This window comes from Chlamydotis macqueenii, chromosome 1 (genome assembly GCF_036417535.1).
Source record: "Chlamydotis macqueenii isolate bChlMac1 chromosome 1, bChlMac1.mat, whole genome shotgun sequence".
NCBI classification, from domain to species: domain Eukaryota; kingdom Metazoa; phylum Chordata; class Aves; order Otidiformes; family Otididae; genus Chlamydotis; species Chlamydotis macqueenii.
Genome location: NC_141556.1, coordinates 124,210,696 through 124,282,784, shown reverse-complemented (window position 1 = coordinate 124,282,784; position 72,089 = coordinate 124,210,696).

The window sequence follows — 72,089 nt, the reverse complement described above, 5'->3', positions numbered from 1 at the left end:
CTGGAGTCAAGGTCAATTGATTTTGGACAGGTTCAGTGAACACTTTCCACTGTGCTTAGAGTCATGAGAGTGCAAGTCACAACAGATAAATATTGACCAGACTGTGAAAGCACAGAATGTGGCCAAATTCTTCTTTTGACTACACAGTTGAATCTCTCTGGGGATATTGATGTTGCTTTTGCATATTTTCATAATCCAGGCTTTGAAAAACTTCCAGGTTTGGATTTTGTTTTAAATTGTCTGGTTACAGTGCTGTGATGGATGTTTAATTTCTCTAAAGATCTGTGCAAATAATAGATCTCATTTTGGTGGCCAACCTGAAACTTGCAGCCTCTAGTGAATAAACAATAGAAGCATAGAGTTTCACCCAGCTGTGTTGCAACAGCCACTTCCAGTCTACAGCAGAGTCCCGAGATTGTATCAGGGGTATGTGTCTGCCACTAGTTTCTGTCACCAGCAAGTAAAAGAGACAGAGGCACTAAACGCAGGGTGTGCACCGTCCCCACTACTTCCAAACGCTGCTCTTTGGTGGAGAGGAGATGTTTGTTCATCCCACCTCCTTGGTCCCTTGGGCTGCACCCACCGTGTCTATCAGGGAGTTCCTCCCTGTGCTGGACCACCTAGCATCTCAGCCACTGCAACAAAAAACAGGCCTATGCTCTAAAATGTCCTGTAAAATTTCAACCTGCTTACATACTTTGCAGTCTCATCCTCTATTATGTTGAAAGTCAGCCTGGACACATTTAGTGTGAAAACTGCCACTGATTGCAGGTTTTACTGGCACTTGCCACAGCTGGCTCCAACACAAGTTTCTGTGAGCTAGGTGTGGCCCCGAAAACCTCCATCCCACTCATACCAGACCTGTCCTGGCATGCTTGCATGAGGAAAAGGTGCACAAAAACCCTTTATGGGAAGGATATATTGGCCTAACTACAAATAGGAAGAGGATGCCTTCTCAGACAATGCACTTCTCTGTCCTTTTATATTGTGCTGTGGTGCTCCCTCCCCACCCCATTGCCAGGGAAAGCCTTTTCCTCTGACAAATGCTGCTCTGACGATGAAACTGTTTGTGTGGAACATCCCTGTCTTGTCAGAAAATCTGGCTTTGGTGGCTTTTTTCTAGCTGGCTTGCCTGCTGGGAGGGTGGTGACTCAAATCATCTCCACGTGTGAGAGTGAAAGGAGTGCCTGGCATCTGTAGCTGACTACCTAGTGAGAGGCCATGACGCTCAGCTTTGCCTTCTGCCCTCCCAGGTACCTGGGACCTATCTAACATGCAAGCAGGGCAGGTCTCTGGCTGCCTTTCGCGTTTCCCAGCCGGATGGCAGGAGGGTGGGCTGGTGCCTGCTACTGAAGCATGTTGTTCCATTCCTGCTAAGTGGATGTTTTTACTGCAGTGTGAAATGAAGCAAAATATCGAAGCTGGCTGAGACTGTGTTGTGAGGAAATCCTCTGATCTTGCTAGCTCGGCTCAGTGTTTAGCCTTTTATCAGGACATGAGCTCATTGCTGTTTCAGGCTAAAGACAGAGCTTTGTACGGATGCTTCGCTTTCACTCTTGAAATTCTCAGTTTGACTTGCAGCTTGTGCCAGAAAGGGCCTGATCACAAAAAATGTTAATGTCTTTACCAGGAAAGTTAGCAAGCACTTACACGTCACACTTCCAAGGGATACAGGTGAGCGTAAAGTCACACATCTCTCTTTGAATCAGGTTTTCAGAGCATCCATCTAGATACTAATTATCTTCTGCAGAAGATCCCAAATTTCTTTTATGTCACTGAAAGCTCTAGTTGCCTGGCAATACTCAGTAACATCCAAGTGCCTCAGAGGACTGGGTGTAAACTGCAATATCGGCGCATTGTAAATGGTGGCAGGCGTATTTCAAGATTTTTACAGAGGAAAAGGTGCACAGAAAAGTTTAAACAGACAGCTGAAATGAGTTCTTTTTATTCACATGAGATTTTATTCCTTGTGGTAACCAACATCTGCTTTTATTAAATAAACTCCAACAAATCCTCCCCCAGCCTTTGTCTGATGTTTTATTTTTCTGTTGCTGATCTGTGTGTCATACTCATGATTCTGCCAAAATTTAGGCAAGTGGATGTCTGCTTAAGATATCCAGAGCCTTCTCAGGGCAGGACTGAGGGACATGGCCTGAGGTGTCAGCCTGCCTTGGTGCTGGCTGGGCCATCTCCAGGAGCGTCACAAGGCTCTTGACATGTGAGCATGGGCTCACATGCTCTGTGACAACGAGCGAGGGCTGTGTGAGCTGATGGGCAGCTTACCAGGAGGGCCAAATGGCCAGTTCTTCAAGTTGTGACCATGTCTCTTTCCATAAGGCAAGCTTGTTAATAGCTCATTTAAAACAATCCAGGAGACTCCATAATAGATCTAGCCTCAGTTTCCAGAGCTGGCACACTGTGGCAACTCCAGAGTAATGTATGGTCTGCTGCAGAAGAGGCACTCGCCCTGCTCCGTGCCTTTTCCCTCAACGCAGCCCCACCTAAGCAACACGATTGCCTTCACCTGGCTGCCTAGGACCTGTTTCCAGCCACGTGTCAGGAGAGTGGGGCTTTTTTTTTCATAACAGACTTTGTCTTCATAATGCCTCTGAACATAGGACACCAGGTGAATGCTGTGTTTGCCATGTGGATGGGGAAATGCACGTTTCTGCCAGCTCACACTTTCTTCCTTTAGCAGTGACAGAAATGAGTTGCACTGCTGTGGAAGTTACCCCTGCTTAACTTGAAGGGGAAGCCCGTTTGTTTGTATGGTAAACTGTAGTAGTTCCAGTTGTGCTTTTAAATGCAAAGGCACGTAAAATGGTTGGGTCATGGACAGTTCACCTGCCATTTAAGTGTTTTTCTTCCTCAGATTGCAGTTCCTCATAGTCTGGTGTAACAACTATCCAGAAGATCTGGGATAAAATGTTCTCAAGCTGTTTCCTGGTACACTGGGGTTTCTTAACTGGATTTTTCCTTTTTCTCTTAACAGACTTGAAGTGGTGGTTGTGGTAGGAAGAGGAGTTGCCATATCCCAGCCCATTCCAAGCAGAAAGAGGATCCTGATGCTGACTTTAGCTGTTCACCAAAAGGCTCTGCATCGTGTGCATATTCCATGACTGGGTGAAGAACACTTTGGCACCCATTCACACTTCACATCATCACAAAGGTGATGCTGCGGAAGGACAAACTATTGTATTCTGAATCCAGAAAAAGCATAACGTATAGAAGAATGTGCTCTCTCTCTGACATCTCTTTGAACATCACAGTCAGTGCTAGTTTCCCTGCATTCCCTTTCTTTTCCTTAATGTCAGATTGTGGCCCTCAAGAAGATATTTTGCTCCATGCCTCTGGGTGGTGCTTGGTACAAGTTAAAGAAAATTAAACTTTCATGGCAGTATAATTCAACGTCCTCTCATTACACAACTGTGTGGATACCAGGCTTCAATCATTCTCTTCAATGTGGGCACTATGTCATTCTTGCCATTTCCTCTTGCAGTAACCTAAAGCATGAATGCTGTTGGTCAACAAGGAGGTAATTTAAATATTAAGAGAAATGTAGGAGAGGCATGCCAAGGGGGTGGGAACTTCAGGATGAAACTTGATGCAAACCTTCTCGGTGCTTCCCCTCTCCACTTCCCAACAAGTTACCTCTCCTGTCTACAAAGAGTAAACACTGATTGCCAAATTCTCTAGTGTACAGCCCTACTGCACTCTCACTGCCAGATGTATACTTGGTTATGGTGTCTAAGCCAGCTTCTTGATCCTTTGTGCTTTGAAGCACTGCTTGATCTGAAGTGGCCACTGCTCTCTTCTTTTGCCTCTTCTGGCACGCTTTCTAGGAATGAGAACACAGAGCTCTGCTGATCCCAGCAATCATGCTCACTTTCTTTTCCTGTGCCAGAATTTTGTAGTGGTATAAGCTTAGACTTTCTCAGCATCTCCCCTCATGGGTCTTATCACAAATACTAGAAGCAAAATTATTCTTTATTTTAGTAGCATAAAAATACACTAAGGTAGACAAAGCAGTGAGCTATCAGTCCTGCTTCCTGCCACATTTTCTTTAGCATTCTCAAGTGCTCTATGGGTTAAGATCAGTTTACAGAAGCTGAAGATATGGCCTTATAACCAAAAAATAATTGGAAAAATTAATTTCCAAAATACTGCTTTTTAATAGCTGTCCATTTTCCAGAATAACTGTAAGAGCCTTCTTTTTTTACACACTGGCGTGATTGCAACATCAGAACATTCACATGGGTGTAAATTTTCACAAGGAAGGAGACAATACAATTTTGCTGAAGTCGATTCTATAGTGCCCCATGCATTGTATGGTCATTTCTACTTTTACCATGCTGGGTGTTAGACACCCTTAGCTTAGAATACAGAGATTTAAAGTCACTTAATGTTAATCTGAATGACTATGTAAATTGCAAGAGGCAGAGAATCTGATTCTGTGCCTATAAATTTTATCAAGCCAGCTGCTTGTCAAATTTCATTTTTGCTTTATTTAATCATTTTGTGTTACAGGAAGAAAATTGTAAATCCTGCTGTTAGTTCTTTTGGTGCAAATCTGGAATAAGAGCCTAACTCTTACCTCTTACAGTCTGGTATCAGTGGAAATCAATTCCAGTTAAATTTACTTTAGATTGAAGCTACTGTATTTGTAGCATAACATGGTTTTTGTGGTTCTTGAAACAAATGCAAGGAAATGCCTACAGCTGTAAAAAACGATCCAGGCCAGCTGATTTCATATCATAGCATTTACTTCTATATGCTGTGCTGTATTCTACTGCACACCTTTGAGCATTAGACACTCAACTGGCTGGCCATCAGACCTAGCTATAGTTAGAAAAATAGTTACTGGCACGTACTGAGTCAACCATCAGGTTTCCAGAGAGAGGCAAAACTGCTAATTGTTGCAACAGTACCTTGAAGCAAAGGTGTGGCTAAGTTAGCAGGTATCTACCATTCAAACAGGGATCAGCTTCCACCTTAACGCCTTGGAAAAGCCTCTCCATGTGTTATATAATCCCTCCTGCACACTTTTCCTGCAAACTTATGCTGGGAACAGAGTGGGTAGATGGGGTGATGTGCAATTTGTCTTCTGTGGGGCTGACACCATTGCAAAATGACAAAAGGGGTGCTTGAGATCAAACACGAGAGCCTAAGTCAGCAGTTGCAAGCACCAGGGACTGGAGTGGCTGTGGGAAACGCAGGAGCCGGGCTGGTTGTGTACAAATTGCACTGAAGCCCTGGTTCTTCACAAAAAGGTAATTTGTGTACAGGGGAGAGGCCAAGTTATCATCAGTCTTCACACAGACCCGTACTATGCACACATGTGGCAATGTGCATACATCTTTTAACTAAAGAGATGTAATGCTACCATGGATGAGGGGCAGAGGATCTGCCCAACAGGGAATTTATCCAAACTGATGCCATTTGGCTTCTTCTTGGCAGTTCCCACATACAAAGTGTTCAGCAAAGGACATCTAGCTAAAGGGTGTTAGCTCTCCAATTACCCTTGCCTCGTATAACGGCTCCCAGAGGCCCATTCTTTCCTGCTATAAATTAGAATAACCCTTAAGGTTGACTAATTTGTCCATGCCCTTTACTAGGGACGAGGGTGTTACACAGGAGATGTAGAGCTGCCTTCTCCCCTCATAGCCTCAGGGTTCTCTTATCCACCTCAGCCCCAGCCAGCCGTGAGGATCAGTTATAATCCTGACTTCCCACTAACGGGAAGAAAAAGCCACCTAGATGGGATATCACACTGGCCAAACTAAATCCCTGCAGAAACATACCACCGTTCTCTTCTGCGGAAAGCCTGCGCAGCAAGGCACTACCCTTGGCACGCTGCTTCCCTCTGGAATGGCAGCCTTCCCCTCCCATTTCCACACGTGGTCCCTTACAGGTCTGCTCAAGAGTGAAGGCTGGAGGGCTCTCTTGAAGCAGGCAGTGAAGCATCCTCAGCTTGCCAACAGGTATTTCTAGCCCGGCCCATGTGAGCCGACAGCACTGATGAGACAAGTATTTGTGTGTGTAGGGCTGTACTCCTTGATGGCTTGTGCAGGTGCACCAAGACACCAGTGGTCACGTTGCACTCACAACCAACATGTGCCAGGCGGCCCTGAGAAGGCAAAGCAAGCGTTTCCAGTCCTCTGGCTACAGCAGCGCTGGGGTTGCATAGCCCAATGGGCACTTGCATAAGCAGACAGCATGGGTCACCCCTTCTCTGTGGCTCAGGAAAAAAAAAAGATTTTTTTTCTTTTTGGTTATCTGTGCACCTTCTTCAGCTTACCAAAAGTTGCATTTTCAGCATGGAGAGATGCTGCTAGGAGCCTGAGGAGACAATGATGTGCTGATCTGCATGTATAATTTAAAGGAAAGGGAAAAGACCTTATGTGGAGAAACCTTCACCTGAAAGGAACTGTTTTGTTCTGCTTTAATCTCTGTTGTTTGATTAACCCTTTCTGGTGACAAATCTAGTGCACTGCTGCTATGCCTTTGAGGCCAGGCAGCAGAGGTCATCTCTGTCCTGGAAATGGTAATTTGATTAAGTGCTAGAGGTGAACATGCAAGGCAGTGATATTACACCAGCCTAGAAGCTCCATTGGAGTGGCAGCTCAGATTTAAAAGAGGTTCCAGAGGAGCCTCTGCATCCCCACCAGTGGCTGAAGGAAGTTGGCACGCGTAGAGCTGCGAATGGGGGTATCTACATTGGGTTCCATAGAATCATAGAATGGTTAGGGTTGGAAGGGACCTTCAAAGGTCATCTAGTCCAACCCCCCTGCAAGGAGCAGGGACATCCCTGACTAGATCAGGTTGCTCAGAGCCTCATCCAGCCTGGCCTTGAACGTTTCCAAGGATGGGGCCTCCACCACCTTTCTGGGCAACCTGTTCCAGTGTTCTATAACCCGCATTGTAAAAAATTTTTTCCTAATTTCTAATCTAAATCTACCCGCCTCTATTTTAAAACCATTACCTCTCGTCCTATCGCAACAGGCCCTACTAAACAGCCTATCCCCATCTTTCTTGTAGGCCCCCTTGAGGTACTGGAAGACCGCTATCAGGTCTCCCCGGAGCCTCCTCTTCTGCAGGCTGAACAGCCCCAACTCGCTCAGCCTGTCCTCATAAGAGAGGTGCTCCAGCCCTTTTATCATCTTCGTGGCCCTCCTCTGGACCTTCTCCAACTGGTCCATGTCCTTCTTGTGTTGGGGACTCCAGAACTGGACACAGTACTCCAGGTGGGGTCTCACCAGGGCAGAGTAGAGGGGGAGAATCACCTCCCTCGACCTGCTGGCCACGCTCCTCTTGATGCAGCCCAGGATGCGGTTGGCCTTCTGGGCCGCAAGGGCGCATTGCCTGCTCATGTTGAGCTTCTCATCCACCAGCACTCCCAAGTCCTTCTCCTCAGGGCTGCTCTCAATCCATTCCCTGCCCAGCCTGTATTTGTGCCTGGGATTACCACGACCCAGGTGCAGGACCTTGCACTTGGCCTGGTTGAACTTCATGATATTGGCACGGGCTCACCTCTCCAGCCTGTCAAGGTCCCTCTGGATGGCATCCCTCCCTTCCAGCGTGTCGACGGCACCCACACAACTTGGTGTCGTCGGCGAACTTGCTGAGGGTGCACTCTATCCCACTGTCCATGTCGCCAACAAAGATGTTGAACAGGGCCGGGCCCAGCACGGACCCCTGAGGGACGCCACTCGTGACCGGTCTCCACCTGGACATTGAGCCGTTGACCACCACTCTCTGAGTGCGGCCATCCAGCCAACTCCTTATCCACCGAGTGGTCCGTCCATCAAACCCATGTCTCTCTAGTTTAGAGAGAAGGATGTGTGCAGGACAGTGTCAAAAGCTTTGCACAAGTCCAGGTAGATGATGTCAGTTTCTCGTCCCTTGTCCACCGATGCCGTCACCCCATCATAGAAGGCCACCAAATTGGTCAGGCACAATCTGCCCTTGGTGAAGCCATGTTGTCTGTCACCAACCACCTCCTTGCTCTCCATGTGCCTTAGCATGGTTTCCAGGAGAATCTGCTCCATGACCTTGCCAGGCACAGAGGTGAGGCTGACCAGCCTGTAGTTACCTGGGTCTTCCTTATTCCCCTTTTTAAAAATTGGGGTTATGTTCCCCCTCTTCCAGTCATCGGGGACCTCACCAGACCGCCACAACTTCTCAAATATGATGGCCAGTGGCTTGGCAACTTCATCCGCCAGTTCCCTCAGGACCTGCGGATGGATCTCATCAGGACCCATGGACTTGTGCACCTTCAGGTTCCTTAGATGATCCCGAACCTGCTCTTCCAGTACAATGGGCAGTTCTTCATTCTCGCAGTCCCTGCTTGCACCTTCTACAGCTTGGGCGGTGGGACAGGAACTCTTGTCGGTGAAGACTGAGGCAAAAAAGTCATTGAGAACCTCAGCCTTCTCCATGTCCTGGGTAACCAGGACACCAGTTCCCTTCTGGAGGGGGCCTACATTTACCCTGGACTTTCTTTTGTCCCCTACGTACCTATAAAAGCCCTTCCTGTTACATTTTATATCCACGGCCAGATTCAGTTCTGCCAGGGCTTTGGCCTTCCTTACCTTATCCCTGGCCACTTGTGCAGCCTCTTTGTAGTCCTCCCAGGCTACCTGTCCCCACTTCCACCCTCTATAGGCTTCCTTTTTCACTTTCAGTTGGTCCAGGAGCTCCTTGCTCATCCACGCCGGCCTCCTGGCCTTTTTGCCCGACTTGTTTTTCACCGGGATGCACCTCTGCTGAGCTTGGAGGAGGTGCTCCTTGAATATGGACCAACTTTCCTGGGCCCCTCTTCCCTCCAGGGCCGCCTCCCATGGCACTTGGCCCATCAGGTCCCTGAAGAGGCCAAAGTCCGCCTTCCTGAAGTCTAGGGCAGAGAGATTGCCGTGTATTTTCCTTGCTGCCCCATGGATCTTGAACTCCACCATGTCATGGTCGCTGCAGCCAAGGCTGTCCTTTAGTTTCACATCCCCGACCAGTCCCTCCCTGTTGGTGAGCACAAGGTTGAGCATGGCACCCCTCCTTGTCGGCTCCTCTATCGCCTGCAGGAGGAAGTTGTCATCCACGCATTCCAGGAACCTCCTGGACTGCCTGTGCCCTGCCGTGTTGTCTCTCCAACAGATGTCAGGGTGGTTGAAGTCCCCCATGAGGACCAGGGCCTGTGACCGTGAGGCTGCTCCTATCTGCCTATAGAGCACTTCGTCTGCTCTATCCTCCTGGCCAGGCGGCCTGTAACAGACCCCTACCGTGACGTCCCCTGTCCGTCCCCATCCTCTAATCTTGACCCGTCAGCTCCTCCTCCATCCCCAGGCGGAGCTCCACACACTCCAGCCGGTTGCTGATGTAGAGAGCGACACCCCCTCCTCGTCTCCCCTTCCTGTCTTTTCTAAAAAGCCTATACCCCTCCATGTTGATGCTCCAGTCGTATGTGTCATCCCACCACGTCTCCGTGATGCCAATGAGGTCGTAGCCCTGCTCGTGTGCAAGCATCTCCAGCTCTTCCTGTTTATTCCCCATGCTGCGTGCATTGGTAAAGAGACACTTCAGCTGGGCCCCCGACAAAGCCGACTTGCTGGCTGGAGTGACAGGGGTGCTATTGCACCGCAGTTTAGGTTCATTTGCACTTTTCTGTGATCCCTCCTCAGCTTCTGGACCCTCAGTGCTGGCACTGGCGCCATGCTGACAGCAGTGGGCTGAACTGTGCTCCCCCTCCCCCAGCAACACTAGTTTAAAGCCCTCCGGACAAGCCTGGCAAGTCTTTGTCCAAGCACGCTCTTCCCCCTCTTGGTTAGGTGCACGCCATCTGCCCCTAGCAGCCCGGGCTTCTCAAAGCACGCCCCATGATCTAGATACCCAAAGCCCTGGCTGTAGCACCACTCCCTGAGCCAAGAGTTAACCTGCCAGATACGTCTGGCCCTTTCAGGTCCCTGCCCTTCGACCGGGAGGATTGACGAGAAGACCACCTGCGCCTCAGAGCCTTTGACTGTTGAACCCAGAGCCCTGAAATCCCTTTTGATGTTTTTTAGACTGCTGCCAGCTGTGTCGCTGGCCCCCACATGAAACACCAGCAGTGGATAATAGTCTGTAGTCACCTCACTCTCCCACCTTTGTTAAGCTGTGTTTACGTGTACCTAATGACCCTTGGGGTACCCTGTCCCATCCTCTACACCCTTCGAGCAGCTTGGGGAACTGATCCCCCTGAAGAGTAACCTTGGGAGGGTGGGGGGAGGTTGCGTTATTTTTCAGCCACATCACTTCCCTGATCCACTTCCCGTACAGCAGAACAAACATTTGTCCCAGCACAGCAGATGAGTGGTGTGAGGAGGGAACTAGTGGGGAAGGGAGAAGAGATTAAGTCTACTAAACCAGCACTGCCACCAAATAAATGTGCCTTGAATTGCAGCTGCTGGAAGCTAATCTGCCCATTTTTCCCGTATGGAAAGGTGCCTTTTCGAAGGGTCACAGGGAACAGGAGTCGAGCTTAGGAAGTGTGCTTTGAGAAGCAATTTTATTTCAGCTAAATCTAAAAGAAGGCAGATAGTCTTTTGTTTAAGTTTATTCAGCCAAACCACTGTCAGTTGCCCTGTTTCCCTTTGAATTATCTCCTCTGAGCTCCCTGCCGTGCCTTGAGTTTACTCTGGAGAGAATGGGAGCAGAACTCAACCATGGGGGTTCATTTCCCTGTGGTTTTCTGAAGAAAACGACTCCGTGACATGGGGAGCCCTGTGTGTTACCTGCTGGCTTAGGCAGAAGGTATGTGAAGGCATCGAACTGCGCCCAAATTCTTGGAGATGCCTGTCAGTCACAGACTGAAAGGGCCAGCATGATCGCAGGCAGGAAAAGGACGAGGAGGCTGACCACCCTTGCACTGACACGAGTGTTAATCAAGAGACTTCTTTAGCGTTACTGTTATTACCCAAATGTAAACCAAGCAAACAGTGCGAAGAATCGAGCCAAAGCTCAAACCAGCCTGGTTTTTCATGCATGCACCTTACACGAATGCTCCCATCCCTTGCACAGTGTATAATAAACATTGCAGAGTTATTTTTTAGGGGCATTGCTGCGGAATACCGATTCTAACAGTACTGCACCCTGCTCTGACCCCAGCTTCCTCCTCTCCCCTCCCACCCACACGCATACTTTTTTTAGGGCCCACAGTTGCTGCAGATAGTCAGCTATTAGGGGGTATTGACTGACCAACACAAAGGTCAATATTTTGCTCTGAGCTGCACCCCTGAAAACAAACTTTTTTTTTTTTTTTCCTTTTCTCTCAACCTGTTTTCTTCTGTGGCTACTCCAAAGCAATAAGGAAGCTCTAGCCCTCAGGCTCCTTTCACCAGAACTGGAGAGTATTCAGCTGCACTTAGACCTTGGCCACAACCTCAACAAAGTTTGGTCAGGTTTCACAGTGAGAAAACAGTCTGCTCCTATCCCTGAATGTGTGGAATTGAACAAGGAAATGTGATGAATGAGAATGTTTTTCTTTCTCAGCATATCTTCTCAAATCCCACTGGACAGTCTGTGTGACTGCAAAACTCTCCCATAATCCTGAGTGCTGTGGGCCATCCCAAATCTTATCTCACATTAGAGGATTAAAGAGCATGCCAATATTTATCCACTAAAGGCTTCCAAAAATCCTGTGAAGAAAGCTTCTGCTTTTCACACTCTCACTGGCTGGGAACCAGCGGTGAAGCTGGAACCCCTAACTCCAAGCAAGTTGGGCCAGTTCTTATCGCTGCTCGTCCTTAGCCGGAGGCTGCCACCACCTTCCCCAGGGATGGATGCCTCCATCCAGCCCTGCCTTGGTCATCTCTGGCCTGGACTCACTGTTGCTACCCGGAGAGTGCTGCAGGCATCCAGGCTGATCTGCAGAAGGAGCCAGCAGAGGTGGGACAGAACTTGCGTACCTGGGCTGCATGTTGTGCAGGGTATCACTCTAGGAGATTCTTCCTTATTTTTTCTTGAAACTTAAAGGGAAAAAGGGAGGTAGTAATCCTCCAAAGCCCTACTAGGAGATAGATTCTCAACTGGTGCAAATCACCAGGGTGTTACTGAATTCCAGCCAAAAGCCTGGCCCCGCGTTCTTTAAATGGAAACAATACTCAAAAGCAGCATAGAAAATAAATGTCCTCTCTTTAGATGTAACAGATGATTGCCCCTTTGGAGGTGATAATGTTGTTTAATTCTTTTGCTCAAGGAGTTTAGTGCTGGATAACACAAATAAAACCCATCCCCACCCTGAAGGGCTGACAACTCAAGAGACAGACATACTGCAGACTGGTTTTGCCAGCGAATAAATAGGTGAGCATGGTTGCATGTTTAGCACTTTTACCAGTGATGAAGAGCAGAACAGATTAAAAAATGAGTGAGCCTGAGAGAGGTTTTTTTCCCAGTTGATCTTGGGGAAAAAAAAAATGCCATCCAGTGAATTTAGGAGAGTTCAAATAGGGAAGTAGCTAGAGAGCAGTGTTTGGCACGGGAAAGGAAGACAAACTGTTCAGGGCAAAATCTCCCCATAGGAGAAAATTACCTTAGAAATTCTCTCTTAAATAAATCAGCTGTTCTTTTCCAAAGAATCCCATTTAATGCACATGTACTGCAAACTGACTGTCTAATTCATTACCCGTGTAACAAAACTCACATAGTTAAACCACATTTTCTAATTTAACCAGGGTATCTGACAGCAAAGGGCCACTGAACAACTTAAGTACACTTCTTCAAAGGTCAGAGACAATTGACCAAACATTACCTTGCTTTCTGGCTACAGGAAGCCTATATTTCTAGCCATGCCTTAACTATAAAGAAAATCTTGTCTGCAAGGATTAGGAAAGTCACAGCACCCTTATTTTGGCTGCATAGCTGTATACACCTGCACAGGCAAACAAGATGCCTATACCATAGCAGAAGTCACACACACTCATATGTAATTCTGGGTTGTGTTTCTCTTGGTTATTGATTATTGCTATGTAAAGTTTTCAAGCTTGTGTCCAGATTTATAAATGCTTATATAAACCTTGCCTGCTCCCGCACAGAAGCCAAACAGTAGGGATTTACACCTGCCCTTCACACAGCCCTGGAGGTGATGTACGTCTTCAGCTGCATGCTTTTGCCCATTTGTCTGCATGGCTATTTACACAATATTTACAACATACATTTTCTGAAAAAAAAAGAATTACATTTGGTTATCTATTCAGGGGTTTTCATGTGTCACAAAACATGATTAAGCATATATTCTTAATCCTAGTAAAGGAAGAGGATATAAATTACATAGAAAGCTCTGTATTAGAGGTTAAACACATACACAGATACATTCAACTAACAATGTGATTACCATGAGATTGAAGAGTGAGTGTTTTGGTATTTCTAAAAGCTTTCAGGACCATATTCCGTTACAACACACTAATACTTTAATGCATCTGTATATTTTAGAACTTGAAGTGTGAAATTCTCATATACCAGTTTCCCAGGCTTGTATTCTTTATATGCCCTCATATCACACTGGCATTTGTAGGAATTTCTATGAATGCAGGGTCAGGCTCTGTTACAAGTTTCTGTTTTCTAAGTCTGTTATGGAAACACAAGAAGAAGCAAATATTACATGTGTAAATTTTTTCCTTCATCTCTAGGTGGGTATGAATAGTTGGTTATTAGTTAATGGTGACATAAGAGCTGACATTTCTGATAAGCCCATAGTTCCTTCAGGCTTGCTGGAAGGCTGCAATCCTATTAGTCAGATGCTGTAAAAGTTGGGTTTTTTTAATTACCTTGGAGTCAAGATAACTCTTCCTTTTCTGAGCTACTAGGAATTACTCATGGATACATGTTCAAGGGAAGGATTTGGCCTCCATGTTTTAATTAAGATCATGTTTAAATACAGGGTAAAATACAAACCTTTTTCTATGGTACCCAACAAACATCTTTGCTACTTGACCTGTCTCCTACCTCTTTGTCATAATCCCTCATGACTCAGGGTTCACATGACTTCCTTCACATCCCACCCTCAGCTTCACACTGGCCACCGCTGACAGTCTGGTTACCTGGAGCAGGGAACCTTAGGACAGTCAGGGGACACGTCTGTACTGCAGTTTGATTGTGTCAAAGCCAAAAAAAAACTGTGAGAGGGGATCTCAGGACAGCAAGCTGGCAGACAACCAAGAGGAGCGTGTCAGCTGCTGTGTTTTGTAAACTAGCAGCAATCCTTTTGCCACTGTGGATTGCAAAAGCAGCAGTGCTGCCAATGTTTGTATGCCTCTGGCATCCTGACTAAGAATCTTTCTGTTACATCATAGGTATGTGCAACAGGGTTTGATTTTTTGCTAGCTAGCAGGGAGATTTTTGGCTAGATGAAAGACACGTGGTCAAGCGTGTACCTGCGCATCAGAATTACAGATGGGGCTGTGCCAGAATAAACAGGAGACAGCTTTATTCTTTGACAGGGAATGGGGTAGTAATGGGGGAAGGGAGACATTGCTTCTCTTAGGTTGTAAGCCTAACCAGTAGTACTGCATTGTTTTCTGCCAAGTCTTACTCTACTATGTATAATTTGACTTTCTTTACATTGAACTATGTAACAGCATTTTGTATAGCAATGTTCCTTTGCTCTGCTCCAGCTTATAGCTAATGGGAATTGAAGACATTGTAAGAAAGGATGAGACTATAGACCAAAGTTTTGGTTTGGTTTTGTGTTTTCCTTGTGGTCCATCCTTGGAGCTGCGAGATTAAATGTGCACTGAGTCTTTTCCTACTGGAGTTTATCCTTCTTGTGTAAGGGCTAGTTGTCAATAGGAATTTCATCTGAAGAGCATCAGGTAAGGTCTTAATGACTTACAGAAATCCAGCAAACTTTCACCAAAAGAACAGGAAATTCAAAACTAGAAAGGCCACTATTTTCATGACTGAAGTATACGGACAGAGATCATAAAGTAATTCTTCTATTGTTTGTCATTTTCTCAGTTTCACCAGCAATATAAGCAATTTTGCACTGTCCTTTTTTAAAGTAGGTACTATATTCTAAGATCAAGACCCATCACTATGAAGGATGCTGGTACAGGTAGAAAAGATTAATATTATCCAATGGAAATAGAAATGGGATCTTGAGAGAGACAGAGTGGCATGGCAACGAGGAAAGTAGCCTTGTAAAATCCAGACACAGTTTCCTTCCCTGCCCTGCCTTGTTCATGACCTGCAGTGAGTCACTGAGAGCATCCATAGCCATTCTTCCCCATCTTGTTGATTCCATTTCCTTCTGAACACTGGTTCAGAGAAAGTTCAGCTGTTTGTGTTGCAGCTGCAAACCTACATGGCCTATGTTGTCCCAGATAGTGAGCAGCAGAGATTTGATGGCTGCTACATGAACAGGCAAACCTTTCCCACAGTGAAGAAGTTGCAACCCTGAGAATGTCTGTAGCAAGTACAGGTACTGTACTACTGCTGATCCAGGTAGACCCATCCTGCTCCTAAGCCACACCATTCACTAGCTTTCAATTCTTTCATCTGTAGAAGGATGTAAGAGGATTGCTGTGCCTCACAGATGTGAAGTTTCAATAATTACAAGTGTGAGACACTGAAGTATTACACTAATAGAAGTACCTCAGGTAAATAATTATTGCTCTGTCAAGGCTAATGTGATTTTCTCCAGGTTGTCCTGTTCCGTTGGATTCTAAAGGGCAGGGGTATGGTTTTCTTAAGCTCTGTGGAATGTTGCTACAATTCTGTTTGTGGGCTTTTATTTTCTGTGATAGTCTATAAGGCTTTTCCGTAAGGGATCAAAGCATCTCTACAGACCTTGCTCACCACATCCTCCTTAATTCCTTTCCTTCTCCTTTGAACTTGAATATACACCCCACTGGAGTATTCTGATAAGTAGCCAAAAAATCCATCTGAGGTGGTACCAGTTTTATATAATTTAGATGGCAGAGTTGCATTGGACCACTTTCTGTGGGGAAAAAAAAAAAAAAAAAGAGGTGAATCATCCTGAGGTGGGTGCAATACCCTCAAAAGTAGGATCTTAGGTCCTAAAATGACAAGTTACTGCAGGCAAAATGAACCGCTTAGCTCCCAAATCCTTCCCAATCATAATTTATAACAAAAGAATAATATTTTCTCAGGTTAATATTTGAGCTTCTTCTCATCTTCTATGCCACTTTTCAGAAATGGCTGCAATACTAAATTAATCTTTCTGGATATGAGTTGATACTGCACATCAAATTTATCTTTGGCATTCAGTGAGGGTCCAGTGGTTCTAGCAAACTTCAAAGGGGATTTCATATTCTGTAAAATACTTCACATTTCTCTGTATCAAAGCCTGATTTTTTTTTTCCGAGGGCTGTACAGGTTCACAGTACCTACCTAGTCTGTCCATCCGCATAATTTTCATGTGTTTCTGAATTGCTAATGAAGGCTACATGGGCCTCAAAGCTTGCAAAGGGTTCCCTTCAGCTGGATTTGCACAACCTGAATTAATTCTCCTCTAGAAATCCCAAAGTGCCTTGTTCCTTTTTTCCCATTGCTTACAAAGAAAATTTCCCTTGGTAGTGAAGGTGGGACCTCAGAGGCCCAGCAACAACACCAGTGACCAAAGGTTACCACTTTTGCTTTGCAAATTATTTATAGGGAAACAGAGAGGATGAAGAATCTGGGGAGATGCTTGCAGCTGAAATTTGACTTTTGCTCTGCTGTAGCTGAGATTCAGGTCTTCTTGTAACATACTGAGTATTCACTTAGGAAGCCTTGAACACTGCTGTTAATAATGTAACATCCCAGAACTTCAATAGCTGACTGGAAAACTACTGAAAATCCCCAAATGTGCTGCTTTACTTACAAACCACTACTATTGTTGTGACAGTGGTGCAGTCATACTTTTTCTCACCTTCCCTTTCTACTTATCCAGCTTAGCTATACATCTAGTAAACACATATTCCTGCAAAGGAGGGACAAGAGTTGTTACCCCTTCTAGAGTCATCTCTGCTCCTGAGACAGGACAGAGGTAGTGTCTATGCTATTCCTTCTATATTGTACATCCGTGCTCCATCAGGGTGCTTTCAGGCCTTTCTTCTTATGAGATGTACAGCAATCTGTTCATAACAGCAATCTGGTGTGCGCATACTCAGCCCTTCTGTTCAGGTTAAACTCTGTGTTCACCCCAGCAAAATGTTGTATCTGTTCCCATGTCTATCCCTGTTGTTCGTGGTGTCTTCCTGCTCAGCATATATGACTATTACATTTTCTGTGCAGAAAATGAAAGGCTGGTGACTGAAAGGTCTGCCAGAAGGATCAGCTTGCAGTGGTTCACAGTTGAGCAGAAATGAGTGTTTGACTCTGAGAAATTAATATTTTGTGACCAGGCATCATCTTCTAACAGATAACAGCAGATTTGTTCTTTGTTCATTGTCTCTTCAAAAATACGGCCGTTCCTGGTACTAATCCGGAAATGACCAAATCGCATCAGTGCCCTGGTCTATGGTCTCCTTGTCTAGGGTAACACGTACATCAGTGACCAGGAGAGACACTACCAAGCAAAGAAAAAGAAATTTCATAGCTAGAAAATAAACTGTTAGTAGAGATTTCTTCCTAGTGTTAAGCAGTTAATTATTGGCTTATATCCTAAAATGAAAGGTTTAAGAACGTATTTTGTAGCAACTATTTTTTACCAAAAAGTCGAAGGTTGGTTTCTTTGGTTCATGAAATTTCTTTAACCTCAAGAATAACCTGTGACTATGAATTCTCCATATTGATAACATGTTGATGGGGGAAAGAGAGATTTGCCTTTATGATTTAAAATTCATTAATGAGGACAGAAGGAAAGAATGAAAGTATTCTCTAAAGGCAGTTAATTCTTAATGCAGGTTGTATCAGAAATGTTCTTGAAACCCTTTGTCCTCTATAAAAATAGAATGTGAAAGAAACCAAGAAGATGGAAGAAACCAAGAAGGTGTGGAGGGCTGATCCCAAAAAGGACCTATGCACATAATGTGGCATATGACTTAAATATAGGTGCCCAAGTGCAAAGTTGCATACCTGAAGGTGTTCACCTCATTTTGTATGTCCAGCTCTGGAGCCCCCAACATAAGAAGGACATAGACTTGTTGGAGCGAGTCCGGAGGAGGGCCACCAAGATGATCAGAGGCCTGGAGCACCTCCCCTATGAGGACAGGCTGAAAGAGTTGGGGCTGTTCAGCCTGGAGAAGAGAAGGCTCTGGGGAGACCTTATAGCAGCCTTCCAGTACCTAAAGGGGGCCTACAGGAAAGATGGGGAGAAACTCTTTAGCAGGGCCCGTTGTGAAAGGTTGAGGGGTAATGGTTTTAAAATAGAAGGAGGTAGATTCAGACTGGATATAAGGAAAAAGTATTTTACAATGAGGGTGATGGAACACTGGAGCACGTTGCCCAGAGAGGTGGTTGATGCTCCATCCCTGGAAACATTCAAGGCCAGGTTGGACGGGGCTCTGAGGAACTTGATCTAGTTGGAGATGTCCCTGCTCCTTGCAGGGGAGATGGACTAGATGACCTTTAAAGGTCCTTCCAACCCAAACCATTCTGTGATTCTATAAACTTTTTACTTTGATATTCCTCAACTGGTTGAAGCTGAGCATCTGCTTGTGCCCAGAAATGCCTCAGTCCTGAGAAAGCTGAGAAGAGTGATATCTATCCTATCTTTAACCGAGCAACTTAGTGCTTATTTCCCCAGAGAGAACTATGGTGCTAAGTTTTGTCACAGCACATCTGGCATGTAGGACCCAAACAGAATGAAGTGGAAACCTTACTTTTCTTTTAAGACTTGGCAGGGGAAGGTGGTAGGGGCAGATGCCTTCTATACGATAGTCTACTTGTTCAATAGCCTACCTTTCACTCACAAGGCTCTGACAAAGTGACTCAAATCCACACCTTCCCCAGTCGCATCCAAACCACCAAGTTAAAAGCCCATCTGGGCAGAAAAGGGCATCTTGATATAGCTGCCAGCTTCTGAGACCAAGCTTAGTTGTGCCATGTCCTAAATTATACCAGTTGGGACAGGGAGTCCCAAGGTCCCCACACACACTGTGTTGCCCTTATGGCAGTTTCTGTGGCAACTGTGCTTGGTCACCCACCACGTCCCTGCTCTGTGCCAAGTCACGGAGTGGTCCAAGGTGGCATGGACAGCTGTACCAATGCGCTTACAAGAGCCTGAGATCCCTGACCTAGAACTCGACTCTTTCTCCAGATCAGTATCAGCTGAGGGTTAAGCAGTAAAAACAGTACAGATCAGAGGGATTCTAGTCCACCAAATGGCTTAAGGATGCTCCAGTTTACCAATCAAATAAGAAAGCAGTGGTGTACTATCAGAAATAAAATTATATGTATGTATATGAATCTACATGTTTTTCTTTCCTTCTTTCCCTTTTCTTATGTTTTCCTGAAAGTGGAGCATTTAATAACATGGGTGGCATGTGTTTGTTGCTACATGGCTATAGAAAAGGTGCCCTGTAATAAATTATTTCTCTGAAACATTAAATGTCCGGACAACTTACTGTCAAGGATTTTCCATGCACAGATGGGAGCTGCAGAACAGCAGATCTGTGGGGTCTGAATCTCATGCAGCACAAAAGGAGCCCTTTCATGTTACATGAAAACACCCTGCAGTGTTTGAAATTAATTCCTTTGGATCAGGGGGAATCAATTTTGGTCAAATTGCCTTCAATCAAATGACTAATGGTTTTGTTAAAAATCTCATTGTCAGTCTTGAAGAGAGATGTTGATCTGGATAAGCTGTGCTGAGCTTCCCTTCGCTCCCTTGCTGTGCATGGCTTGAGAAAACTCTTCAGAAAAATATCCCATGCAGCATATTATGATGTTATCATGTGTTAGCACATTTCATTCACAGAGCTATCCAATCTGATTTTAAATTGCACATAAATCTTCAACTAAATATAATCCAGGTTTCATATTGTTTTATTATTTTCTTCCTCTATACCTGTTCCCAGAGTGTGTTCAATAAGACCATATTATTCCTCCCTATATCATGAATATGCATTATGTTCAGGTTTTTGTTTTGGGATCTGGGACGGGCAAAGCTGGTGGGGTTTCTTTCTTGTGAAATCTGTTTGATCAAGGGAGCTGTGGTTTCTTAACTCTAAAATTCAATATTGGGCCAATTCCACTTCTCTTTATCTGATCAGATTTTGGTATGGCATTAGATTAAAAAAAAAATGCCATTGTCGAGCGTAGCATCTGAGATTTAAAGAAAGAATTATTTCTGTTCAATTGTGATGAACATTATTTGCCCTTTGTATGCAGGTCCTCTGTTAGATCCAGCAAGTTCTTCCTTAGATAATAACAAAGGGATTATGTGAGAGATAAGTTGATTATTCAGTAATTCCCCAGGAAAAAATTCTGAAGGAATTTCAGGTGATAAACACCATCTGTGTAGGGAAGAACATTCTGTGAATGGATACAGTAAATCTCCTATATGTGTGTGTGCAATATGTTCTCCATATCTCACGTTGAGGTAGTCAGGTCCAGCACTTCAGTCAGAGGTCTTCTCCTCCCAGTCCACCCCCAGGCAGCAGAGCACTTGACCAGATCCACATGGACATCCAGTGCTTTGTTTCCAGATCTTTCTTTGGGTTAAGCAGAGAAAAAATTAGTAAGTTTTGAGTGTCTCTGAATACTGTTTTTGCTGCTGGTGAGCTCCAGTCTTTTCTTGTTTACTAGCACAGGTCACTTGAGGATTTCTTTTCCGGGTTTGGTTTGAGTAATTCTAGTGATTTGCTTGCTTCTCTGCATAGCTTCTCACATCTCTATATCGATATCACCATGAGTAAGGTTCTTTTGGAAGACTTTTTTTTTTTTTTTTGCTTATTCACTTTTTTTCGAAGCATATGTATTCCACGGGAAGCTGATGCCAGACTGGCTATGCATCATTTCTTCGTATGAACTACGCAACAGCCAGAAGATGCTCCAGGCTGAGTTTTCCAGTATATCTTGATGTCCACTGGTGACTTCACTGTTTCATTGCTGGACTGTCATGTGGAATATCTCCACTGCTTTGTTCCTTGGGAAATTTGGTTACTGATGGCTTCCAAATTCTGCCCATGATGGTCAGGGAAGCCAAACTATGTGATCTGGGGATTACACTAAGCCTGGTGCTTTGAAGGGCTCCACAAAGTTGTAACTGTCCTGACTGCAGTGCAGCATAGCGCTTTTTTAGCCCACCAACCTGCTACATTAGCCTTCACAAGACACAATAGGCTCTGCTGCTGCACAATGCACAACACTCATACACACAGAAATTTAAGAGAGACTGGTTTATTCTTATGCAGAGTAGCTATAAAAAATGCAGAGAATGATGTAGTGAGACTTGCAGCATTGTAACTGACTGTACGAGAAGCAAACAATGGAGAATTGGGCTCTTGATATTTCATATAATGCCCCGTTGAGTCCAGATTTAGTACCACAATCAACTTTATACTGCACGTGTGGTTGTAGTGTATGAAACTGTTTACTACTCTTTTACATCTGCTTTCTCTGAGGTAACATTACAGTAGGAACCATAGGATGATTGGATGCCTATCTTTGGGTGGTTTTCCAAATGTTAGGGAAGTTAATAGAACTTTTCTTTAAAGTTTGATTTGTCTTCCTTCCTTTGACTGAAGTTAATAATTGTGGACAATGTTTCCAAAGGGCTGTGAAACCAATCCAAACTTGCTAGTAACGCAGAAAATGCAAGAGATTTGGAAACTGAAATGTCATGAGATTATTTTTTTATTTCAATGTGGTAAACTCCTTTTGAACTGATATATTTTGATTTACCTTATCAAAGGTTTAAAAAGCATAGTGATAACACGCTCAGCGCATAGACATTTTCAAGATTAATAAGCTATCTTAAAACTTTCTGCATTATCTGCACATTCAGTTCACTAAGCTTTCTGCATCGCAACAGTTTAGATAGGCTTCAGATAATTTTCACGGGGATTACGTAAAATTCAGAGCATGCCATGATGAAGGCTAGCTTCTCTGCAATAGTTTTGAAGTGACCAAGTAACCTACTGACTTCCATTATAGTACACAGTTCATGACATACTGGCCTCATGAATCACTGAAATTGCTCCTTCCATTCGTGCCCAAGGCTTTCCTCCTGCCTACCTTCACAGCCCTTTCTATACCTCTCACAAGGAGCTGCTTTTCTCACCCTGATTCGCACAAGACACCATTCACAAATGCTTTTGCAGCATGCGGGAAGTGGTGGTTTCTCTTGTCTAAGCTCATGCACACGCTTTGAGACAGTAGAAATCCTAAGAGCCTTCTGAGAGTGGGATAAAAGTAGAGTATGCTGGGCTCATCATGCTAACACCTCTTTCCCCCTTCTCCTGTCATTGTTTGGTAGTGTTTTGTGTACTTCTCTTGAACGGTAAGATTTTGAGGGAAGAAGACAGGCTCTTACTGTGTGTGTATCTGGAGTCTACCAGGGCAGGTCTGCGGTTAGTAGTACTTGAGGTCCCTGCTGTGGTCAGACTTTACGTTGTTTGATTTAAGCAGGGATCACAGTGACGAAGGCTTACCAAAGGCCTTTTTTGTGTGTTTAACACTACAACTGCCAGAAAACTCACCAGACTTAGTAGGATGGTCTAAATATAAATAAAGTCTAAGGGTGATTGGAAGGAGTGGAAATGGGAAAGCCCACAATCCAGGTAATTAAGCTGTAAAGCCCACAGGGGAAGGGCTGTCACCGAGTCATCTGATGTGGGATGAAGATGAAGGCACGGTGTGATTCTTTGTCTCTTAATCCCCTTCTCTGCTCCCCAGCATATTCTTATTTCCCTATAAAGTCTTTATACAAAAGGTGGAAAAAAATGATTAAAAAAAAATCCTGAAGGATAAATCTTGTAATTCAGAGCACTGAACAGCTGGTAGTTTAAAGCACAGAACAGCAGTTTAGTGATTAATTTACCTCTTTAAAATGCTGAACAATACAATGCAATCAAATATAAAATTTTATTTTGTATGGCCTCCTTCAAACCGACCATATCCTGGAGCACTTTCTAAAGTTAAAGTGCAGCTAGAGTTAAATAATCAGTAATAGCAGAAGGGAGAGGTATAAAGAGAGATGTGCAAGCAATAAAAAGATCAGCTCTTCAGGACCCCCCCTCCAGTCCATTTAATTTTACTGAAAGAAAGTAGTCTTTGCGACGATTTTTACATATTGATGGATTTTCGCCTCACATGCCCTTTCTCTCTCCTTCCGCCTCATACAAGCATCTCGGCGCCGCTTCTGCTGCCGCTGTCGACACTCCCCCGTGGCATCAGCGTGCAGCTGACGCCGCTACAGGCTCTCTTACACTGGATAGCCGCCAGTTCTCCCCGCTCTGCCTCTTCCCCGCAAACCTCGTGATTGAACGCTACCTTGGGTGGATGGTTGCCCCAGGGACCACCACCAAAGGCAATGCTGCCCTTTTGTCCTGTAGCCCCAGACAGAGAATTCCAGTAACCTGCTGTATATTGGCACCTGCCGCTTGTGACCTCTCTGGGGACACTGAGAAATGAAGTCCAGTCCTCGTGCATAGATAGCTGTGACTGACATGCCAGTGAAAAAGAGCGCGCGCGCGCGCATGTGTGTGTGTGTGTACACAGAGGGGAGAGATAAGAAAGGTGGAGGAGAAATCAGGCAGATAATGATTTTGGTTACGGGGAGAATTTCATTAGTATGAGGCATACATGGGCAAATTCATCCCCGGCGTAACATCGCTGAGCTCCCGGAGACAACATCAGGGGTTCGTTTTTACCCACAAAAATATGGAGCAGGTCTACCCCCATTTGTCAAGCGCAGCACAAAGCAAAGACATGAAGGGCCCTGTCTGGGCTGGGGGTGGAGGGTTCTGCATATTTTGGGAACCCTTCACATCTGCAGCATTCGGGTTTCCTGTTGTACTGCTCTGCCTGTCTGTGTTCTTCTTCTTCCACTGGGTAATAATAAGGGAGTTAGTCAGCAGACAGATGCTAAACCTGCTCTTACTGCATTTAGCATTTCAGAATAATGAATAAATTTGCAAATTATGTTTCAAGGCTGCTTCTTTTTCAAACAATGGCATCGCTAATGTTCCCAGCTCCTTTGACTTTGCAATTGTCTTTTTCAAACAGTAAAATGTTACAATTAGCTTTCTGGGGAGGGCAGAGGGGAAATGTCATGTCTAAGTAATTTCAAGAAATGCCTTTTATAGGGAAAAGTGTGTGCTGATAAACTGCTCGCCTAAACTCCCCATTGAGTTGCACCATGCTGGCGGCTCTGCTCTGAATTTCCACCCGTGTAACTTGGGAACTGCCCTCCTAACTTCTATGGAGTGATTTCTTCCCTGCTGGGCTTTTACTCCACTGCCAACCAGCTTAGATTCTGGTCCCGAGGCCACAAAGTGAGGCTGCCAGTTTAATACACAGAGCAGAATTTGCCTGAACTCTTCCGTATTCAGCCTCAAAATCTTGACAAATCTCATCCCGGGGATTTGAAGGTCACCCTCCCTAGAGCAAAGTGTGCGATACTGCAGCCAGCAGCTGACAAGGCACCTTGTGCTTTTCAAAAGCCGAGCGACGCTCTCCTCTTCTGCTCTCGCTCCCTCTCTCCACTAACCTATCTTTAATATGGATCTAATTCTGGCTACGTTGCCGTGCCGCGAAATCACATTAGGCAGTGCGAGGAGACTCGCCGCCCCTTGAAGCGTGATAAACTCTTGATTGCTTCCCTGAAGCTCTAATGAGCCCGCGTGGGCCAGGCATTATGGAGAGCTGCCGAAGCCGGGGTGGGAAAAGGAGCCAGGAGGATGGAAACCCACCGTCGGCCAAGGCTCGCTTGGTTTTTCACTGGCATATCGAGACCCTCGTAAATCCCCCAGTGCTGACCCCAAAGGCAGCGAGGGCAGGCAAGGGCGGCGGCCCTGCCCCCTTCCTTCTTCAGGGACCCCCCCTTGACACTGCGGGGCTGCACGCTGAGCAGAGAGCGATGCTTTATCGCGCCTCTGCGCGAGCCAGACAGAAAGGTTGCGGCAAAGGTGGGACGTTTTAATGATTGGTTGGCGCAAGGCAGTGCTTATCTCTTTAAGAAATGGAAATGAGGTCTAATTAGCATATACTGGTTGCAATTAGCATATAAGTCCCGTTCGGGGACTTGCAGGAAGGAAAAGGACCAGGCAGCAACTTAATGGGATTTTATTAGACGAAATTAGCCACCACTGAACAGTCATAAAAATATCTAAATTATTAGTAGCTCTGCAATTTATTGTGAGTGCTTCCCGGACGTGCTAATATCTATTGGGTCTGCATCGCGCCTGCTAATCGCAAAAACAAACGGTGGGACAAGTCTAATCTATCCGCTGTACGTCGTTATGCCACTGTAGGCACGACATGACAGCTTTATACAGATATATGCGTGCGTGCGGCTCGGTTTGAGGGGTACGTTTTTGCTAATGCCTTATCAGTTATGTAAATGGGATACATTGGAGCAAAAATGACAAACCGATCTCCGGAGAAACAATCTCACCTCTAATATGGGGGGGAGGAGGGGGAAGGGGAGGCTGAAGCATACAGCTTTTGTTGAGTCAGAATGAAATGCAAAACCCCTATAGTGGTGGCAATCACATGCATTCAGAGTCCAGAAAAAAAGCCCTTCTGTATAAGACAGCGATCTCTAGAGACAAAAAGGATATAAAAAAAACCCACTCAAATATATGTATTTTTAACACATCCGTGCTTTCCTTCATCCTCACACAGGTTAGATGCTCTTTTTAACGCGCACCAACTACAATATTCGCTTTAGGTGGGGTCCAGTTATTTTTTCTTTCTCCAAAGATGATCAGCTGGGGGTGGATGCTATAAAAGTGAGATGGTGAAGAACCAGCATTTTTAATTTATAGTGAGAGGTCAGGCAGACTGACCCAAGATAGGGTCTGATGGAAAGCTTGCTATGAGGACAGGAAAAAAAATCCCAGTGATAAGAATAATTATACGGCTCTAGCCAAGCTCCTTGCTCAGTGTTTGAAGAAAGAAGTGGTTCCTGCAAGCCTTTTCTATTGAACATGTACCAACGTAGGACTTCTGGGCTGGGTCCACCCAGGAGGTGTGGGTGCTATGTCTCTGGGAGTAGGATGACACCAAGTTTTATCCTTCTTGTATTTTTACGAAACCAGGTGGAATTATCCCATTGCCATGACCAGTATCAGCTCTTGACACCTGATCATGGCTGTGTTCACTGCAAGAAGGACCAAATAACAACCAGGGGAATGCTGTAATGCACCCTTTAGGGGTCTGGTTCCTTGTGTTAATTTAGAAGTGGTGCATTTTGTCATATTATATATGCAAGTAACTCCATATAAAAGGTCAGGTTTGTCTCAGGTTGGCAAAAGAAGTGTAGAGGCTAATTTAACACAAGCTATTAAGGTAAAAAAAAAAAACAAACCAGACGAAAGTAATCTTAAATGGTTGGTATAGCCCACCTGCCCTCCCATTTCAGAGTAGGATTTGGAACAACTTCTGCATTTCATCTGTTTTATATGTTCAGAGCATGGCGAGTGTCTCTGAAATGTTGACTGCGGTGCCTGATGAGGAGCCCAATTTACATATTCTCAATTTAATCTAAAGTAGGTGCTAATTGATTACTGCTGAATGTCAGCACGCTCTGATTATCTGTTCAAGATGCTCTGGAAAAGAAAAAAAAAAACCTACGTCCCTGAGCTGGAAGTGGGAAGGGGGGGTTTGAATTCAGTATGCCAGGGAAAGAATGTTTACTCCTTTACCTGATATTATATAAAGGTTTTAATTATCCAGGCCTGAGGCCATTGAGTGACTGCTGCTTTGTCATGTCCTTCCAAGGCAAATGAGAGAGATATAGGATTGTCCTTGCTTTCTGTCCTGGATGATTTTTCTCAAACTAGACATCTCTTCTACAGATTTTTTTTTCCTTATCTCCCCCCAGCCCTGTCCTTAACAGCTTCAGATTTCGACCCTGAATTTCCTTTCCCTGACTTTGAAGGCACAGTATGAGGTTAGAGAAGGAAGGTCAGGCTCACGTTTAATATACCATGCTGGATTTCAGGAGATGAGCAGTGAATCTCAGCAGCCGTGCAATCTCTGAATTTGGGACTGGGAGGAAAGCAGTCTGTAGCTGATCCTAGCTCTGCATGCAACTTGGGCCAAATCCTATCTCTTCTTTAAACATCAGATCCCTCTCTCATGACTTGACTGCCTCTTCTTTGTAGGCAGCAAGGACCATCTCTCATTATATAATGATACAGGGCTTGTCATATAGAAGCCTTGACACATAGGCTGATGTAATACTACTAATCAGACATTTCCAGTCAGATGCATCACAGCTTTTTACTCTCATACCTCATACGTTGTTTTGGGACTCTTCTCTTTTGCTGAGGCCTGATCTTTTGGGGTTGCCTTGCTTGATTTTGGTGAGTTATCTGGGCACTGAGCCCAGCTTTAATTTGTTTACATACTTTGTAGCATGCTAGATTTTGTAGCTGGAGGTAGGTATCTACCTAATTTAAATAAATTCTTACACTCTGCATGAAGAATAAGTCACCGTGGACGAAAATTTTTAAAAGCTGAGCTAGATGTAGTGAGGAAATACTCTCTTACTGTTTCTTTTTTTTCCTTTTTCTTTCCCTTTTGTGGCTGGCTACAATTAAGTAGCAAATTGCTGCTGCTTTGGATCACGGTTGGATTAATCAACAGCACTCTAGCGAGGCCATTTTTTCCTGGCTCAGCCTTGGTATGTGGGGCTATTTCCCCAGTAGAAGTACCTTCCAGTTTAAATCCTGTCATGCAGAAAGCTTTTTCTTCACGTGTGCTCTTCCCCTGTGGTTTCCACGGGAGCTCTGCCCTCCAGCTTTTCCAATTCAGCATTCACGGTATGAACTTGTGTGTTTGGGAAGCTGCCAGGGGATGGGGAGCTGAGGCGGCAGCCAGCGCCGTGTGCAAGTGTTGTGGTTTTTATTTCTTTTGAGCAGTTAATCTCCATTAGATTGCCCAGCTCCTGTTATGTATCTCCAATATGGATAAAGTATTATGTAGGCAATGCTGTCGTTAAGAAATTTCTCTTTCTGTGAGTGCTGTTAAGGTTTGAATGCTTGAATGCTGTTTAGTTCTGTCAAGTAGTGGCTCTAAAACTGTTTAGATTTTTTTTTTTTTAATCCTGCAGTACTTTGGCCTCCTCCCATGCATGCATTTCTGATATGCTTTGGTCTATCCCAAACACTTGCCTGCCTGCTTCCAGCTCCTTCCAGCCTTCCCTAGATGAAACAGCCCAGTGCCCACAAAAAGTACCGCTCCCAAAGTCCACCCTGATCCTGTCCGGAGCTGTCCCACAAACCTCCCCAAGTGCCAGGTTTTCATGCCCTGTCACAACCTCACTGCCTGTTCATCGCCTCCCGTTTGCCTCCCCAGCTCCCTGTCACACTAAGGTGCTTCCATGGTTCCTGGCCATCGGGGTCTGCTCCCTCTCAACCCTCCCGTCCTAGCCAGGAGGGCTGGGCTCTCCCCGGGGCAAATGAAATGCAGGCGTGCCTGCCATAGCTTTGTTCCTGTCCCCACTCAGCTCATTTTGGCAGATGAGGAGGACAAGCCAGCCCTCGCAAAGGAGGGTACACCTCCACCCCAGTTGCAGCTTTTGGTCCTGCTCTCTTCTGGCTCCCAGTAACACAAAGCCAAGAGCCACTGGGCTTGGGAGAGCCAGGAGAAGAGGAGAGGTGAAGGCTTGGTAGCAATTCCCTAGCACTTCTGCCCATTCTCAGCTATGTGCCTGCTCTCCTGGGTGACCTGCTCCCAGTTTGGGACCTCTGTCTTTATAGGGAACCCAGAGAAGGAGACCCTGGCCCAGCAGCCCTGGGCACAAGGGCAGAATCGCTGGGTGGCCTGGAGGAACCCTTCTGCTTCCCCTGTGCTCCCAGGCACAAGAAGCGTGCCGCAAAGATACATGCTCCACATTGCTGGGTACTTTTCAAATACAGCAAGATGTTTTCTAAAGTAATTTTCACACTTTCCTTCTGGGTCTCATTGCCCTTCGGCAGGGATGTCTAACCAAGCCCTATGGATCAGGGACCAACCTTGGCAGGTGCGGGAGGAGCTCCACTTGGCCCGCCTATTCCTTCATCCGGCTGTCTTCCTTTTTCATCTCCCCCTTTATTTCCATCCCTCTTCTCTGCCATTATCTCCCATTCGCCTATTCCCATAGGTCCTCCTCAACCCTCCTGTCACCAAGCCCGGTCCCAGCCACCTCTTCTCCGCCCCCATAGCCAGAACCTCCCCAAAGGTTTGTTCTTACAGTTGTCTGTCAGCTAGGCCTTCATTTTGAAAGCAAATGAAAGACAGTCTGTTGTGAGAAAATGGAGAAGTGGTGAAATGACTGGGGATAGGAGGAAGCTGGGATTAGAAAACTCCATTTTTGTTCTCTCTCTCCCTTGCCTTTTCTTGTTTTGGCTCAGGTAGTGCCAGAGTAGTAATCTGTGTAAATTCTGCTTTTCTCATCCTGGGAAAGACCAGTTCCTGTTTTATCGCAGAGAAAAACATTCCAGCAAAAACGGGAGCATGCTATATATTTTGATTATAAAATGCTGCATTAGAAGAATTAATACAAATTTCAATGCCGAGCTGAGGATTTCAACAAAATACTAAGCAGAAATTGCTGGAAAGCATAATTATTAATTAATTATTATCCTACAACTATCACAATAATTAATGTGCAGTGTTTCGCTTCACCAGTTTTTTTCAAAATATTTGATTATTTCTGCCTTCACAGTGCGAATTTCAGGTGGTGAAAATGAGTTGCTTTGCACCGGTAGATCTCCTGAATATGCAATGAAGAAACCCGCAGCAGGCAGGAGCCCCAGCCAAGGCGGAAGATGAGACGGTGAGCTGGGAAACAAAGGTGAAGGAGAGAGGCAATGAAAGCAAAGCATTTCATACAATAGCTAAAATATAAATCTCTGGAGAATTAAAGATATTGCATGAACATCAATTTCGCATGCCTATTGTCTGAGCGGTATTAGCGCGCACGCAGGGCTCGCCGCCCCCCTTCCTCAGAGCGAGGGGAGCATCATGGCAAATCAGGAAACGGCATAATTGAATCAGCTCCAGCACATGACAGGGCTTAAAACCCACCCAGACGAGGCACTGAAGTGACCACATATCACAAGCACCTTAGCATCTCAACTTCCCCCCCTGCCCCCAAAATTACTGCTGTGAGTAAAGCAAGAAAGATTTAAGCCACAGCAGGAGACAGTCTAGTCATGGATTTCATTAGTGGTCTCTTTTGCCATCTGGGAGACTTTATGGCTAAGAAACTGGATGAAAAGGCTTTCTAGAAACTTCTTTAGGGAAAATGCAGCTAAAAAAAATGCAAGTCATGCTTATGCTGTTTACAGAGAGCTTATTTTGTCCTTAGGAATAAACCAAAATCCCAGCAGTTTACCAATGTTTGCAGCGTGAGATAACACATGGGAGTCAGAACACACTGCCGCAGATCGGGGAGGTACCGTTCCCATCCCTCCCTCCCCTTTCGCCCCTACATAAAAGTTGACAATTAGTTTTTACTGCACATACATGAAGGGAGATACATGCTTTGGCCTCTATGTGAGAGCAATAATTCTCTTAAATTGATGTGTCAGCGAACTAAAACACAATATTTTTTTCGCCCAGTGTATTTTGCAGTCAGAGGACCTTCACTAATCGGAATAAAGCAATTTGGCTCCCTGTCATTGCTCACTGAAAACATATGAGCTGGTTGGCACGTATGGCCCGCTAGATTTATCAGTGTCTCCCATCTAGTGCATGGGAGGTTCAGGGCTGCAGCTCAGAAAGGAGTGAATTTTTATGAATGTTTTTTTCCCCTCCCTGAGAATTCCCAGAGCTAGATTTATTCCTTAGTTTCAGAAATATTTTATTTATTGTCCATATCCCATATCCTCTTCAGGTCAAATCAAAGTCATTTTTTACATTTTTATTTGTATTACTATGTCTTTATCACTGTGTTCATTAAAATAAAAAGTGCAACAACCCCAAATTTGGAAGAAGTACTATTCCCATCACTCTCCTTTCCTTTCTTTTTGTGCAAGTGCTGTGGTATGAACATACACAGCTGTTCTTTCAGCGGGACCTGTATAAAATTTATTCCCTGCTTCTTACATCAGGTTCACCAAAGGCCAGCTTTGGTGTCGTGTCTTTGCCATGCTGCCTCTGAGGAAGTCCTCCCCTGTCTCCCAGCTAAACTGGTGCAGCTTACACTGGTGCTCTACCAGGATGGATGGGATAGGCATGTTTTAACAGCCAGGCTTTCCAGCTCAATTGCACCAGAATACACCTTTTTCTTCACTGACTCTGTACCATGTAGTCCCTCTCTCTCCTCCTGCAGCTCCAGGGATTGCTCTTTGCCAGCTCTTGAACTGTGCTTTTGCCTGGAGGAATGTTTCTCAGCCTTTGGATAACATAAACCACAAAAACACACTGAGACCCTACTTCCACCACTGTTATCATAACTCTAGTTACAAAGAAAGGGGTGTTCTGCATCAGATGTGGCAGACGTTGGCTGATATGCAAGTTACTTTAAAGTCATGCCAAGGAGGATGCCTATTTGGGGTAAGAGAACCATTTGAATGTCCAGACAACTCTTCCAGTGCTTGCTCATGACAGAAGGGGCAGCCCAGTTTGGGTCAGACTTCAGTGGGGAGAAGGAGTGTAGTTGGGTTCCCATCCCAGGCTTGTGCACTGCCTGGCACAGAGCTGGGACCAGCCTGTTGATACCACCACGATGGCAATCCTCTGTCTGTGATGATGGTATCCAAGGCCTTGTTCCTGTCCTCTGTAAATGACCTTAGTGTCAAATGGGATCCAAAACACAAGCAGTGCTCTGGTAGGAACCAAGAGGAGATATTTTAATAATGGATTAAAAAATCTTTCAATGTACACATTTGAGGAGTTAGATTCTTGGCAACTACTGTCCTAAACCCCCCTCTTCTCTTAGCTTTTCTCACCTGAAATAAGCAGTACTTTGAAGGCTGGCTGCCCAGCTAGCTTGGAAAAAGGCATGTGGGCACTGCGATCCTTCTGGTTATGGATTTTAACCTGCCCACATGGTTGTGGGGACATCAGCTCTCTCTTGACTCATGGACAAGGCTTGACCATCATGCTAAGCATTTGGCTAGGACATTCCAGCCTGGAAAGAGACATGTTCCGTTCTACAAAGTAACAACTTGGTCTTTTCCACAAGAGAGACACGACTTCTGTGCTCGAGAAGGAAGTGGTCTGTTCTACGCGTCCCTTTCAGTCTTTCTCCAGAAATGACCTGCTGGTCTCAGCAGCTGAGGGAGGACATGCTATCTTTGGCTTCTCCTGCCTTTATTCTCATCTAGCCTTGGCACATTGTGGAAGGAATGCTAAGAGGATTGGTTAATAACCAGAGAAAAATTTCCCAAGCCTTTGGAAATCCATTTATCCTTTTAATCACACTCTCTCTAATGAGCGATATTTTTCTTACTTATCATTTCCTTTGTTCCTGCCCATTATGGTGTTATTCACAATTTTAGGTCAAACAATACCTCTTAAATAGGAGCATAATATTAAGTGCATCAGCACAAGGAGAGGAAGCTGCTTTTAAAAACTGAAAGTACTGCTTGATTTCCACTTTCAAAGCATTTAATTTCACCTGGTCCACACTTTTAATATTTTCCAATAAAATAACTAGATGGGGGCACATTAAAATGGTCTCAGTTGAGCTGTTTTAATAAAAGGAGAAAGTTTAAAGAGCTCGGCCATGGATGAAAAGCTATTTAAAGCAGGCAGGTTGGATATTTCTGGCATGGATGCATGAGGTATCTGTCTCCACCTCTAATTAGAAGGTCTATATTGTTCAGTTCTACAACGCTCCACATGATAGACATATTAAAGACCCAAGAGACCACCATGTTGTTCTGTGTTGTATCTCACTCTCATAGTGGCCCAGAATATGTATCTATAGCCAACCCTGCAGCATTTCTAGACAATTTGGTGGTTCGATCTTTGCACCTCAGTCCTGCCAGTCTGGTAGGGCAGTTAACAGCCTTTGAAAGTGAATTACCCTGGGTAACGCTGAGCTCCTGGAAAAATGACGCTGTCTTTCTACAGCATAGGTGGAACTACAGAGTTCAGAACTGGGAAGAGCACTGATAATATGAAGAGAACTTGCTTTGTTCTGTATCCTTCCATGCAAAATTTTCCCATTGGCATTTCAGAGGGGTTTACACCAAGGAAAAAGCAAATGGGTGCTTTTCCTGTAGTTGTTGGCCTGCTAGAACTATCAGGGAGCTGGATTTTCTTGAATGGGGGGGCAGGTATGACTTTTATCTATCTAAGCAATTCCCAGTGTGTGGGATTCTGCTAAAAATAAAGCCAAAAAGGCTATCCAGTAGGCCAATAGACTGAAAAAAAACCCACATAGAATACTCATGCATCAACCTTGGTGCTAACTGTGACTTGCAACCCTGAAATCTTTTGTAACATGATACCACCATCTAGACTGCTCTCTGACAATTTTTATCTCTAAAATAAGAGAAATTTAAAAATGATCTTTCTTTTTGAAAATCTGTCATAAACAGTCTATAAGTAATGAACAAGCAATTTTCTATTCTGCCATGCACAACTATTGTGTACCAACAGGTGGGAGGAGTACATAGTGTGTTAAAGTATGGATGTCTCAAAGTGCACAGGCGTAGGTTTTGCTGAACTTGGTCAGGGAGAGAAATATGTGAATTACTATAAACCTGGATGAAATTCCCTTAAGAATTTGGCAGCAAATATGGCTTTCACTGAGGGCTTCTTGGTGAGGGAGAGTTTTGGAGTATCCACCCCAGAAGGTTCCCTCTTCTCCTATGTAAACGTCCAATGCAAAGCATGATACTGTTTGTTGGTGATGAGACATCCATTGTGTAATCACACAGAAAAAGTATAAGTATTCTTATAAGATGTAGTTACTGTCTAGAAGGAATACTCTGATGGTAATAGAAGCATCAGAATTCTTCATACACAAAGGAACTAATTAATTCTGGCATCAAATAAGAAGTGTTTTAAACCCTGTTTCACAGCTAAGTGTAGGAGCAAGTAGGACTGTGCGTAAGTGATACTATGGAAAGAAAGGTCAAGTGACTTGTGTGAGATTAGACAACCAAGGGAGCGGCAGAGACCAGGATTTGGATAGGCTTGGATTCCAGATTGATCTTCTGTTTATTAGATCATACTAGATCTTGAAGGCTGCATGGATATTGGTATGCTTTTATTGGCCGTTTCAGCTGCATATTTTTTCCCCATGGTTTCTAATCTTGTCCTTTAATTTGTTGTCAAAGATTATAACAGCATACAACAGATTACATTTTAATGGCAGATTCTGAAGTAATGAGGTGTATTTTCCTCTGCTGTCTCTAGTCTCGTTGCTTCCAGTGCAATCCCATCCATGATAAGGACATTGGAAATGCAGACAGACAAAATGTTGCTAGGATTTTAACCACACCTTCAGGTAGCAGTGCCGTAGACCTTTCTGTGTTGGCATCTCTGAGAAGAGCTGTGCTGCTCTGGGAAACTGTGAGACGATATGTTTGAAAGGGATGCAGGAGGGAGTGGAGGGAGAGGAAATGCAGAATCACAGAATGGTTGAAGCAAGAAGAGATTGTCTAGTCACAGCCACCTTGATTGCTCAGATCATGTCCAGTCAGGTATGGAATATCTCCAGGGATGGAGACTCCACAAACTGTCTGGACAGCCTGCTGCATTGTTCAATCACCCTTACAGTAAAAATGTTTTTTTCTTATGTTTAAATGGAATTTCCTCTATTTCAGTTTGTGTTTGTTGCCTCGCCTAGTCATTGGGCACCACTGAGAAGACCTTGGCTCCTTCATCTTTACACCTCCCATCAGATACATATACATATTGATAAGATCCTCCCTGAGCCTTCTCTTCTCCAGGCTGGACAGCCCCGGTTGCCTTGGCCTTTTCTCTTACTAGAGATGCTCTGTTCCCTTAGTCATGTTCATGGCCATTTGCTGGACTCACTCCAGGATGTCTGTGTCTCTCATGCATTGGAGAGCCCAGCACTGGACTCAGCACTCCAGATGTGTCTCAACAGGGCTGAGTAAAAGGGAAGGATCACCTCCCTCAACCTGATGGGGACATTCTGCCTAATGCAGCCCAGGACCTTGTTGGCCACCTTTGCCAGGAGGGCACATTATGTTCAGCTTGTTCTTCAGGACCACCAAGTCTTTTTTAAGCAAAACTGCTCCTTGCTGATCAATCTCCAGCCTGTACTGGTGCATGGGCTTTTTTTCTCCATATTCCCACTGCTCCACATTATGCATTCCCTTTGCTATCTTATATAAAGGGCAACTACAGCTCCTCACTGTCCTGGCCTGTTCTTCCTAAAATCCCTGTACCCATCCACTGCAGCACTCCAGTCATGTAAGCTGTCCTACCACACCTCTGTGATCCCACTGAGACTGTAGCCCTACAATTGCACACAAACCTCTGATAGCTCCTGCTTTTTCTGTATGCTGTGTGCATACAGAGCACAGAGGCACCCCGTTGTGCTGATTTCCCAGAAAAACTGTAAGAGTTTCCTCCATTTTGCTGTCTTGTAGGTCCTTCCTTATTTGTGTGCATATACTTGTGATGGGCACCTTTCAGCCCTGTTTTTTGATCACAAAGTCTCTCTTGTCCACATTACCCTGCAACTCTTGCTTGCCGGCCTGTTCTACCACTTCCTCACTTGATTGCTCATCATCTCTCTCCTGTGCCAGTCCTAGTATAAAGCTCTCTTCACCAGGTTGACCAGCCTGTTAAAAAAGATGCTTTGTCCCACTTGGTCAGGTGGATCCCGTTTCTTCCTACCAGTCCGTGACCCTCAAAGAGAGCCACCATGATCATAAAAGCTGAATCTCTGCTGTTGACATTAGCTGTGTAAGCAGATGTTGACACCCAGAATCTATCTATTCCTTCTCAAGCCCTTCACCCTCACTGGCAGGATTGAAGAGAAAACCAAGCTTAATACGTTCCAGGTCTGCCCGGGTCGTATGCTGGTGCCCACACTGAAGAGCAGCATATGTAATAATTGGGGGGTCTGAAAAGCCTTGACAGTGTCTCCCCAACATCCTGTGTCCAAGGCCTGAGCAAACAGCAAACCTCCCTAGATGATGGATCAGGTTGGCAGATGGGGACCTCTCTTCCCCATCGCAGGGAGTCACCCAATGCTATCACTCATAGCTTCTTCCTGGTGCTTCTGTGTAGCTCGGGCTCAGGAGTCTCAAATGCTTCATTGAACACATCTTCCAGCTTCTCCTGTGTTACCAGTGCACTGGCCCTCTTCTGAAGGTGCAGATCTATGGGTGGAGCAGGCGTCTTCCTCCTGGTGCTAGAATCATAGAATCATAGAATCATAGAATCATAGAATCACATGGTTGGATGGGACCTATAAGATCATCTAGTCCAACTGTCTTCCCACTACCGTTGCTGCCACAGCTACTAAACCATATCCTGTAGCTTCTCATCAAGCCGCCTCTTGAACACTGCCAGGGACGGAGACTCCACCACCTCCCTGGGCAGGCCGTTCCAGTGCCTTACCACTCTTTGAGAGAAAAAGTTTTTCCTCAAGTCCAATCTAAACCTCCTCTGGTACAACTTGTGGCCATTTCCTCGGGTCCTGCTTGTTGCCTGGAAGAAGAGGCCAAACCCCTGTTCATCACAACCTGCCTTCAGGAAGCTATAGAGTGCAATGAGGTCTCCCCTGAGCCTCCTCTTCTTCAGACTAAACAATCCCAACTCTCTCAGCCGCTCCTCATAAGACTTGTGCTCCAGACCCCTCACCAGCTTTGTTGCCCTTCTCTGGACACGTTCCAGGGCTTCAATGTCTTTCTTGTAGTGAGGGGCCCAAAACTGAACACAATACTCAAGGTGCGGCCTCACCAGTGCCGAATACAGGGGGATGATTACCTCCCTGCTCCTGCTGGCCACACTATTTCTAATGCAGGCCAGGATGCCGTTGGCCCTCTTGGCCACCTGGGCACACTGTCGGCTCATGTTCAGCTGAGCATCAACCAACACCCCCAGGTCCCTTTCCTCTTCACAGTCCTCCAGCCACTCAGCTCCGAGCCTATAGCGCTGCATGGGGTTATTGTGGCCAAAGTGCAGGACCCGACACTTGGCCTTGTTGAACCTCATGCCATTCAGCTCAGCCCAGTGATCCAGCCAATCCAGATCCCTCTGAAGGGCCTCCCTACCCTCAGGTAGATCAACACCGCCACCAAACTTGGTGTCATCTGCAAACTTACTGAGGGTACACTCAATCCCCTTGTCTAGGTCATCAATAAAGATGTCACCAGCTTCCAGCCTTCGCTCTCACCGGCCCCCTAAGAACACACTCAACCTGTGCTTCCTTTGGCAAAATTGCAGGTTTGGGCTATTTTACCTGCAGAGTCTCAGAGAAGATCCAGACATTCTCCTTCTGTCATCTCTATGGCTGCACAAGACCTTCTCCTGCAGCTTCTTTACTTGGCAACACAGATCTTCCACTAGCACACACCTTCTGCAAGCAAGGAGACCGTCATCCCTGTTCCAGCCTTCAGCAGGAGACCCCAAGCACCCCTGCAGCCCCAGGCCTGCACACCTGCATCCTCCTCAGGAACTTGGTCTTGGTTGGTGCCTCCGATGTGCCAGGGGTAGCTGCTCCAGTGGGTGCTGGGGACCATGCGCTGTGGCACCACAGCACCACGGTTGCTGAGCAAGGAGCACTGTCCCCAGCAGAGTTTCTGGCCCCCTTCTGTGCGCCCTTCTGCACAGCGCTGCGCAGACTCCTGGGCAAACACTTTCTCTGATGAAATTCAGCTGCTGGTGGGACACAGCACAGTTTAGCCAAGCCTAGTGAGACTTGGTAGTGGACCTTGGCAGTCTTCAGCATGAAACAGGAACCACAATGGCAAAATGGTCCTCATGTTTTTCCTTCACATTCTGTGAAATAAATAATCTCAGGAACTCCAGAAGACATCCACTAAGTTTGGGAGTATTTTTCTTCTGTTGTCTAGCCTGCTGAAGAAAAACTACTGCAAAACAACCAATGCCACTTCCCGTAGCCCTTGAATTTTCCAAGGCAGCCTCTCCTTCATCTTGTGCCTGCCTCATGCTGCATAGTTTAAGATCTCATGAAATCACAGTTCCAGGAGATATGATTGTTCCTTGAGATGCAGCTTCAACACTAGGGAGGGCACTATCCTCTCCTGTACTTGCTCCGTATTCCTGGTTGCCTTAGTTCTTTGCTCCATTTAGTGATGTGAAAGGTAGGAAAGGAAGCACTTTGAAAATGTCCCAGGGGCTTCGGAACAGAAAAACGAATATATCTGAGAGATGGAAGAGTATCTGAGAAGAGAGGAGTTATCAGCATGAGAGACCTCAAGCTGAGTGACTGAGAGTTGACATTCCTTCTATTTATTTATAAAATTTGTAACTGTGGAAATTAGCCTTAGAAGCTGTAGACCCATTACTGTTAGTTTTATCGTCCTTCTAAGACATACCCTGAGGCATTTCTGGAGATTGAATCCTATTGTACTTTGCAATAAGCCCATAATTGATTATGCTATGGAGCTTTAATACGGGTTGAGAAATGGAATCCAGAGTAAATACATTCAGAATTTTGCTAGCAGGCCAAATTTAAAACTGGGTTTCTGAACCTACCAGGATTATTCCTTCTCAGCTAATGATTTAATTTGAACTAGCCACCCTGAGAGCTGCAGTGTGTGAGTAAGTCCAGGCCGTCTGCTTGCTGGGCTTCTTTAAAGAAGTTTATCCTGTCTACTTCACCTGTAAGTTTGTAAAGATAACATTAGATTCTAGCATTATTCATTACAGGACATTTTAGGTCCTGTCTGGTGTTTCCTCAAGTAATGCTTCAGATGCCTGTCAACAATGCCATCTCATACAAATCTGCTGGTTTCTTTAATTTCTGAAAAAAACAAGTACATTACACCATATTCTCAAAAATGAGGGAGAACTGAATTAGGTGGTGGTCACAGTTGTCTTTATATTTCTCAGCTTGAAGTGTAGTCCGTGTATCTTCCTAGCCTTCCTCAGCTGTTTTTTTCAGTTCACTCATTTGATGAAAATCTATCCTTTCTGAAAGAAGCTTGTTCATTTTGCTCATTAATGAGGGATGAGAGGGATGCTGGTCTCTTCTCTCCCTTTCATTGAAAAGGTTCCTCTTTCCTTTTCTCAGTTGCTAAGGACCATATTACGCAGGTGGCTCCTGTTGACTGTAGCTAATTCCCGGGCTTAAAGTGGGCTAACTTGTACATCTGGTAGACACTGAAGTTTCTTAGAGCACATCATTTGCTATCTAGAAGGCATTCTAAACAAGCAAACCCAATGGTGTTGGTACAAGTGAAAAAAAATTTTGTTCAGAAGTGACAGAGCTAGCACTGTTTTCTGACCATTTTAAATCCTGGATTTGTCTCTGGACTGAAATCTCTAAGGCAAAATTTGTTTGCAAGATTCAGTCTTCAGGGTCGGTTTGAGGTTTTTTTTTTATTCACAATATGTATTTATTTGAAAATACTCCTCAGGAATTGTTGTTATTGTCTACACATGGTCTTAAGGGAAAAATAGTTAGTTTCATATTTCCCACTGGAAAATAACTCTCTCTCTCACACACACACACACTTTCTCTCTTTCTCTTTCTCATCAATAGCTAAAAAATTGGTTATTTCCTCAGAACTACTACACCAGTGGGTGTGCTCCATTAAAAAATGACACGTGAGGACTGAGTGTTTCTTTGGCCAATGTACTAATTCTGGTAAAGTCTCCTTTCACATGTTCTCACCAAATGTGATATTACTGTATTTTTGTTTTCTATGAGCAGATAAGAGGAAAACATGCAAATTAAAGAGACAAAAATTGGCACGTCAAGTTGGAGAGAGCTGCAACGGAAGAGAAACTTTATTTCATGGTTTGAGCTCTTCCTTACTTAGCTCCACTGTAGAAGGACATATATCTTTGGCACATAAAGTTTGCAGCTGCACATTAGTCAAGATGCAACAATATACGGGAAGAGAAGGGATGGATCATGAGGAGTACATCAGCCTTCCAGTACCTCAAGGGGGCCTACAGGAAAGACGAGGAGAAGCTCTTCAGTAGGGCCTGTTGTGACAGCACAAGGAGTAATGGTTGTAAAATAGAGGGAGGTAGATTTAGATTAGATATTAGGAAATTTTATTTTACCATGAGGTTGGTGGAGCACTAGTACAGGTTGCCCAGAGAGGTGGTGGATACCCCACCCCTGGAAACATTCAAGGCCAGGTTGGATGAGGCTCTGAGCAACCTGATCTGGTTGGAGGTGTCCTTGCTCCTTGCAGGGGAGTTGGAACTAGGTGACCTTTAAAGGTCCCTTCCAACCCTAACAATTCTATAATTCTATAAAAAACCCTTAACCCTTAACATAAGCTTTTTTATCAAGTGTAACAATAGTTCATTTGAATCAAGCTTTGTATCAGCTGGCAAGTTAAATTGAAAGAAAAGTGAATATTTGGTAAATTTTGTAAGAAAGACCTGTTCCTCGTAACACCAAATTCAGTCAAAGTCTGGAAATGCATCCTTAGTGTTAGCAGTAAACTTAAACTTTAATGTTATCCTTTCTCAGTTTTTATCTGCACTTTCACTGCTCCAGGGAGACCTTGCATGTAAATTACCTAATTTTTGCTCTGGCACTGGGAGGTTCCTACCTCTGCATACAATAGCTCTCTGCAAATCTTTGCCATACAGAAATGTTTTTCCCATTTGAAAACACCACCTAGAGCTGTTTCAAACAGGAGTAGATGATGTGATCATTAAAATCTGAGGGTTTCACGTCTGTTAAGGGAGTTTTTGTTCCTGATGCAGTGGAGGGTTGGCTGCAGAGATTCTAGCAGAAGAGAATTAGTGGTGTGAGCACATGCAGATCAATATGTAAAATCATTGCCATCTGCTTTGTACAAAGGAAGAACTAGGATTTGGAGGGCAGAGTCTAGCAAAACTGTTCCTTGTAAACTATGGCTTTGCTGGATGGAGTGACAAAATGCTCCATGGAGATCAGACACTGGTGACGTGCGACTGAGCTGTCCTCAGTCCTCGAGAAATGGAGCTGGCATTCCCTAGGACACCTCTTTCCTGGTTTCTTTCCTACAGACCCATTTTAACTTCCCAGAAGGCCTAGATATAACCCCCTGCACTGATTGTGTTGCTTGGTTGTGTTGATGGCTATTACCAAAGTGGACGATCTTCCACTGTCTTTGCAGCATGAGAGGAAAAATAAATGGCCCCATATCTTTCTCCATTTCGGTATATATCTCATTGCAATTCATCAGTGTATTAATGAGGTCTTTATTAAGACAGGCTAGATTTATTTTTCATTTGGGTAAATTGTTTAAGCCCTTTTAAAAGTGCAATGTATCATCACCATTGGGCTTTTGGTTGTCTGCCTGACAATGATTGCAGAATCATAGAATGGTTTGGGTTGGTGTCGTAGTTCAGCCCCGATCAGGACCAGACTACGCAGTCTCTCTTTCACTCCCCCCACCTTCCGAGAGAACAGGGAGAGAAAATATAAGGAAAAACGGCTCGAGGTTTGAGATAAGGACAGGGAGAAATCCTTAAAGTTACCGTCACAGGCAAAACAGACTCGACTTGGGGAAAACTATTCATTTATTACTAAAACTAACAGCATAATGAGACAGAGAACAAGATAACCTCCCCCCACCCCTCCCTCTTCCCAAGCTTAACATTATCTCTACCACCTTTCCCCCCCCCAAGTGGCACAGGGGGGAAGAGGGAATGGGGGTTGTCCCCCCTCACTAAACAAAACCACAACAGTTGGAAAGGACTTTTAAAGGTCATCTAGTCCAACCCCCTTGCAAGGAGCAGGGACATCTCCAACCAGATCAGGTTGCTCAGAGCCTCATCCAACCTGGCCTTGAATGTTTCCAGGGATGGGGCATCCACCACCTCTCTAGGCAACCTGTTCCAGGGTTCCACCACTCTCATTGTAAATTTTTTTTTTCCTTATGTATAATCTAAATCTACCCTCTTTTATTTTAAAATCATTACCTCTTGTCCTATGGCTACTGGCCCTGATAAAAAGTTTGTCCTCATCTTTCTTATAGGCCCCCTTTAAGTACTGGAAAACCACTATCAGGTCTCCCCGGAGTCTCCTCTTCTCCAGGCTGAACAACCCCAGTGATGAAGTGCTATGTTCTAACAAGTGTGTTAAGATCTTGTCCTGGTGTGTATTCTATGCTATTTGTGAAATGACAATGATAATGAGAGACAGACAGACATGAAATGGATCAGATGTGAATGTATCTTAATTTTTGGTAAATTGCTCAAACCAGCCCAAGTTGGTGGTGATCGGTGATTACTGGCCTCTTCAGTAAACCAAGGCTTCCCAAAGGAGTCTGCTACTGTTTAGATTATTAAATCAGGGTCATATTTGCAAAATAACTCATTGCCAATTCACAAGGAGTGCTGACGAAGATCTGCTTGCTTGTTTTGGTGCCTGGATGACAGCTGATTGATCCAGTGAAAGGGCTGCTATCAGTCCTATTTCTAGTAACGTTATTACTTTACTAGTAAGTAGCTTCTAATCGGTATGCAGAGCCTGGAGTGAATTTTTAAAAAACCTAGTCAGGTTCCTGGGCATGTGTGCTTTGGCTAGCCTCTGGCTAGCCTGGGAATCCAATAGGTACCTCTCCGGCATGCTGCGGCTTTTCCAAGGGAATATGTAAGAGTAATTAACAAAAGCCTCTGACTGCCTACACGAGTAGGATCTGGGCCGTTCCAAGCCTCTTGTGGTTGATGAAAAATCACTCACCACAGCAGCCAGCAGCCCCAGCGAGGAGCACCAAGCATGGCTAGGGCTGGGGTCTGGCGTATGTCTTCCTGGGCAGGAGGGGACAGTTGCAGCCTAACTCAGGAGAAGCATCATGCAAACCAGGTGGGAAAAACAAAACTGTTGTGTGCTAGTGTCACAGTGTCAGCCCTGCAAATACTGCTCATTAATAATTCCTCCTTCAGGAAGAAGAGGAAAACTTCTGTGGCTTCTAGGGAAACTTTCTCCATGTCTCCTTCAGGACAATGAGCCCTTCAACTCAGTGACAAGGACAGCAGCAAAAAGGGTCTGTGGACTATAGGCCTATGGCCACTTGAAGTTCTCAGCCTAGCTGGTCTTGATGGATGGATCAGAACTGATTTAAAACAAGAGAATAAGCACTATTGAAGCTTCTCTGCTGTAGTGGTTTTTTATTTCTCTCAAACCTTCTGAGAAAGAAGACTACTCTGAATCTCTTCTCCATGTTAATGAAAAAAAGCCTCAGAATTTTTTTCTCACACAGTTCCACACTTTGCTTTGTCATCATATTAGAGAGCAGCACAGCATGGAGAAGAAGTAGAAGAAATCTCACGATGTGAAGAACACAAAGGGAGAGTGACGTAGGTTACGTATCTATCAAATCAACTCATTGCCATGGAGGGGAAAGAGCAGCACATGGCCATTAATTTGGGAAAAAGTAGATGTGATTTCCCACTCTGACAGAATGCTTTTTTTTGCAGCATACACTCCATGGCTCCAGGAAAGTTGGGTTTGATTTACAGCAAAGAATGGAGGAGAAGAGTGGAGGCCATTGTGTTTAAACCTCATCTGACTAGCAAGTCCAGTCAGTAATCAGACACTCATTTCAGTGCCAGATTTTGCCTTTTCCTTTTCTATGTGTGATTTTCCCTGGAAATGAGCCAAAAGAAACTGCCTGGCCAGCTGAGAAGATAGTGTCATGCATACTTAGATGACTTTCCCTGGGCCCGTATTACACAGAATCTGTGCTATTCGTGATGCTGCAGGTGGAGTGAGTCAGGACTATCCCGCCTTCTCAGCTCCTGTGTCCACACTATGAAGGGAAAACAGCAGCAAAAGAGGGGTCTCTTCCAAGACACTGGCCAGAGCTCCAGCTTTTTATAGCCATCAGCCTGGTGGGGACTTAATACCAGCTTGTGATTACTTAGGGTTTCGTATTTATGGCAAAGTGACATACGAAGCAATACTTGACACCTTTTAGTCTGTCAGTAAGACAACAGAGATCCTTAAGAGCTCCATTAGCTAAGCTACAGTGTCATCATCCTCTTTCTGATTACCTATGGAGAGCTGGGATGGGAAGATGACGCACTAAAGAGGACACCTTATATCTTACCACGTTGGAGTTTGGAAATTCTGCGCTTGAGCTGCCTCTGCAGAATCTCATGTGGCCAGAGCATAATTGAATAATTTGGCTCCAGGGCAAATTTCAAAATTAAACAAGGACTTGAGGGAGTGGCCCCTATGGAAACCATGCCAACAAACAAACAGCATCAGAGAATTTCGGTGATGTTTGTATAAGGAGGATGATGTTTGCTTGATTCTTGTGGGCTTTAACTGACTGTCATCCTTCTACAGCAAAGCAACAGAAACTAATTGAAAGAAACAAAAACCAAATGGAGGTGTGATAAGTTATTTGAAATTTGAAATTCAAGTTGTATGGCACAGTTTTGATAGGATACATCCTGCCACATGGAGTATTTCTGTTTGTCATTGGAGCAGTGTAATATTTAGAAGATAACTTCCACTGCAGACACTTTTGGTTGCCTGTTGAGAACTCACTGTTCTCACTGACCTATGTTAAAAATGAGCGAAAGTGGTAGACTTCTATTCTAAGATTTATAATTTCTTTTTAACTCAAGCCACTAGCAAAGCTTTGGGATGACTCATTTAAAAGAATTAATGACAGTTTCTTCCTGGATGCAGTTCCTTTAATTTAGAGGGACTGCCCAAAGACCTTAATCCCCAGGGAGTCACACAACAGTCACTAGCCCTCTTTGCAAAACTTCCAAGCCCTTTTCAGACTCCAAACATCCATTCTCTCAGATATTTCTCAAGGTCCTGCCATCAGCAATTCTTTATCTGTCTCTGAGGTTTTCTTTCTGCTTCCTTGAGTTTTTTCCTGCATTTGCATTTTTTCCTTTATCTTGTGTATTTGTGTGCATACAGACACAGAGCCCTCTCTTAAAACTATACCTAGCAAATCTCATCCTTCCATGCAATTCAGATTCCTTAGAAGCTTCACACATTTTCATCTGGGCCTTGACATGAACCCATGTTTTGGCTGGAGGATGCTGTTTCTTCAGCAAGTTAATTTAGTAAAAGAGCTTATGGCTTTGCACACCTTAAATGAAGGGTCAATGTTTCACCCAAATATATTTAATCCAATCAGAATGCCAATGCAAGTTTAAATATGTTTTCTGATGCTTCAACTATAAGGTTGGAAATGGAGATTATCTTTTATTCCTTGGAAGTACAGTGTGTGGGGCAGAAGGGCCTTAATCCCATTTCAGGTACACGGGTGCTATTTGTACCACTGCACAATAATGAATAGTGAGAATGCAGTATAAAATGTTTTTCAAAGTAGAGACCGGAACTCACAGCCCTTGCGAAGGAGAAAATATTTGTGTCTGTAGCTCATGCATGTCCTCCATGAGCCTGAATACAGAAGGCAGATGGGAAAATATAAAAAATTCCCAACAGAGAAAAATCTTATCTAAAAAAAAGTAAAATGTTAAAGATGCAGCATGAGAAGCTTCATAGCAGCAGCCCTCACTTCCACTCAGGAAGCCCTGAGGGCTGACCCCCCCCTCCTCCAAAATTTGACTGCAACTTCTCTTAGTCCTTTTTGAGCAGATCACTACCAACACTCTTCTGCCTTTGCATGGCCGTGCGTCACTGAGCTTCTGTGAGCATTTTCCAGGATTAACTCTGCTCTGCTCCTCAATTGGTTTCAACGGGTTTAGTGAGACTTTTTTTAGATAGCATGGAGAAGCTAATGCTCTTAGTTCTCAAGCTTTTTAAAAAGTGCATGAAGCCAGATCAGCCCCTCCCAGTTTTGGCACGGAGGGATGAAGCTAGCAGAAAGCCCCCAAAGATAGTTTGAAATATCATGGATGAAAGGGAATGGAGCTTAGGAGACCTCAGTCTTCAACCTCCTCGTCCTCTCAAGGCTGCACTGCACAGCAAAGGCTGTGCAGGGCTGGTGAAGGGCTCTGCCAAATCCCGAAGAACTGCATAGGACAGTCCCATTCCCAGGAAAACTGTGGAGAAATAACTCAGGACAGAAAACTCATGACTCACAGTGAGACAAATTTCCGCTGATGACCCTCTTAAACTCAAGGCCGACCCAGAGAGTTAATCTTCCTGTTCCCAGAGGAAGGGGGTTGAGTGGGAAGCCCAAGAGATTGGCTCTACACGTGAAGCTCCCAGCAGCTTCACCTGGTTAGTGTTGGACTTCTTAGCCCAATAGCAAACATTAGTAATGCTGGACAGGTCTGCTTTTTGCTGTGCAAAAGAATATCTGCCTCCTTCCCTTCCTCACAACCTTTCTGACCAGAAAATTATTCAGGCACCACCAGGAATTCTCTGCAATTTAGTGAGGTCTCTTCAGCCTCAGCTCCCCGCCTGTGATACAGCCTGGGGGAGAGACCTCTGCAGACCTCCCGCACTGCATGTGAGGAACGGCGCAGCGGACTGGGTATCCTTCTCTGTGTCTTTTATTGTTGATGTTATTACTGACTGCAAGCACTCTGGCTTTGAGCAGAGCCTTCCAGCCACACCCAGGCTGAACAAGCTAAAATCAGAGAAACTTCCGTCATCCAATGTCAGTATGTTGGGGTTTAGACTGGCACAACAATCATTTTGATCTAGATCCTGCTATATAGAAACACGAAAGATCAAGGAACAGGAGAAAGGTTTAAATTCCTTACAAATTTCCATAAAGAAGACAAGGCAAAACATAACCAACTTCTTCAGTGAGTTTTTTGTTGGTGATGGTTTTTTTTTTTCCAGAGCCTGTGTGTGCTTATCCTTGTTTACTATTTCTACCGGTCATTTAGATAGACCAAGAGCAGAGTGTAAGTTAGCCCCAACCTTCTCACAAAAATCTCAGCTTCCTGGTAGCTTGTGTGAATGACATGCACGGGTTGTGATTGACATAAGTTGTTCATGGTAGAGTCTGTGTAGAAGGACAAGCTTCCAGCTATGAAGGCTGGGCAGCAATATTTTACTGTAATAAAGTGATGGACACCATTTGGCATGTTCTCTGTCCTTGCCTCTCTCAGGCGACCACTTGAAGAGTAGGGTGACAGAGGAGAAGCCCTCCAGCTTTGCTCGGGTGGTGAATGCCTGAGAGCCGCATTACTGCTGTGCTCTGGTTGCGAAGCCATGCACCCTGCCCGTCCGTTGGGTTCCCACCAGTGGAACTGTGTCCCTTCTGGATCGACAGCAGAGTGAGACAGAGAGAAGGTATCCTGGCTCCTGTTCTAGTGGATAAGGTGGGTTTCTTGTTTGAATGGTTTCTGTGAGACTGTTACTAAACACATTTTATTTCTTAAGGAGTTGAAAGAAGGCAAGCAGGATGTCTTTTTCTATGCACAGTACAAGGACCCTCAAGTGTTGCCCTGAAAAGCTTGCAAGATAAATGAGCTTCATATAAGACCAGGGGGTGTTTTTTGGTTTTGAGGGTTTTTTTTAATGTGTTCCCAGGCTCTTGAAGAGTAACAAGTAGTGTGTGTCTTCTCCCAGGAGACAGAGTAAAAGCACATTCAGAGTGGAAAAAAACAGTTTTGTTTCCAAAGCCATACGCCTTCTGCTCACCAGGAGCAGTCCTGAACTGAGGGAGCTGAAAACTTCTGCAAGATGGGGAGGAAATCACAACTGGCTGTGGCCAATCATCAGCAGAAATAATTTTCTGATGGCAGCTTGGCCTCTATGTAATTTTGACTGGCATAAAGATTTTGAGGAAGACTGTTTGGTATATGCAGATGATTCATCTCTCCCCCCTCTAGCCCTTTTTAGACAAGAATAATTAATAGCCAGTTTAAGAGCAAACTAATGGCTGGTTATACAACCTTGTTAAGTACGTGACAGACCTGTGGAAAATGGCTTTTCATTTTGGCTTTCCACTGACTCAGAGATTTTGTGTTTGTTAAATGGGACCATCATGTAGCAGCAAAGGAAGAACTAATGTAAACTAATTGAGTTTGGACTGCTTGAGCAGCTGGCCTTCCTCTTCCTCTGCTGCAGCCTGGTCACACCAAGTACACCATGCTGTCCCATTCTAGGGGGATTAGGATCGTATTTTTGTGAGTGCTTGGCTATGCTAATCTCAGATGGAGGGCTGAAATCACGTGAAAAGTTCAACATGTGTACAGCACCTGATGGGTCTGCAAAATGAACAGGGTAGAACTCTGCAGATGCAATATTGTTAGAAAACATCTGCTGCAAGCATGTGCTGTTCATTATTTTTTCATATCTGACCTAGAGATATTTAAAAAATATTTTCCTATTCAATCATTTATGTTGTCTGTGGTTTTGGTGGTTGTGGTCTCTTGACATCACAGTGTAGGTTTATCTTTTCCATCATCCCAACAGGAGGAATGGTGAGTCACATAAGCTGAATGAGACTTTGCCAAGAAACCCAGAGAGCTCAAGGAATTCAATTGGTCGCACTGGGGCTTAGGACTGTAGAAGGGTTTGCTGGAAGGTTTGTAATTTCAGGAAGATTCCACGTTGCAGTTTGTCAGAAAGGACCAAATCTAAGTGTGGACCAGCTTTGAATCTGGAAGCCCACTGGCAGAATTGTGGGTGTCTGAATATAGGGGATGCTGGAGAAAATACAGTGTGATCTTCTGCATGTGAAACTGCCTCAGGCCTTCCTGCTCCAGGGCAGAGTCTGATGGATAACAGTGCCATTCCTTTATCTTTTTATTGTGAGTTCTGAGTACTTTTTGTTTGTTTAAACACACAGAGACATATACAGATATAATGTTCTTGCCAAGCATCCAAAAGAAGACATTCATGTATCTTGTTAGCTCTTACAAGACTAGATAGCCTCCTTGGAAAACACGCTATCCCACACCTGGCTGTAAGTAATCACTTGGTAGCAAGGGGAGTGACCCATCGGTCTCACACCTGCGACACCAACAGCCCGCTGTCTTGCTGGCAGTCAGTTAAGTGGCAAGGCTGGCAGTGCCTCACACGATGTGGCGATGTGTCCTGCGTTTGCTTACACAAGGACTGATAGGAATGTGTAGGTGGAGAAGAAAAACTCTCTCTTAACTTCCTCTGTGGGCTCCCATCCTCTTGATGGAAAACAAGCCTGTGACGTGAAAATGGATAGCTGCTCATGCTGTTTTAGCCTATAGCACCGTGCAGCTGGACAGCTGTCCTGAGGGAAATAGCTGATTTTACACAAAGCAATCTGCATCTGGATTTCCTCTCATTTTCATTTTCATTTTCATTTTGAGACTGGAATTGAACCAATTGTATGCATGAAAAATAATGCATTCATCATTATTATTTCAACAATTATTTTTTCATTTATTATTAATTTCAGGACACTCTTTCATATGCCTGTATGGTAAAAATAAATCAGGGTTTGAATAAAATTAATTGCCTGTTAGAAAGTGACAGAGGCCGAGGAATTCTGTTCCTTATTCTTCCCCTCCCTCAGCTATTTCAGCCTCAAATGGCATGGTGCTTAAGGCCTTCCCTGGCAAAATGCTTCTGGTAAAGGTCTAGTGTGAAAGATCTTGCCTTCCCCAGTACACATGTTCACTTTTTCCATGTAACTAAGACTAAAAAGGATTTCATAACTTCAATAAAAATATTTTCCTTCAGTCAGATTCTTTGTTCTGCATTGTGAGTGGTTTCTGAGCTGAGTTTCCCCTTTACCCCCAGTAAACTTAAAAATGAATATGGCTTACGTAGGGGTCATTCATCTGTGCAATCCATAGCAAAGAATTATTTGGAAAAAGAGTTTTGATGCAGCTTCATCATAGAAATGTCAAGGACAAAATTTAGTTCAGCTTTCAGTTCTTTTTAAATCTCTCAATATTTTTGAGAAGGAAGGGAAAGGTAACTTAGCAGTAAACGATCCATTTATTGTTTGCTCTCTTCCTGCTTTCTGCAATATCTGCATATATAGTGGCATGCTTGCCATATATCTTTACCTAAAAAGTCCTGTGAATTTTATATGCAAGGTATTTTTCACTGATGCACAGTGGCTACGAGTCCAGGCAGGTGCCTTTGTTTTGCTCTCCTGCGCCAAGGTAAATCTGGAGGGGTTTGTTTCCCTGAAGCGCCTCTGGATTTAGATGAGCATAGCTGAATATTGAATCTGCACCGCTGTCTCCTCAGCACAAAGACTCTGAAATGGATTTGTGAGTCTCAAATCAGTCCCTCGGGCATCCTAGTCCACACTGCAAAACCACCATATGTAAATTGTCGCTGTTAAATAAGTTGCTCAGGAGGCAGGGAGAATAGGACGGGAATTGGAAGTGACTCCATGCTCATGCTGGGGTTTCAGACAGGGCTGCCCTTCCAGTTCAGAGGTCACTGAAACGGCACGGAGGAGATCGTATGGCTGCCATATGGACTGCCTGTGGCAGATGGAGAGGTCGTCTCTGTTACTCCCACATCCTGCAGAAAAGCAGAAATAAAAAATGAAATGTAAAAACCAAACCCCTTTCCATTCAGCCATAGGAACATGGTGGAAGAGGAGAGCATGCCTTCCTTTCAGAGTATTTCTGTGATAATTCATTAGCTGATGTCCCCCGTTTTTCATCTCTTCAGGGAAGTCTGGTGAGAATTTATTGCTGAGACATTAATGAATTTTTAAACTGTCAGGGAGTAATGTAAATAAGTGGGATCCCAGATTGTTACACAGCCATTATCAGGTCAAAATGCATGCACAGGAGCTGTTGCTTCAAGCAGAGGGTAAATCTTCATGTAGAGTTACGCCAGGGATAGAGTCACTCACAGAAATGCCTGCACGGCCCCGTTCAGCGAGAGTCCCGCTGTGGCCTGAACCCACTCCCCTCTGAGGGGTGAAACAGTGTCCGCCAAGGAGAACATTTTGATTTTCTAGCTAGGCCTCAACAAAGTTTTTTGTGGCTTTATTGCAGCAGGAAGAAAAGACTAGTTTGATGCCCTTGGCCGTGGCTTTTTCTTCCATTGACCAGGAAGGCAAGGCTTAATTGTATAGCTGTGAGTTTTGGCACAGACTCCTCTGGAGCATCAGTGTCCATGGTCAGTGCTGGCCATTGCCACCAGCTATTAGCATGGGATAGATTTTTGGGAAGGCAGACGGCACTCAGTCCTTGCCAGGAAGAGCAGGGGAAGGAGGAAATAATAGCATTCTTACAGAGCAGGAGCAAGGACTCACAGGGGAAGAAAACATCTCGACAGACATTTCCATGTTCCTGCCCTCCCACCCACATGGTAGATGAGTTTCACAGGTACCATGACGCTCAAAGAGTAGTGAGCATCATCCTACTGAGACAGCCAGGTCTCCGAGCAATCACCCCAGTGCTGTATCCCTGAAACAACCCCACTTCTGCTGAATCCCAGGGATAGCGGCTCAGTGTGCTCCGGCTGCTGGAATAGCTCATCAGAGGCATCTGCTACACCTATGGCTTAGTTTTGTCCCTGTGGATTAACTGTAGTGAACAGGAACAGTATTTTGTCGCAGCTGCAACAGCCAAGTAGGAAGGTTCTTAGTGGCTGTTAATTTCTGATTTTTAATTTCATTAAATTTATTTTCATTAAATTTAATTTCATTAAAAATCAGAGCCCTTTCAATAGAACTCGTTACTGCCTTTATAAACATAGAAATAAATTAAAGCAGTAGATTTAATGATGGGTCCAGTTCTAGGAAAACTTGTCTCCAGTGCCAGGGCTCGATTTGTCCAGCACAAGGGTTTTATTTGTTTGCTTTTACTCTACAGAGGAGAAAAAATAGATAATCATGCATGAAAACCAGACATGTTAAATATCACAAGCAAGGACTCGTGCCTGGGTGTTTGAAGTCCAAAGGAAAGAGTCACATTAACGTCAATGTGCTTTGGGTCATTAGCTCTTAAGCCTCTAACGATGTTCCCTAATGACCCTACTGTTCTTCCTCCTCCATCAGACTCTCTCTAACCTGCAGGAGCTGTGCTAACTTTTCAGGGTTTTGCTGTAAGAGAGCCTTTGAAAAAACACGTAAGTATCCCAGTAATATATAAGAGACATTACCCGTTGGGAGTCTGGAATGTAATTTATAGGAGGCTGTATCCACAATATTCATTATGTGAAGGCTGAAGTTCTTATTCTTTTTTTATTTCATTCATTTATTCTGCTACAGGGACAAGAATAAAAAAGAACACCTGTCCCAAGATTAAGACAACTTGCCATTAATTTAAAACTGCAATATAGATGCTGGTTACGAAATCAGCACCTCCCTCCGTCCCTCACACACACACTTCCATACGCTAATCAGCAGTCAGCATTTTCTCCTGGCCAGGTCCAAGGCTGGGGCAGACCAGCACTGTGATATTGCCTTCAGCTTTCCCTGGGTGAGGTTTGGCACACACGTGCTTTGCTCTGCACCTATAGAAAGCTCCCTCCTCTGCAAAGCCACAGTATGCTCTGACTTTCTTCTAAGTCTGTCAACACATCCTCCAGCACCCTTCTAGAAGCCCAAAGAAGGATGCACCGGGTGATCCCAGCAGCTGTTCTCCCTCCACGGGGACTACAAGGACTTCTGCAGTGTCAGCACAAAACACACACTCTGTATTTATGGGCTTTGTGAGCATCATATATATGTTTGTATTTCCCTCTGGAACTAAGGGCGAGCAGGACCCCAGCTTGCAGCCCCAGTATGGCAATTAGAGTTCAATCCTGCCCACGTCGTCTAGGCAGGGATATAGTCCAAGGGGTGCTTGGTCAGCCACTCTTTCCACTTGCACCAGGGTGACGGGAACTGCCTCTTGGAGAAATTGTTCTCAGTTTAGGAGGGAGCAGAACTTGACCCTCCAGGCTGGCTGTTATTGCAAGAACTTTGGGAAAACTTGTAAGACACATGCAGGAAGTAGGAAATGGTTACTTTCCATGAAAGTCATGTGCTGGAGAGTCCTCAAGCTATTCAGAGGGTTCATAACTTAGCTTACTGTTTTCTGAGAGATCCTAGAATCTGGTCCTACCTGTAGCACAGAGGTTGCCAGATCTTTCACATTTGGGCATAATCTCTGACCTCATCACTGCCTATCTGATCCCTTCATACATTTTTGTGACACAAAGAACACCAGAAGCCTCACAGTTATTTTGGGAGGTAAGTCTGTCTTGCTGCCTTCTGACTCTGCTGCTGCTCAGAGTTAGATAGCCAGGGAACAAAACTTTTTCAGCCTACGTCTTGGAGAAAGCATGAAGCACAGCAGCACCAAGGGTGACCAAGGGAATCCTCCTGATCCACTGACCAGAAAAGGCCCAGGAAAAGTCTTCATAGGGAAAAACATGGAGGAAAACACTGGTAAGTGAGTCAACAGAAACCATTTCGCTGATGACTGGCTGGCAATGCAGCATCCTCTGCGCAGTCCGAGCACTTGCAGTCACCTTGGGGAGGAGGCTTGGCCCCAGCCAGCTCCAGGCATTTGAAGGGAGGCAGGCATCTGAGCTCCCCATGCCAGAGGCAGCTGCAGGACATGGAATGGCTTGTCCTCTAGAGATGCTTTTCTCTCTCTCCGCTAAATGTACCGGAAGCCTGGGCAGCTAGCTTGGACTTGAGCCTTTAAAGAGCCATTAAACAGCCATGATTCAGCAAGGTGACTCCTCCGTAAATCTCCAGCCTGAAAAATGGATGGGAATTCACCCTCTTAGGATCATCTGTCCTCCCTCTCAGAGTTCTTGGTTGGACGCTGCAGGAATCATTGTGCAATCAATATTATTAATACTAGCAAACTGACTCTGGCTCTAAATATGCACACGCCACGGAAACAAATCGAAACAGCGAAAGAGGTCTTTGTGGTAACACAACTTCAACGCTGAGGTTGTAGTCATACAGATGCTAGGGAATGAAAATATGTGGTAATCAGAATATTGTAACTCATCCATCCAAATGTTAATAGTTTTTTCTCACCATATAATACAGTAGCATTAATGGCTTAGGTTCAAATTCTGCACTGTTTTCTACAATTATGACTCATTTTTCAGATGAGGGGACTATCCATGGTAATCAGCATAGCAGGAGCGGGATTTTTAATGGCTTATGTGAGCATGCTGTGTGTGTGTGATTCTCCCTGTGATAACTTTTGAAACCCTCTGGCCAAAGCCAACAAAATGCAAAAACAGGGTAGAGGTTGCTTAGGTAATTCTGTTCCTGTGAGGTTTGTGAAAATAAGCAGTTGTGAAGAGAAGAGACCTGACACTGCACAGGATACCGTGCTGCTGAATGAGCTGAGCTGTTATCAGACTTTGGAGACCTCACAGCAGAGAGAGTACCTTTCTAAACCAAAGCAGAAATACCACTCATCTCTCATGGCCCAAAGCCAGCTGTGCCTGAGACACAAATCTGTGCATTTTGCTCCTCTCAGTGCCAACGTCCACAGAACTGCTTGTTAATTGAACGGTGTCTTAAAGTGAGTGAGAGAACACATCACAACATTTATTTTAATGTGCCGTGTTCTGCAGCTATCCTAAAAGAAAGGTAAAATAAGCACATAGGTTCCTTTGAGTATACAACCTGGCTGCTACCTTTCCAGAGACACCATTACAGCGACACAGAGCTCTGGTGCACCCTGGCTCCCGCACTCCTGCCTGCACAAGGGCTTATCTGAACATTAATAATAATTAATACTAGCAGCAGTACCTGTATAAAATATGTTCATATGGAAAGCAGTGGGCTAGACAGCCCCTTTGCCTTACGTCATGCAGGGGAAGTTTGCTTTGTCACATTTTCCCCACCTGCTTTGGATTTTGGTGTTCCTCAGGTATGGGTAAAGTGCATGCAAAGGCTAAACTTTTTAGCCAATATGATTTTAGTTACCTGAAAACATGACAACAAATATCATAGGTTTCTGTTCTAAAGGTAGCTTGAATAGACTTGCTTCTCCTAAGTTAAAAAAGGAGTACAGAATAAAAGAAGAATGATTTTGTTTCACAGCTACAGTGATTAGCAAGTTGCTATAAGCCAGAGAGAATGGCCTATTTTATTAGAAACAGTCCTAGAAATGAAGTATATTCCTATCTGCATAAAACAAAGTCTGTCTCCAGTCCCTCTCCTTCTCTTCCCATGTAAAGCTCAGGCATGGTTTTGCTGGAGAGTTTGGTTGATGCTTGGTCCTAACACACTTTGCAGCTCTGCTGCACCTTGCATTTGTAAATCCCCAAGCACACGGAGCAAACACCCACAAGGCTGAGAAGATCCCTGTGCAGTGAGGATGTTTTGGTATCTCCATCTTGGAAGTGGCTGACATTATGTACAGCAGGAAGTGGTGTGACTTGTCCCTGAGCCAGCTGGTGACAGAACCAAGAGCAGAGCATAGAGTCTCCATGCTGGAAACCTTTGTCTAGGCTGGACCCTTCCTTTATCGCTCTCATCTAAACCCTCAGCGGGAGGACCCAGCCCTCGAGGGCTCAGCCTGTGCTTCTGGTCAGAAAAAAAGGACCCACTCTGATTTTGATATTCATGGTTTCTTCAGTGACGTTGAACTTTGAGCTGAACTTCACCTGTTCTTCTCCCTAATGATCAGCTTCCCTTTGCTTGTGTTCTCAGGTATGGATGAGAGCGGATGGTAGGTCGCTGGGTTAATCTGCATCTAATCCACAGCACAGTCACGATGCTGAGCAGAAACCGTGTTTAGCTCCCTGCTGTGAGGAACTACCCTGCCTGCTGAGGGTGGGAAATCCAGCTGGTTGATGCACTTCCACCACTTTCCCACTTCAGAGCGTGTGACAACAAGGTTTTAGGTCTGAATGGGGCTGGTTTTGTGCCCTAGATGCAAGCAAACCCACACAGTCTTTGAGAGCAGACAAGAATGTTTTCTTCTTGAATTTTTAGTCAGTTTTACCCCAAGAAACACTTTATATCCTGCTGCTTTTTCAGAGCATCTGTAGAAGAGAACAATGTAGGCAACGCTGCTCATAAGACTTACTCTCGATTTTCTGATCTCAGGCTTGTTATTCTTTCCACCATGAGTCACTCCTGTTAGAGTAGCCCGGTTTGCCCACCCTCGCCCCCTGCTTAGTGACAACGAGAACGGCTGTGTGGCGGCAATGCTCGTATGCCACAGGATGCTCTCTTTGTGAAAGCCTCCTTTTGTATTTTGACATCTGTGAGTGTTCTCATCCTTTAACAAGCAGGTAGACCCTAAATATCAAAGGTACTCACTGCCTGCAGTGACAATGCCAGATGAAGCATAAGATGCTATGTTTTATACGATCAGGCCCACAGGTAAATAACATGGGGGTGGCACGAACCTTCACTCAGCTGGACACATAACCCAGGTTTCAACCTTCTTTTTAGCACACTTTCCAAAGGAGAGGAGGTTTCTACAATTGTATGATTGTTCCTTCAACCTTCCCATAACTCAGGAGCCCATTAGCAGATTTGCACTGAATTTGAGAGAGAGAGATGTCCCAAATATAATAAGACCCTTTTAAGTCTTTTTAGACCAGGCAACTTTAGTAATTCCCCAATGAGGAAGAAGCCACCGTGTGACTCCAGCCATCATAGACACTAGCGAATCCACAGGGCTTTGCTCACTCTTGAGATCCAAGCTGAGAGCAAACCAGACCTCCTCAGTTCGCTCATTCACAAAACAAACTTGTGCCCTAAGTTCATGAGTACCCTCTCCTGTGAACTCTTACATGTGCAAGTGAATTTGTTCCCACAGGTAGTGTTACCCCTGGGCAAGGGACAAGAAGAGCCCAGATGTCCCAGTTCTGCTCTGGAGGCTCTGGCTTGCACATCTTCTTTATTTGGGGATGCCCCAGCCTGGAGAATTGCAGCTAATTAAGTTCTCAGGCTCCTACGGAAAGGGAAAGGTGATACACACTTCTGCCAGCTTTTTGAGGGGGAGGGAGCAGAAAACACCTCAGTATTGGATCAACCTTAAAAAAAAAGAAAAAGAAAAGCTGGATTCACTAATTCACTGAAGGTGGCCAGGGAAACATAGAAATTATTAAAAAAAAATCCCTTAGGTCAATAACCAGTCTGCCTTTGGAGAGACACAAAGATTCGGTGGGTGTAAGTTTAATTAAGCCAGCCAAAAACTGAAAGGAAAATTAGAAACCATTTCCAACAATGCTTTACAAAACCTTCCCGTTGAAACGGAGACATTAATTGAATAGGAGCTGAGCTGTACTTTTGATACATGAGCCCCAGCCCAGGGTGCCTCCTGCTGCAGAAAGCAGCATTGTGAGGTTTCGTTTAGAGGCAGCAATCTCTCACCGTTATCCTTTCTTGTTGGCAAATATCAGCTCCCTCCCTCTTTTTTTTTTCCTCCCTTCAATTAAATGTTTAATTAAAGTAGCGTGACTCCCTTTCATTTGAAAAGGTAATTGAGGACAATAGCGTGTAAAAAATAGGCTGAGAAGCGAGATGGAGTACAGACAGCACAGAGCGTCGGCAAGGCCTACAAAAACGTAGCTCTTAATTTGCTTTGGGGCCACATCCAATTGCGGTGATGGTGAGGTGATACAGCTGCAGGAACATCTGGAAGGAGCTGATAAACATGGGTTTGGTTGAGTCTCAAGCATACGTCCAGCAGCTTGCTTTTTTTTTTTTAATCCTGAATGGTCAACTCAGCACAGCTGGGAGAGAAAACCAGCCTTCGCGAAGATGCCATTTCTTGGTAAGTTTTCAGACAGCGATTCAGGAGAGCTTGTTGAGTTGTTTTATAAGCAGGCTGGTGCCTAATAAGGATTTTCTGCTATATCTTGTACATCAGTCTTTGTCAGATTACATGATGGCTCATCACCCTGACATGTTCCAGAACCAGCAAACACCCCTGCTCTGGCTGCACAGCTCTTTTTCCCAGGATCTTTAAGAGACCTTAGTTGAAACCTATAGTTATGCAGATTGGCTGTGCAGCCCATTTTTGACTATTGACTTGAAGGTGCCCCAGTTAACTGACAGGTTACTTCCCTCAAGCAGGTTTAAAAGCAGAGGACAGAAATTCCTACTTTTCTGTAAATGGGTGGGATTTCCCAGAGTTTGAGCTTTTAATGTCTTCTGAATTTTCTATGTCAATAGTATTACGTCTCTCTTCAGACATCTTTAATAGAAAATGTTTGAGTTTGGATCTTTTTTTTTTGCCATCTTTAATTATTGACCAGCATCTCTGTGCACATCAAAAGATTTCTGCCCTCTGAAGAACTGCTACAATGGGGAGTTACTCTTCATAGGCTGTGCTGGGGGCTGGTTTTACCTGTTATTTCCAACCTAGACAAAAGTTTGTGTGGTACACAGGCTGGACTGATTGAGACCAAGAACAAGCCAACTAGATTCATTACTGGAACAGTATGTGTGCATGTCTGATTGATAGAGGAGGGCTTGGAAATGAACCCAGGTCAACAGTCAAGCTCGGAGTCTATCTAGAAGAGCAGGCATAAAGTAAAGGCTGACAGGCCACATCCCTCCTCTGTACACTTTGGCCTGGAGTCCAGCTTTCTGGCACCATGACCGGCTGCCCATGTGCCCCAGCGTTGCACTGCCTACATCCGAAGAAGTCGGTGTTGAATGCCGTGGGAACTTTGCTGTTGAGGTGGGTGAGTTTGCTCACCAGGTTTCTCTGTCTGCTCATTGGAAAGATGGACTGGGCTAAAGATAAAGTTTCTAGTGCTCGGTGTTCACAGTACAGCTGGTCAGAAATTTTCTGGCATGCTTGTCTGGCATAGGAAAATCTAATACACCAGCATTGAAACACACTGGAAACATGTCAATTTTTATGAGACCCTCCCAGAAACCAGGCAGATGCAGGATGATGTCCTTCCTGCCAGGCAAGTTTTGAAAGCTTCCCTACCTCCTTCCCCGGCAGCCCACCTGGCAGGCTGGTGGGGAGATGGCAGGCTGGGGATGGAGGCTGCCAAGTCCCCGTCTCCTGGCTCCCTGGCAGCGGGACTTCCTAGGACTTCCCAGGGCTGCTGGGCTTCCTGGCCAGCCACGGAGCCCTGGGAGCAGTGTGCTGGAGAGAGCAAATGGGTGGCCAGCCTACTCTGTGAAGTCTTGGGGACTTCCTAGTTCAGCCCTGCAGGAGAGACACGGATTCCTGTCTTCATACATTTTCCTTCAGTTTTGGAACCAAATTTGATTAAGTCTTATTTCCTTCGCTGGGTTTTTTTGCTTCCCTGTTTCCTTGGTTTTTTAATTCAGAATTTCCCAGGGCATAGTAAGAGCAGTTTCTAGTCATTCCTTAAGCAATATCTTTTTGTAAAAGTAGTCTGAACATCTTACAGGGATTTTTTTGCCTCCTGTGATACTTCTCCTCAGGTCAAAGAGAAGAGAGGACTGCAATCAAAGATACAAGTTGTAGCAGGTGGAACATGTGTTTTGCTGTTTCCTTCCTGGTAGTCTCCAACCTTCCAGAAAATCAGCTGGTAAAGTACCTAACAATCCTCTTTTTTTTTTTTTTTTTTTTTTTTTGCAGCTATCACTAAAATTACTTGGCCTCAAAAGGGCATTGGCTTGAAGGCAGGTGGGAATCAAACAGTCGATTGGACAACAATGTCCCAGTGCCACGGAGCCCTGCTCTGCCTCTGCCAGGCAGTGCCATGCAGGAGCACCCTGGCCACCCTGGCTCCAGGGAGCAGGTGGCCACAACCATGCGGCTCTGTGCAGGTTGAGAAGAGGCACAAGAGAGCCTGCAGCAAGAGGTAGGCTTTCCCAGCTCAACCTCTCCAAAGACCTGAAGTGATGTGGCTGTCCTCGTGCTACCTGACTCTGCGTGGCGGACCCACCCCCAGCCCAATGTTGCTTGGGGCAAGGTCACTTTCCTGTGACCATCATGTCCTGGCCAGAAAAAGGAGCTTCTCACAGGCAATGCTCCAAAATGCTGCTCACAGGTACTTTCCAGACTATTTGTTAGGGATCAGTTAGTGGATTTTGAGGACTTTAGATCAGGGGAAATATCTGAAGGCAGCTCTTGAGGCATTCCTGTGTCAGATGCGCACATGGTTCAAGGGTCTGACGTATGCGTCAGTGCCTCCTGACTGCTTTGCCCAGAGGGGCGGAAAGAGAGGCCAAAGAGGGGAACGAAAGGCCAGCTTCCCGAGGCTAAGCTGGGAGACAGAGTGTCCTGGAATGGTGTCAAGACCTGCTGGAGATGTCAGCAGGACCTCCCCTTCTGTAAACCCTTAGGGGTCATTAGGTGATGTTTCTTTCTTGGCACAGCTGCAAATATGGTCCATTGCCTCTCTTTTGTCCTGCTGGCATTGTTTTCCCGCTGACTTCAGTGTTGATCTAACATAACCATTGCATCTCATTCCCATCCTAAGATGAGGGATAATCTGAGGGAAGCCTGTTTTTAATTAGCTCCAAACTTGCAGCACAGGAACTTTCTCTGACACAGTTCACAAGGGGATGAGGAGGTGGGAGGGAGGGTTAGTTATTAACTCTGCTTCCTCTGCTGGAGCGTGGGCTTCTCTACTGAGCTCTGCCATCTCTCCCACGGGCCAGCAACTAATTCCTCCGTACCCCTGCACGCTGGAGCCTCTCTTTAGAAGAGGCTTCCAATCATGACAAATTATCTGTGCTGATTTTGTGACATGAACTCTTACCCATTAGGGAATGAGCTGACACCAATAAATTAATTTCGCTTACAACCTCACACTGTGCATGAATTGAAGTTGTAGAGGTGAAAGACATAAATTTACCAGGTGGGCAGACACACGACTTCCCCCTAAGACTGTGCACTTCACCTTTGCTGCATGCGCTGCTTCTACTGGGCCAGCCCAACATTAATTTTGCATAGAGTAGATTTCTTCTGTACTGTGCGCAGTCCGTATGATTTACGCTTGCCTCGAGTAGCTGTGTAAATAGCCTTACTGCAGAACAAAACTACTAGTTGTGCCTTTGCCAAAATAAAATCTTCAAATCCAAGCGCAGCCTTTTGCTTTACAGGATAAGAACAGTTAGTATTTAGTTAGTATTTACGTAGCATCTTCTGACTTCCAGGCTATGTGGAGTCAGTAATTAATGAGTCTTCCCTATGCCCTGGCAAGTGAGCAAGTGTTATTTATTAGGCAGAAAGGAGTTCCCATATGTGTGAATCTACATCTTAGTCATTCTGATGGTAAATTCATCAAATCATTCCAGCAGATAAGGCTCTCCTGCTCCCCAAATTCTCTGTCAGTCAAGTGGCTGCAAGTTTCACTCATTTACCCAAATGAAAATCTCACAGCCCCCTGGCCAAATAGAAACTTCCAAGTGTTTAGTTTAAAGCCTCTAGTCATGTAATTCTGCAGGAAAAAAAAAAAAAAAAAAAGAAAAGAAAAGAAAAGGCTTTCCCAAAAAGGGCGGGCACAAGCTCACACAGAGTGGGAGAGGAATGTGTGTGTCCCCATGTTCCCGAGAGATCCTGATCAAGATGAGGATCCTATTAGGTTGTGCGATGTGGACACTGGGTGAAGGTTGTCCTCAGCCTGGAGCACTCTCTGACTCTGTCTCCCCTGCCTGCATGTGTTGAATAGCTATTTTAAAATAAAGCTGATTGGACTTTGTATTAAATAAGGGGTGTTGAGGGTGAGGTCTCTCCTTTTCTTAGAAACAGCAATAGGAGGGATTAGACATGGTCATGGGTGACAGGTCCATGAATAGATATTAAAGGGAAAGAACAGATAGGGATGTACGCTTCGCATCCTTAACACACCTACAGGTGTGGGTGTCAGGGGATGGGTGAAGGGAATGGGGTCACAGAGAGTGGCTGTGCTCACGTGCTCTCCTTAAATTGCTTTTCTTAAGACAGAGTACTGGGCATGGTGGACTGCTCCTCTGACCCAGCGGGGCAATTTTGTGTTCTTCTGTTAAAACGGAAGGCTGGAAACAGCCTCCAGAAGTCACAGGAGGGAAGACATGGCTTTTCTGGGTTTTCCAAGTATGGTAGGCAATGGAAACACCTCCAGGGTTGCTGCTGGCTGAGCCGCTTCCTTTTTGCTTTCATCCAGTGATCACATATTTTCCCATCCCTCTGAGGGGCCAAGCCTACCCCCAGCAACAGCATACAAAGGTCACATTTCTTGTGAATGTGCAGGAGAACCTGAAAAGAGCCAGTGGCTGGGCAACAAGTCTGATCAGGAAATGGTCTTTTTTTTCTGCTTTCTTCTCTTCTTGTTTTTGTTTTTGTTTTTTTTACCTTTTGCAAAAACATCAAGTATCGTGATCTGGGAATGCTGTCTAAATGCATCACTGTAGTTGTTGCTTAGAAGCATTATTCCTCTCTTCACTTGTGTGTTCTGTGCTCCCTGCTTGAACTTCATTAATTCAATGAACTGAACCTTATTTTTGGTAAGCATCCTGTTGACCTCTCTGAGGTTGCAGGAAGCTCTTCACTGTAAACACCGTCTCTCTCTCCAGTCATAGCTTGTCAGCTCCCCAGAAGAGAGATTGTGGTCACCTCTCTGCCTGGAAAATGTTTATCCTGTTGTCATAAATAAACGGGGTAGACTGGGAATGGGTAAGGTGCCCAGGAGGATCTCAGGGGGAGAGATCAAACCCCAGACACGCGTCTGAATACCAGTTTCCCCAGAGCTTTTCTGTTGCACGTGAGGGGGAGACCCACATTTCAGCTCCTTCCATGCTTGTGCCCCATGCAGAGCGGGAGGACCCTAGCCCTTGCTTTGGGTTGCTGTGATGCCTTCACCTCCAGGCACCTCTAAGGCAGTTGTATGTGAAGGAAAATGTGAAGGTAACGGTGAAGGCATGGTGGCAGAGAGTTGGCATGCCCTCACCCATCATAGCATGGCAAAATTTGTCCTGGGCTGCAGGCTCCTCTGCCAGCAGGAGCCAGAGGCACAGAGGAGCCTGCCAGGCTCCTCTGCTGCTGCTGGCGCCAGAGGCACAGAAAACTTCATGCCTGTTAAAAACAAAGAAAAGCGAGGAGGAAAATCCCTTCCCTACCCTCCCTAGTGCTCCAGCTGGGAAGGCAGGGCTACTTACACAGGCAAGGGCCTTTCCTGGAGTGAACTGGTGTTTTGAACACAGACTGCATGGGGTGGGCAGGCAATCGCTCCTGGGGGCAGCCCCGCTGCTGCTTTCCCCTCTGCCCTCCCACCTATATTGCATCTCCACACCGCTGGCCGACCCTTCCCCAACCCATCTCCCAAGGCCAAGGGAGTCAGGAGGTGCTTCTGTGCCTTTGGGTCAGACCCAGGCACCCTGGACAAGAGGAAGGTCGCTCGAAGGGAGAAGGCAAGGAAACCCGGGTTCCTTCATAATGTCAGCAGCAGGCAGGATCTGTTCATACTGAAGCTCTGGCACGTGAAGAATTATGCTCCAGTCTGATTGTTTTATAAAAATCTGTTCCGGCACCTGTCCAGAGCCATGATCGCATCTTCAGTCATGTGGCCAAATGCCTTTTAGTTTTAATCATTTGATCAAATGCCCTAGCGAAACAGCCATTTGTTCAAATGATTGAAAGTTTGTCATTTGACCAAATTACTAGTCTGGCAGAATGACTAACGGGTTATGCCACAGTGTCAAATTCTATTAATGTCACACAAGAGAGACAGGTGAGGAAAGTAAGGGTTAAAGGAGGAAGTTTGTAGAAGTGTTTATTCCCTCACCAGGTACCACCACACATAGACAAGTGTGGTCCTGAGGAACAGCATGTGAAATCGCTAGGATGGCTCCATACTACCTGAGCGGGTAGGTGGCTGGAGGGGCTCCACGTGAACATCCATCAAAATTTAGGGAGAACAATTTGTGTCACTGAAGGAGCACAAAGCTGTGGGATCAGAGGAGAAAACTGTGATGGGAGTGTCCGCTTGGACTTCAGGTGAGGGCTGCCACTGCTGGGACTAAATGGAGAAGAATGCCTGGCCAAACCATCAGCCACTGCAGCTCGGGGAGAGGAGTCCCGGGCACTTCTAGTGCCACTGGTGTTATCACACATTCGCTGCCTGGATCGGCTGGGGACCCTGGCATCATTTCCTCATGCCTTCCCTCTCACGTTTCTGGGGCTGCCCTTCTATGATGGAAAGAAAGGAGGAGGTGGAGGAAGAAGTACTAAAACATAGCCGCTGGAAGGAGTGAGAACCAACAGCAGCCGTATAAGGGGGTGTTAACCTTTCATAAACCTGTTCACTGGCCTTTGGCTGGAACTGGGGAATAAATATCATTCTTGTAGTAGGTCTCCTGTGTGCAGCACGGCTGTTCTGGCACACACTGGTTTCCAGTGAATTGCAGTTATATTTACAGGGTGTTAGTATAGAGGTGAGACGGATTTTGCTCACAATTAAGGAAGAAGCAGACCTCAAGTAAGAGGCCAGGATTAAGGAGTCGGTTTCCCTCACATTTCAGGATGGGTTTGCCATGGACATTCCTGGCAAGTGATGCCCTTACGAAAGCAATAAGCCCCCATGGCTCTGTCCCAACATGGGCATGTGAGTGCTGCAGTGTGACCAACAGCCCCAGACCCCTGAGGGCCCTGGCAGGAGGAGGCGCTGGGTCTGATTTATGCCCCTTCCCTCCCAGCTGCCCCTGTTTTGCCTCAGGCAAGGCATACAGAGAGATGGTGTGCCACCACTTCTCATCCAGACGTACAGTTAGGTGCTTGTTTGTCCTGGTGCCAGCGCCCTGCTGCATCAAGACAGACAGTGAACCCTACACTATTTCAAACACAGTAATAACAGTCTGATTATCTGGCTTGAACTCTTGACCTGCAGATGTGACACACGCCAGGCCAGGAAACAGCAGGAGCAAAAAGCGTGCGTGTCTGTAAGCATGTGCACGCACATGAGCGTGATCTCTGCCTCTCCAGGCTGGCTCCTCCACTGCTGCCCGCAGCCTCTGGCCCGGGCAGAGCCCTCTCCATCACAGATTGAACAATCTCACTGCGGACGTGAAGGATGATGTGGGTGATTGCTGCCGTCAGTTCCAGGACAGCTTCTTTCAGGCTCTGTGCTCTCAGGCTGCATGAGCCAGCTTCCACAGACGACTCTAGAGCTTACAATATGAGAGAGCTGTTATATATCCTTTGCACACCTACATGTACTTGAGGACTGTCTGTACCAGGCCTGCAAAATTATTTATACAGAAGTGTGGAGAAAGCTGGTGTTGCAAAGACCTATATCAGCCGTAAAAAGATTGCCAGTTTGGCCTCAGCTTGAGGTAACCGTCTCAAGCAAAATCATTACATATTCTGTGCATACACAATGGGTGTGATTTGAGATGTATTTATGCTCAAGAATATTATGTATTCTCTTTATACACCATGCAAGGTTAAATTTTTTTTTTTTAATTGTATTTGCTTTTTATCGTACAGACATACAAACGATTTATGGCCAGACCTGCTGAATCTATTTGAAAATGCCAATTTATTCTTGATTAACTCCTCAGAGTGCTGGAGATCACTAATTCACTCACTGCTACTAATGTGTTTAGGAGCTAGACTCGGAAAAGTTTAGTTAAACTGTTCTGGAGAAGGCTGAGAATCCAGATTTGGCCTATTATAGATAGGGTCCATGTAAAAAAATCCAGCTTTGTATTGCAACTCCTGATTGGGGGCATTTAGATTTACAAGTGTGATTCGGACCCATGCCTAATCAATCCCTAGATAGTGCTTTTTCACCAGCTGATCTGACAGCAGGAAGAAGGTCAGGATCATAAATTTCCCCTTCCTGAGTGCAGGGAGCGGAGGTGGGAAGTGCCTCCCCCAGGTGAGCAGCAGAGCCGGGAGCAAGGGGCTCGGGCTGCCTGGGTATCGAACCCATCCACCCGTCCAGCGCCCTGGGAGCACTGAGTGCCTGCCACCTTCCTCTCTGGAGCTCGGCTGTGGAGGAGCCCAGCTTGCTGAGGGCACTCAGAAAAGGTGACTGCACCCTTTCCAGAGCTGGCTGGTTCAGCTCAGAGCAAGCCGGGGATATCAGCACAATTCTTCCTACTCAGTATAGATCTCCTCCTGTTCTTGGCCCTTCCCATATGCCTTACAATGGCCTCATCCTCCCAAAAACTCTGGGACATGCTGCACAAGCCAGACCAAGTTGTCCTTTGAGGAAGAGGACGAGCAGAGAGAACGCTGCCCTTGGTGCGCCAGGCGCGAGCTCCTCAGCAAGGTGCCCCGCAGTTAGACACTCACTGCTATATTTAGCCGTCCACATAAGCCATCTGATTTTCAGCGCCACGGATTTTCATTTCTAACTTTACATAAGCTCAGTCAGCACTGCGCAGGTGGGGCTGAGCTGCAATCCGGTTTGGATTCAGTCTGAAAAAGACACTAAGCAGAGAAGAGGCGAGTGCCTTTCGCTCTTGGGCCACCTCCATGGCTCTTTCCCTTCCACTAGGAAGGGAAGCCTCCGGAGGTAAACCCTGTCCCTCATAGTCTCCTCCAGCTCCTGAAGCTCAACACCCATCTCCTTCAGCTCCTCAGAGCCACCCTCTCCTTCCCACATCCTCACTCCTGCAGCTCGTTTGTATTCAGCACCGTGGTCCCCCGCCCATCCCACATGCAGGCAGCAGAGGCTTTGAGGGAGTGTTGGCATATTTGTTTGCCTCCCTCAAAAGGGATGCCCAGACCCTCGCTCACCACCCCCTGTGAAGCCGTTGCTGGAGAGAAACGTCAGCGAGGAAGTGTGGCGTCACATCAGAAATACCTGGAGTACTGGTGGCCAGCGTCAATGGGCAATGACTTCTGCTTGACTTGGTGGATGCAGGCTGGCATCTACTCTTTAGGGAGAACTCATGCAATGGTGATTTAATTCACGGTGCTGCGCGATGGCAGCCTCCATTCACCCAGTAAGTGTCGGGAGTGCAATCAAAAACCAAATCCACTCATGCTTCAGAGGCTGGAACGCATGCGAAAAGATATACACATCCCTCTTTAGGTTGCGGTATCACAAGCCTTGAAGTGCTACTGCCCTATGGCTGTGGGACAAAACCACCTGGCTCAGATGCGGACCATTCCAAACAATCTACAATTCTCATTCCCAAATTAAGTGCTGACATGCAGTCTGTTGCTACCCGAGGGAGTAAACCAGCCAGTTCAGACTTTGTAACATCTTCATGGCAGCATGGCACAATTCTGCCCAGCTTATCAAAAGTGAAACTGGTATTTGATATAACAGTAGTATTTATCTATCACATCCAATGTTGTGAAATATATCGGTCAAGGAGAGTTCCCACGGAACAGCTCAGCACTTAGCTCAGTGCAAAAGCTGCAGGAGGGTATGAATTATTATGAGTATTTTTAATCAAGTAACAGATACAGTTGGTGCAGTCAGGGTTTTCAGAGAAGCTCAAGCTCCTGATAAATATGTCACAATCTATGATAACTTTGCCAAGTCCTTTAATATCCTACAACTCCAGTTGATGCTGTCTGACTCCTGCAAAATGTGGGACGGAAAAGCGAACGTCAGTAAAATTGCTCTGTCTGTTTCAGACCAGCACATCATCTGCCTCAAGGGTAAAGACATGCCGGCTCCTTCCCCTCTGGTGGGTGCAGAAAAGGCTCTTAGTTTACCTTGTTCTTATTGGAAGGTTTTACCCAAGAAAAAGCCCTCTCCTCTCTGATTTTTGGAAGTGATTTAGAACCCACCCACCCTGGGTGGCAAGGCTCCCATATCCAAGCTTGCATCTTTTCATCTTCATTGCCATAACCTTCTGCCACTTTGTCAGGTCTACATCACATCTCAAATACTTAGCTCCCAAAACAATGGTGTAGCATCTAATTTCTCCAAATTGAGCTGACAAGGATTAAGGAAAGCACTTGAGAATTGCTGAGCCCTGTGGCACCAGGAGGTGATCACCCTGCGCCGAGAAAGTGGAGAAGTGTTGCAGGAAGGCAAGAGCACAGCCCACACGGATGAGAGGTTGGGGAGATGATCCCCTTCTCTGGAGGGACGGCTGGGTGGAATGGAGGTGAGGCATTTGCAGCTGTTTCCTTGCCTGTCAAACAGCGAGGGTAAAATCGCAAGGCTGCATCTCAACCTCCATAGACACTGAAGTATTCAGAAATTGATTTTCTTGACAGGTAGAAATCAAGACCTTTTCTTCAATGCAAAATCTGAAATTGCCAAGAGACATTTTGAATGAGTCTTAGCTCAGGGTATTTTTCCAGATCATCATTACAGTCGTCTCTGAGAAGTGTTGTATACATGGCTTTTATCTGGCAAATGACCACTGCTTGGTCTCTGAAAGCATGGTGAATGGGTTGCAGTTTGGATTTCTACAATCTTTCTTTTTTCTCACTTCATTCCTCTCTTTCCAGACTTCTGCTATCACAGTACAGATGAGCAGCAAGCAGTCTGTATGGCCTGTAGGAGTAATGCAGGACTTGGGGAAGGAGAAAGACTTAGAAGTCATGCAATCAGTGTGGGAGATCACCTAGGGAATGTGTAATGAGCTTAGTTTTATCAATTATTACTTTTAAAGGACATGGAGGAGAGGGGAGACTGAGGAAATCCCCAAGGCATTACAAATCTGTGCTAGAGAATGGCTCTTCAATGAAATGCATGGTAAATAAAAACAGAAATCCTAAGGCAGAACCTAAAACTCAGTACAACCTGGACACTGAGAAAGGTCAACATTCCAGGAATAGCAAAATCTCCCCAGTAGTCGAGGCAAGGTGGACCCTCAGTGTGTGGGTAAGCACTCTCTCTCTGAGAGAGCCTTGTCAGCGTAGAAACCCCAAAGGCGCTTCTGGGGAGAATAGCTGGGACTGGGGGAGAGCTGCATGGTAAATATTAGCCTAAACAAACATGGGATAATGGGACAAGAATCAACACCGAAGCTGCCCACATCCCTGACAGAGAAAACAGATCCAAAAAGCAAATACAAGGCACTATCTCCATATAATCTGCGTAACCACAGTCTCACTGTCGTCCACTTTTTCCCTGTGTGCCCTGAAGATGCCTGGTGCTCCCTCGAGCCTTCCTGCGCTCAGACAGTGACACAGCTCTGCCCTGGGCTTCCCTGCACACCCCAAGGCAAAGGGCAGGGTGGGAAGCACAGCACCTCTGCTGCCTCTGCTGCCTCAGCAAGGCACGGCTGAGCCATCAGTGGGGTGCACACGTGAGTCGAGCTCAGGACCCATCTTGCCCATTGTTCACAAAGCGAGCCCTCCGGCCAGCACTGGAGGGCAGGAGCACGCACCCAGCCTCGTCCATGAGCGCGCTAGGGCTGGATCGAGCACGGGTGGGAGGGTGCTACAACCCCGTCTGCCAGCTAGCTGCTCTCCTAAAGTCTGACCTGCTTTCAGAATAATCTTTTAAGTCTCTCTTTTCACCTTTTTATCTGCGGCTGCGATGAGCAATCCCAAAATGACTGAGCTTTCCGCTTGCCCTCAGTTTGTTCAGTGCGCCGACCTAATCCTCTTTCAGGGGCTCCTGGGGCACAGCAGCCCAGACTGCTCAGCCGCTGTCCCAAGAACCTTCCTCCACCACGGGCCACAGGATTAGTTCTGCAACGTGAGATCCACCAGAGCCCTCCGCTCTGCGTGCTCCCAGCTGATTTTCCACGGCCAGCAACGTCTTCAAGGGGAATTTCCTTTGACACTTCCACCAGGGGAGAAAGTGCTGTCAAGAGGGCTTTAAAAGCAAAGCTGCTGCTGGCTGATTCGCTTGAAGTAATCCAAGCCAGCGGAGGAGCTCACGACCGCAGCAGCAAATAGACTGTTGGACCGGGGATGCTCACGTGGCACAGGTGGTGGGCGCGGGAGGTGCATTCGAGATGGGGCTTGGCAGCCTGGCAGTGAAATTAGGGGCATGAAATTAGACCACGGCAAGGAAAGGCAGTGAGCAGGAGCTGGGCCAGGGTTTTCTGAGCATTATCTGGTATCTGGGACGGAGACTGAAGAGAGGACAGTCAGAAATGTCCTCCTGGGCTGTCAGCCGGGGAGGTACAGCACCTTGAGCACCTTGAGCCCCAGGCTTGAAGAGTCAGCACAGCAACTGTGCCGGGCCAGGGTGAGAGGTTGCTGGGAAGAAGTAGAGATGGGAAAGGTGAAAAGAGCCTTGCGTGCAAAACAGAAGCTCAAAGTGCAAAAGTAAGACAAGGAAATATTTTATGTCTTTTATTAACCCACCTGAAACAGCAGGACAGAGAACAGTATTGAGAAATAGCCGCACTGGGAGAATTTGCAGACCTTTCCTTCTGGCACCACTCCACCTCTGGCAGCCATGCAGATGAATTAACGACTCCAGTATCTAACCCCGACCGTTGCTGTAGCAATTTGGAAAACAAAACTCCAGGTGTCCTGGCAGCCTTGCTGTGGTGCAGTGACCCACCGCATCCTGGACCCAGCACCCAGCCTTCGGCTCACTCTTGCTTTAAAAGGAAAACAAGTCGGTGGCCAGACCTTTGCAGCGCTTTCCCTGCTGCCCACTCAGTTGCAGCAGAGGTCACCAGTGACAGGGCAGCAATGGTGGGATTGGGAGAGAAGCTCAGATGCTCCTGTGCCCGGTTTTCCCTTCTCTGCCTGTTTTTACCAAGGCTGCCGCAGTGGAGTGCAGGAGCAGCTCATGGCATTCAGGGCAGCTTTTCAGAGGAAAAGGTCTTTCAGATGAAAGGAAGCAGTGAGTGTGCCCATCTCTCAGGGAGTGAACGCACCGTAAGCCTGCGAGGACACTGCTCTGCTTCTCAGGGCCGGGCTTGTTTCAGTGACCGTGCCCCTCAGTGGTGGCCGGCACCGTTCCCATGTCACGCAGCACCTATAACTCATAGAAATAAAGCATGTCTGACACCCCTCCGAGACATGTATTCTATATGAAAATTTGGTTTATTACTGTCAGACCCACAAATCTGGGTCCGCTATGTAATTCTACTGGCGTCCATCAGTCAGACAGACACATTTAATGAGAATGAGAATTTATGCCACTACTTCCTATATTGGCTGCTGCCGAAGTGCAATCGACAGTCAGGATCTTCCCTTGCCAAGAAAATTGTCCCTGAAAGAGTGCCGGAATCTCAATGTTTTAGGAGAGCAAACCCACAGGTACAGGGGTGCCTCTTTGGTGGATGCAATTCTCCCACGCTGGATACAGAACCAGAGTATCTGTCCTGTGTAGGCAGGAGGGGGATATGCAGGCAGTCAGCGGAGTCGATAGAAATGTATAATGGATGATCTTGCTCAGCTCTTGGGAATGTGTATTCCCTGGTCCTCTCTGGAAGCAACGTGTTTGATTTCCTCCAGTTACTTTTTTAAAGTGCTGTGTTGCAAATATTGACGCATTTAGGTGTATTTGCATCAGCTGTAACCGTGGAGGCAGGGGAGGCTTCTCCAGGTGCACGTGGCAAGTCAGATACCTGGCTCTCACAGAGCGACACTGCTGAAAATCCTCTTTTCCCTGCATCCTCCCTGCCCTTTCTTCAAAAACCTTGGCTGCACTCCTGGCTACTGCAGAGAAGAAGGAAGAGGTGCCGTGTTACTTCAGTCCTTGGAAAGGTCTCCTGTTTGTCAGAGAGGCAGTCATGTCCCAGGTCTCCCCTGGCACTAGGTGCTCCTGTTGTACCTTGCATTACAAGTGTCCCCCCTGGGATTGCCCCACTGTCAACTAAAGCCATCAGCTCCCTGTGGCTCCACGTTTGCATGTACGGCTTCTAGCCGTGACCAGGAGACCCGCCCTCACGCTTGGGTTATGTGGCGTACACCAGCGGAAGGGTGCGTTTTCCCTGAGCAAGGAGGGGATTTGTGTTTCAGGAGACAAAGGGCTTGGGGATTACTTTGCTTCTGTATTAAATACTTCCTCCTTTCTATTAAAACTGGGCGTCTTGCACTTTGAGGCCTTCAAAAATCAAAAATAGAAAAGGAGCTGAGAGTCTTCCTTTTGAAATTGTCCCAGTTTTACTTGTTAACTGAATTTAGTAACAGTTTCTCTGGAGTAAAGAAATTTTGGCTGCCTGGCTTTTGAGCCAGACGAAAGACCGAGAAAACAACCTTTCCGGCCAAAGTCAATTTGGACCAGGATCATTTTCTTTCTGCTGACAGACAGGTTTTCTGGCACAGAGCAAGGAACTTGGCATGTGCTCTTCCTG